This window comes from Rhipicephalus microplus, chromosome 7, assembly GCF_043290135.1.
Source record: "Rhipicephalus microplus isolate Deutch F79 chromosome 7, USDA_Rmic, whole genome shotgun sequence".
In the NCBI taxonomy this organism is placed as follows: Eukaryota; Metazoa; Arthropoda; class Arachnida; order Ixodida; family Ixodidae; genus Rhipicephalus; species Rhipicephalus microplus.
In genome coordinates, this window is record NC_134706.1 from 20,763,271 (window position 1) to 20,835,359 (window position 72,089).

General features: G+C 45.5%; 1 protein-coding gene and 1 long non-coding RNA gene across 3 annotated transcripts; one reads left to right on the forward strand and one right to left on the reverse strand.

Annotated features, from left to right (window-relative positions):
• Nucleotides 1-5,129: 5,129 nt before the first annotated feature.
• LOC142767325 (uncharacterized) lies at nucleotides 5,130-28,520 on the reverse strand. The gene is made up of 3 exons (XR_012884823.1): nucleotides 28,471-28,520; nucleotides 26,576-26,644; nucleotides 5,130-5,251 (listed from the first exon to the last, which is right to left on the reverse strand). It is a non-coding gene; the product is annotated as an uncharacterized LOC142767325 (long non-coding RNA).
• LOC119179695 (regulator of G-protein signaling 7) lies at nucleotides 15,132-40,019 on the forward strand. Of its 2 annotated transcripts, none has more exons than XM_037430813.2 (15): nucleotides 15,132-15,313; nucleotides 20,964-21,225; nucleotides 21,885-21,935; nucleotides 22,540-22,664; nucleotides 23,496-23,544; nucleotides 24,031-24,095; nucleotides 26,595-26,671; nucleotides 27,227-27,308; nucleotides 29,338-29,427; nucleotides 30,051-30,112; nucleotides 31,058-31,159; nucleotides 33,197-33,400; nucleotides 34,266-34,499; nucleotides 35,857-36,273; nucleotides 39,340-40,019. In XM_037430813.2, the coding sequence occupies exons 2-15, from the start codon at nucleotides 21,072-21,074 to the stop codon at nucleotides 39,584-39,586; spliced, it is 1,959 nt and encodes a 652-aa protein (XP_037286710.2). In that variant the 5' UTR covers nucleotides 15,132-15,313; nucleotides 20,964-21,071; the 3' UTR covers nucleotides 39,587-40,019. The 2 variants fall into 2 exon arrangements, with proteins under 2 accessions (XP_037286710.2, XP_075724925.1); XM_075868810.1 differs by having other exon boundaries at nucleotides 35,857-36,326; nucleotides 39,340-39,704.
• The last annotated feature ends 32,070 nt before the right edge of the window (nucleotides 40,020-72,089 follow it).

Genomic DNA, 72,089 nt, shown 5'->3' on the forward strand with positions numbered 1-72,089 from the left:
GTAGGGCGACAACAGTTTTTCCGACAGTCCCACACGCCGAGTAGGTGACCAGAGGAGCACGAGAGAACCCGGAGAAAAGTGCACGTCTCAATGGTGAGAATTGTAGAGCTGTTGTTGGCGCGCCTGTGAAGCCTGTAGACGGTTACGGGCGACTTGGCGCGCGTGGTCGGCGCGGGCAATGGCTTCACCAGCATATTCAGTGGCCGCAGGTAGCAATGTGTCTAAAGGTAGAGTTGGGTCCCGGCCATATAGTAGATAGAAGGGCGAATATCCGGCAGTGTTGTGACGAGATGAGTTGTAGGCGAACGTCACATACGGCAAATGAATGTCCCAATCATGGTGGTCTGGCGCAACGTATTTGGCAAGCATATCGGTTAGGGTCCTGTTAAGGCGCTCCGTGAGGCCATTTGACTGTGGATGGTACGAAGTAGTAAATTTGTGCTTGGTATGGCAAGACCTCAGGATTTCATGAACGACAGCTGATAAGAACGTGTGGCCACGGTCGGTGAGAAGTTGACGGGGAGCACCGTGCACTAATATTATGTCGTACAGCAGAAAGTCCGCAACGTCGGTAGCGCAGATGGTCGGGAGTGCTCGTGTGATTGCGTACCGCGTTGCGTAGTCCGTGGCAACAGCAATCCATTTATTTCCGGCCGTGGAGAGTGGAAAAGGGCCCAACAGGTCGAGACCAACTCGAAAAAAAGGCTCGTTGGGAACGTCGATCGGCTGAAGGTAGCCGGCTGGGAGGGCAGACGGCGTTTTGCGACGCTGACAGGGCTCACAAGCGGCGACATAGCGTCGAACCGAGCGGGCAAGTCCAGGCCACAAAAACCGACGTCGTACCCGATCGTATGTGCGAGAAACGCCCAAATGGCCCGTCATGGGAGCGTCATGAAGTTGATGCAGGACAATGGAACGCAGGTGCGCTGGGATGACAGGAAGTAAGTCTGATTCGAAGGAATCAAGGTTGCGGCGATATAGGATCCCGTCTTTCACCAAAAACATTCGTAGGGACGGGTCGCGAGGCGTTAACTCCAGTTTGTCAATGATGGCTCGTAAAGAAGCATCCCGACGTTGCTCTTCGCCAATGTTTAACAGCTGCGACACGGAAAAAAACGTCCGTGATAGCGTCAGTATCGGTTGCTTCGTCAACAGGGTAGCGGGATAAACAATCCGCATCCTGATGTAATCGCCCTGTTTTGTACATTACAGAGAACGTGTACTCTTGAAGGCGTAGAGCCCAACGAGCGAGACGTCCCGTGGGGTCCTTCAGGGAGGCTAGCCAGCAGAGCGCGTGATGATCCGTGACAACACGGAATGAGCGCCCGTACAGGTATGGGCGAAACTTGGCGACTGCCCATACAAGGGCGAGGCACTCACGCTCCGTGATAGAATAGTTGCACTCGGCTGAAGATAGCAATCGACTTGCGTAGGCTATAACACGGTCGTGTCCGCGTTGTTGCTGCAATAGCACAGCTCCTATGCCATGTCCACTGGCGTCCGTGTGAACTTCGGTTGGAGCTATTGGATCAAAGTGAGCCAAGATTGGTGGCGTTGTAAGCAATGTCGTAAGTTGTGAAAACGATGACGCTTGGTCATGGCCCCATGTAAACGAGGCGTCTTTCTGCAAGAGCTCTGTGAGTGGGCGTGCAATGGTCGCAAAGTCCTTAACAAAGCGTCTGAAATATGAGCACAACCCCACAAAACTGCGGACATCCTTTGTGGTCTTCGGAACGGGAAAGTTCGTGACAGCGCGAATTTTCTCTGGGTCTGGACGCACGCCTTGGGCATTGACAAGGTGACCGAGCACGGAAATTTGACGACGAGCGAAGCGGCACTTGGAGGCGTTAAGCTGGAGTCCGGCTTGACGAAAAACGTCCAGAATAGCTGACAAACGATCAAGATGCGAGTCGAATGTGGGCGAAAAGACGATAACATCGTCAAGGTAACACAAGCAGGTGGACCATTTCAGCCCTTGGAGCAATGAGTCCATCATTCTTTCAAATGTGGCTGGTGCATTGCAGAGTCCAAAGGGCATCACCTTGAATTGATAAAGACCATCAGGAGTGATGAATGCGGTCTTCTCGCGGTCCATCTCGTCGACGGCTATCTGCCAGTACCCTGATCGAAGGTCAATAGTTGAAAAATAAGTGGCACCGTACAGGCAGTCGAGGGCGTCGTCGATGCGAGGTAAAGGATAAACGTCTTTTTTTGTAATTTTGTTAAGGTGACGGTAATCGACACAAAAGCGCCATGTTCCATCTTTCTTTTTAACGAGGACGACTGGAGAAGCCCAGGGGCTGCATGAAGGCTCGATAATGTTTTTCGCAAGCATTTTGTCGACTTCGTGTTGTAATATTGCACGCTCCGACGCCGACACACGGTAGGGGCGTCGGCGAATGGGGGTTGCATGGCCAGTATTTATGCGATGGGTGACAATGGTCGTTCGGCCCAAAAAGTTGCTGGAAAAGTCGAATATGCTACGATAGCCCTCAAGAGCGTGGCAAAGCGCCGCAGCTTGCTCAGACGTAAGGTCCGATGACACCATTCGCTCGATGTCGGCGCCCCAAGAACGTGATGGAGTGGAACCACTGACTGAGCTGCAGCAATCGTCAACTCTGAAGGGCTCGACATGGTCATCTTGGAGAGCAGTAATTTTTGCCAGGGAGATACCCTGTGGCAGAACTTGGGTGGCGAGTGAAAAGTTGACCAGTGGAAGGAAGGTGTGGTTTCTCTTAATCGTCAGAATCATATGTGGCACAGCAACCCCATGCGTAAGCATCACTGCAGGAATCGGGGCCACCATGTAATCACCATCAGGTACTGGCGGCGTGGAGGATAAGTCGACATGAGTGACAGAGTTAGGAGGGAGGCGCGTGAAATCAATGCAGCAGAGGCTGGTTTGCGGAGGGCTGGTCGGGTCGAAAAAGAGGGGTAAATCGAGATGGAGAGAACCAGCTGAACAGTCTATGAGGGCAGAGTGCGTGGCTAGAAAATCCATACCGAGTATGAGTTCATGAGGGCAATGTTCGATGACGGCGAAAAGAACGACAGTGCTTCTCTCCCCAATAGACACTCGCGCAGAGCACATGCCAAGAATTGCAGCAGTTCCTCCATCAGCGACTCGTACAGCTCGGTTGAGGGTGGGCGAGACAACTTTTCTAAGTCGGCGGCGAAGGTTAGCACTCATAATGGACACATGCGCGCCAGTATCTATCAATGCACTGACACGAACATTGTCGACAGTAACGTCCAAAAGGTTCCTGTTCGTTGTTAATGTTAATCGAGGATTTCTTACGAAGGTCGTCAACGCAGCTCCACCTCCAGAAGCTGCACGGCCTAGTTTTCCGGTCGGAGATGCTGCGAATAGGTCGGGGAGGCAGCGCGGCGTTGTGGAGGCGACCGGGACTGACGACGAGCAGGAGATGGTGACCGGTCGTAGCGAGGTCTGCTCAGAGGTGCTGTAGGAGCGGAAAATGTGGTCGGCGTTGATGGAGAAAGCGGTGGGGACGCCTGGCGAGCAGAAGTGGTGTGATACTGAGGTGCATAATGGGACGGTGGAGCCCAGCGGCTGCGGCAGTGACGAGCGATATGGCCAACGCGTCGACAGTTAAAACATCTTGGCCTGTCATCAAGAGTACGCCATTCGGACGGATTGCGTTGTATGCGAGGTACAGAAGGGGTACGATAAGAAGGCTCAGCAGAGTATACGGTAGGAACAGGATGTAGGCCGACATTCGATAGCTCCTGACGAACGACCGCTTGTATTAAAGAGATCGTGGTGGGGGAAGGCGCAGGCGTCGGTAACGTCGTGGCTACCGGTTGTGCTGCCTCGACCTCTCGACGGATGATGCGTGTAAGGTTGTCACATCGAGGGGCCTGGTGGAAGGCGTCGTCACACAAAGAAGGGGCCGCTGTGTTCGGAAGGCGCACGATGCTTTGGGCTACGCGGCGGGCTTTAGCTTGTTCGAGACGTCGGCATTCTTTAAGAATTGTGTCGATGCTCGAGACGTTGTTTAAAACCAGCAGGTTGAAAGCATCGTCAGAAATGCCCTTCAAGACGTGGTTAACCTTTTCGTCTTCCAACATGGACTGGTCGGCCTTGGAACAAAGGGCCAAGACGTCAAGAATGTAAGAGACGTACGATTCGGTAGAAGACTGGGCCCGTGTGGCAAGAGTCTTCTTCGCAGCGAGCTGACGACCAGATGAATCGCCAAACATGTCACGTATTTTTTCTTTGAAGAGATCCCAGCTCGTTATGTCGGCTTCGTGGCTTTCAAACCATGTTCGGGGAGTGCCGTCCAGGTAGAAAAGCACGTTGGCGAGCATGAGCGTGGGATCCCAGCGGTGAGTAGCACTGACGCGCTCGTACCGCTTCAGCCAAGTGTCAAGATCAATCGTACCATCACCGGAGAAAGTGCCGGGATCCCTGAGGTGCGGGAGTGTGACGTAGGTGGTGGCTTGGACTGATGAGGGCGGCGTAGAGGAAGTACCAGCAGTCGAAGCAGTCGAAAGGTCGCCGATGGTGCGACCGCTGCGCGTCTCCATCGAGGTACGGGGGTCGTCCGCCTCCACCAATAATGTTACGAGTAACTTGTTTAATGAGCTATTTACAGCGCAGAGAACCCGACGAGCAAGATGGCGTCAGACCAGCATCCAACGGAAAAAAACCCACTTCGTCCTCCTCTTTCTTGCAGCCGTGTTTAGCCGCATTTTGTATCAATATAGATAGATAGATAGATAGATAGATAGATAGATAGATAGATAGATAGATAGATAGATGGTTGACTAAGACGTCGTTCCGAATGTGCCATCTTCATGTTCACTCCTGTTGAAGTTTCGAGCAATTTTAAACTAACCCCCGTATTCAAGAACGTCCGTTCACTCAACGCTTCCCCTTCACTTGAGAAAGGCGGTGGGAGCGCCGCCTGTGGGCGCGGCAAGTCACTGCATATCAACAATAATCTGCTGCGATTCTTGAGAAGCGCAGTGTCATTCTCAACTGAGCAGTGGCGCAGTGCTCAACTCTGTCAAGTGAAGGATGAAGGTCGAGTCGAGTAGCGTTTGTGAATATGGGGGTTAGTTGAAGATGTTAATAACACATCTCAGACTCACGGCTTGTAAGAAGGGTGGCCACTAAGGTGCTGCCTGATTGCGTCACCTAGTGCACGGGCAGTTCGATCGTCTCGATCGTCATATCCTATGTGCTTGTTGTCCTCGCTTAAGAATCGAGAGCCAGTTCGGTGACGGGCTGTAAATGGAAACATAAAACGGAGGAACAATTACAAAGAACGTGGTCGAGAGATTGAAACACACTTTCATTGAGAGTGGTTACCCTCGCGTGACGTAATATTGAGGTCCAGTTTAATGCACTGCAATATTTTGTTGTGTGGGTTAAGTTGAGTTTAGCTAGCTGCACCTTATAGCCCGTACATGTAAACTCAAGTCTCAGCAAGTACTTGATGATTGCAACGCGCTAATTTTGCTCGACGGAAGAGGCACGCTGCTAAAGTAAACGAATAAAATTTAAACTAGCAGTACTAGTGAATTACGTCTTTAATTTGATAAACCAAAATCTTTCAGTATATTGTGAGACGGAGAGTATCAACCAACTTACAAATCAATCAATCAACCAATCAATCAATCAATCAATACTTAAGCTTGAAGTTGTAGCAGATGAAGAAAAAAAATATACACAATCAGAACACCGAGTCGCATAACCGTAGAAGAATTCTCGCTCAAAATGGGCACACATATATAAAAAAAAAACGTCTGAGCAATGATCGGTGCCCATAACAGCATATATATATATATATATACCACCTGATCATGAAAGCAAACAAAGAAGCCAAAAAATTGACAGGTCCCACGTACAGTGGGAAACAATGATATGCGAAGCACGAATTAGGAAGGTTGATATGTCACTTTAAAATCAGCACAGCGTAACGAAGTGGAGGTAAATTATGCCGTGCATGACATCCGTGTCATGATTATCATGTTTGCATGTGTCGTTTACTTTCTTCATCTATTCAAGTCACGTGATACCGATTTAGTATATGTGGAGCCACTTCGTCATCTATTGACGTCCCGTAACACCAAATTTGGTATATGTGGATCTAGCGAAATGGCCGCGAGTGCATCACAAAGAGCCCAATATACTACAACGTAACGTTGACGCGTGCGAACTCTGGCCACAGTGACGCTACGTTAGCAAAACGCGAGCGCTCTATCACGACCGGCGCGACCAGCGTCCGTTGGCGCGGCCCGACGGCTCGAAATGCGACATGCTGCATTTCGCAAGTTCGCGCCAGTGCGTTACCCAGACAGCACTGCGTCGGCCTCTTTTCGTGATGGAGGGATGCCGTACGCGCTGAAACGTGCATGCGTCAAAGCAACATATGGCACACGGAGGGAGGAAAGGTAAGGAGAGGGCATGCCCAGCCGGCGCAGGGCGTAAAAAATGTGGCGGAAATGACATCATGGCGGCCATATTCACTAGGCACAATGGCGTCGTCGCTATGGTTACGTGTTGCGCCGTGGAGCTGGTCTAGCAGTGAGCCGCCGCGGCTGGCGGCGGAATGTGTGCCTCCCCAGGTCTCGTGCTGAGCCGTGGCGGACAATATCTGTGCTCTGCGCCGCGTTATTGGTTACGCAGTGTTCTCCTGGCTGTTACATTACTCTTAGCAACGTTTACAAATCCCTTTGTCCATCACGGGGTTCCAACAGTGCGTAGAACAAGTGCATATCTATGTGTCGTGCGGCGGATGACGCGGATGAAGCAGTTAGTGTTCAGCGATATTGCGTTGGGCACCATGACGAAGCTGAATGACGACGAATGCCTTGCAGATCAGTGGCGGTTGAGCAGTGCTCCTGCTTGTGACAACGGACGACGCTGTTGAGCCCAGCAAGACGCCGTGAGGACCATGTGCACATATGTAGTTTCGTGTTGTGTGTGTACAGTAACAACTTGCATGTGCGTATTAAAACACCTTTTCTGTTCCGCTTGGTACACTCTCCACCAGCATTGCATGTAATCTCAACGTAACAGCAACCACGTTCAACTGTCACTAGCACCGTGCTCAAAGTCACCACGGTCGCAGAATGCTGACGCCGGTGAGTTTCACGCGGAGCACGGACACAGTGGCAGGACGCTGCGTCGGCCGCGTGGCGGACTGCACCCGTAGAAGGCGCACGACCGATCGTGTTGTCTGTACAGTTGCTGAATTAATGACGTGAAAGCACTCGCCGTTGTCAGTGCATCTAGCGCGCGTTCTCTCGTAGTTGCTTCGTTGTCGGCGAGCTGTTACACCCTGTTATTACTCGGACAAAGCGATTTCGCTGAAGGTGTCCCGCTGGCTCAGAGTGATGAGCCCAGTTCCATCAGTTTCGGATCGTCATGACACACGCGCTGCGCACCCCACGTGCTTCCCGAGCCGGAGAGGGAGTCACTCACGCCTTCTGCTTCGCATTCATATGTAAACAAGAGAGGAGAATTTGCCTAGTCAATATGGCCGACTTCCGGCTTCATCGCGGCTTCACAACGAGTGACGTCAGGGCCTCTCCTTATCTTTCCTTCCTCCGTGATATGGCAGGACTGGCGCCAGGCGTGGCAACGCCGGCGTGACGCGACGAAACGAACGCCGGCGCGCACGCGCGCCGGGTCACGTGGAAATTTATTACCGCCTTGAATGTGGCATGTAGTCATGTTCTCACTTGACACGCGCCTATAGTGACTATCATGTTTGCACCAGTCGCATACCTTCGTCATTTTGGCATATGTGAATTTGGCATATGTGAAGCTAGCGAAACGGCCGCGAGCGCATCATGAGTGTGGCGTATAGTCATGTTGCTACATGACACGCATCTCATAATTATCATGTTTGCACCAGTCGCATACCTTCGTCATCCATTCACGTACCGTAATACCAAATTTGGTATAAGTGACATTAGCGAAACGGCCGCAGGTGCATCATGAGCATGGCTTGTAGTCATGTTGTTACATGACATGCATGTTATAATTTTCATTTTAGGGTCTGCGCTTGTGTTCGCCTTGCTATCCTATCGTACCGTACGAGTTTTGTGAAGTGTCATGGGAACAAAACCACCACAGCAGCAGCTGGACTATGAAATGTAAACCATGATGTTCATGACATACATATCACAATTTTCATGTAATGACTAGTCAAATATGTTCGTCATACAGTCATGTTATGCCATACCAAGTTTGGTATCGATACCGTCTTTTAAACAGCCAGGAGATCTTAAAATCGTAGGCGGCTAGATAGATAGATAGATAGATAGATAGATAGATAGATAGATAGATAGATAGACAGATAGATAGATAGATAGATAGATAGATAGATATAGATAGATAGATAGATAGATAGATAGATAGATAGATAGATAGATAGATAGATAGATAGATAGATACGCTCAAAGTCGCCGAATCTCGCTAAGAAATACTTCGCATTTAAAAGTATTGTAGTGTGCAAGCAGCGAGCCTGGAACCTCCGGTTAACGCGCATTATCCGGAAATGATGGTCCTTCGTCCTTCGAAGCAAGTTGTCTTTTTGTCAACCCTAATTTTTTACATTGTTGTGATTACTAAACAACACTTAGCTATTATCAATATGTACGCAACGCTTTTTTTGCGGTCACAGTTAGGGCTTCGTTAGCTTGTATATTTCAACAAAAGTGAGTCCTTAATGAATTCTTCCTTCGCTGAAGCGTAACGTACACAATGTCATAAAATGGCCTACGAAGACGTGCCGTGGAAGATGTGTGGCTGAAATTGAATGACAGTGCCAAACTCAAACCTGCATTGTCGATCAAAACGGCTGGGAACGCTTTATGCAAAATTGGTTGGCTGGCTGGTTGGTTGTTTTTTAGATGCGGAGCATCTTATACTCGCGCCTTGTAGTGCGCCGTCCGCGCCGTCCGCACCGCTTCTCGAACATTCGACAGCTGACGCGCGCGCATGCGCCGTCGCGCCGTCGCCCACTCTTCCACCATCTGTGCATCCCTTTCTCCTCTACACACCGCGCGCGCTTCACTACTCCACCATCTGTGCACCCTTCCTCCTCTACACACCGCGTTCGACATCTACAATTCTCCTGATTCTCCAGTGGACGCGCATGTGGCGTCGCGCTTCGAGAACATTCAACAGCTGACAGTGCATGCGCCGTCGTGCTGTATATATACTCAAGGTCGGCGCTCGCTCGCTCAGTTGCCGCTCGTCGGTTGGTTTGTACGGCGCGTCGACGTCCAAGGTCGCGGTGAAATGAATTCCAACGAATCCACAAACACAATGATCGACGTCCCTTCGACCAGCGCCGCCCTTTCGCATACGTGTGTACGTGTTCACTCATTTAACACCCCCTCCTACAACCACGTTAACCAATTTAGCCATCGACCCAAGTAAGTCGCAATTTAACACCCCATTTCACAACCACGTTAACCAATTTAGCCATCGACCCAAGTAAGTCGCACTTTAACACCCCGTTAACCAATTATATGGTCCGCATCCTCCTCAGTGTTCCCCCGAGGGAAGCTGCGGGCAATTTTTTCAACCTGGTGCCACTGACTGCGTAGCACCGGCTATAAAACGGGCCGTACCATGTTTGAGAAATAAAACTGTTTAATGCCCCAATTCGTTTACACGTAGATGGTTTACGAAATTACCAAATGGTATACTCAAATAAAAAAAACACGATGACAAACCAATATGATTGACAAAAGAAGATGAAACGGGATAAACTTATGTTGTATTTGTTTTGTGTAATGTAGAAAATCACATGGGACATCGCAAATGTTCCGGTTGCGAAAATTGTGTACGGTAGCGCCACAGGAAACAACCACCGGAAGTTATGAATTCAAGATTTTTCATTGGAGAGCTTCAACTAAAAATCTTTTATTTGATTTGTAAACCTTCTGCATAAAATAAGGGAGATCATTCGCTCTCATTGCAATAATGGCATAAAGGCCTAGTAACTGACATATCTGCTCTTCTAGTGGAGCACTATGAATTCTTCCAGAGATGATTAGAATGAGGATTCCCGGACGCCGACTAACGAGATTTAGCGAAGTTATCTGACGTGGCAAACTTTTCAAAATGGCCTCGCCGAAATAAAGGCCAACGTCGCCAATACAGAAATAGTAGGACCATAATGTGTCGCTACTACGAGTGTGTCTGCACGTTCAATGAAGGTTAAGCATCTGAGATCAGGTACCCACACCATGCCAGTAAGGCGTAATATTCTTGGGAGAAAAGAATAGAACAATGCTAAAAGAGATGATCATTTAGAGGCCTTTAATGAACAATGAGCAGACTGTCTGCCACAATGACTGCCTCCTATATAGATTGGACAATTAGCATAAAGCTAGGATAACTGCAATTATTTCCGTTTGAAGAAGGCGCACATATTAGGCTAACTAAGTTGTAAACGAACAATGAAGGGATAATCATACTGTTCTCATAAGAGAGCAAAAGTGATGATGATGATGATGATGACCTCTCATGGATGGCGCTCACCCACAGAGGGAGATGGGCCAAGAACCGGGCGGCAGGATACTTAAATGAAACTAAAATGAAAATGAAGCCAATCTGTAAAAGTAGTTTAAAAATAATACTACCAAAAACAAAAATGTTTGCTGAGCAAGCGGTCACACCATCTCTTGTTTTTGATAAACATAACTACGAATTATAAACTAAAGATCTGAAAAGGTTGCGGTTCACTAGCACGGTAATCTTTTAGTTGCGTTGATGTAATCAAACACAGTGGAGCATACAAAACTGACCGGTAGCTTACCGTCGTCTTCGTCTTCTTTTCGAAATCATTTTGAGGAAGCTACGAGGCTATTGAAAAATTCATCATTGAGTGTAAAAAATATCTAGCTATACGCTTGATCCGCTAACTATTTGATAACTAATAATTCGTGATCAAATTCGTTACTTTACTTCATTCAGGCGCAGTATACCAAAGAAAATACTGACAAAATTCACTTACTACTCGGCGAACACCCTGCATTGGGTATGAACTATGAGAGAAGGAGAGGAAAAAAAGGAACGAGGCCTGCTTACGATGATGATTCTACGGGATAAAGTATGTGGCCACTCCGGCGGAGGAGGAACGATTTCTGCTGACTGAATATATGCTCAGCGCCACCTCGCGGGCTGTGCAATACAAATCTCAGCCTGGGTCACCTTGAAACCCGAAGGGCAATGATGAAACAATGTTCAAACCAGCCAACCAACCAAATGGATGATCGCATTCATTTTACCTATTTATGAACTATTTATGAACTATTATGAACTATTTATGAGCTATTTATGAACTTCAGAAGGGTATGTTGCTGGGTGAGTTGGTAATATTCTATGCTTAAAGATAGTGCGAAAGACAAAGGAAATAATAACACAAACGCAGCAATGACTATAAACTGAAGTTTATTTGAAGAACGTAAACACGTATATACTTAAGAAAGTAGACATGTGAACAAAGAAAAGCCCACAATATTCTATAGTGTTAGCACTCAGGTAATCGGCTTCGATAGGGTGCAACACGATAGGGTGCAACATCGAGCATGACCAATAATACCAAAAGTTCAAAAGCATTACGCAAATATAAGCTAAGTATATACATAAAAAACTTCAGATTTAGATAGAAAATTGAATAATTTTCTTAAATTAATGAATCATAAATTTTTCCTTTCTTATTTTACTGATGCTCATGACAACACTACACACCTACGGGTCACCTGATCTGCAGTATATGCAACGGTTGTTGTAATATTCTTTAAAAAAAGTAACGATAACTTTTCCTCTTACTTTTTCTCGATACGTTGCGCTTGAAGCACAATCTTCCACCCTCTCACAATGTGCCCACATCACTTTCTTTTTTCATCCGATAACGTAATCCCCTTTCCGTGGACGTATATTAGTTAGCGAATGCATTCCATGGGTTCCAGGCATAATTAGTGATTCCGTTATACTGTAACTACAAGTCTTGTCTACAATACTGAAAGACTTCCTTTTGTAACTGTTAGGTACAGCTGCGTCAATTTTTTTAAATTTATGTTTGGCAAAGTACGGGAAGGTTGGCTACGTTAGAGCCGGCTATCCCAACATCAAGAGATTTATGTACAAGAAAAACACGAAAATATGAAAAATTAGGAACAAAAGAAGAAAAAAATAATCAGCGGCACTATGTACATACAGACACTATAGGGCTTATAACGCATGAATGAGCTCGGTATATGTGAGGATAGTACAGTTCATACATCGAGATCACATTGCGGGTTGAGTCCGTACAAGCAGTGGTAAGGTATAATATTAACTAAAGGCTTTTAAGTATATTTGTGACCACTAAAAACTTATTTACCTGTTTTTAGCATATTATACCTTGCCATTTAAACATCTTGTTTTATTTATTTATTTTTATTATTCAGTTATAAATATATTTATTTTCTTGTTTTTTAATTTATTTAAAGAACCTTACAGGCCCAACAGGGCATTGTGTAAGGGGAGCATCAAAAGAATATACGCATGGCTATGCACAACTTAGACAGCACAACTTGGACGATTTCTCTCAGCGGAAACATATTTTCTAACACTGCAATACTTTGTGGATAGCACACTCCAGGTCAAAGTGGACCCCCCCCCCCCCCCCACTTTAAACAGCGAAGCTGTTTAGGCAGTTGGAAACTTGTTTTATGCTATACAAATCTATCATCAACTTGAAGCGGCATGAACTACCTTCAATATCTTCACAAAGAAGTTGTTTATGCTACCGCTAACTAGTGCTACATCGCGCAAAAGTTTTCATGTGAATATGCGTCCCAAGAATAGGTCGAGCTCTGATACCGAGTAAAGTGGGTGTGAACGTAGAAAGAAATAGATCCCTTGAAGAATAGCGAGAGAAGGAAATACATAAAGAAATAAAGAAACAGAGTGAAATAAAAAGTTACAGAAGGCAAGAGGAACATAAATGAAGAAAGAGAAAGAAATTGAGCAACAGTCGAGACCTATAGAAAGAGCTAGAAAAATAAAAAATATTTAAATTGAAACAGAAAAAAGAAATCAAAAGGAAAAGGTGCAACAAACGTATAAAGCAAACAAATAGAAAGAATATCCATGCATTATTAAGATATGAATATTTAACTGAGAAAACATTCACCTACTACTCGGTCAATCTCCTGCATTGTATATGAGCCATGAAAGAAGGAGAAAAAGAGGAAGAAGATGTCAATAATGACGAGTGCTGTGCTTACCCCCAGGAAAAAAAAATGATTTAGACTTGAGCTGGCTAATTGTGTCTCATAAGTGCAGCAATGTGTAGCTTAAAAAAAGGTTAATCTTATTTACTATGTGTATTATTAGTATGAATTTTTTTATTGATTTTCAATTGTAGTCCCGATAATGACTATACTGTCTGGTCTAAACGGGTAAAAAACAGTTATTGCACTCTTTTCGTTGTACGTGCGTTATTTTTCTCATCAATATTCAATACTGGAAATTCCTAACCGGTGTAATCGGTTGTCTGCCGATCCGCCTGAGTGGGTATGAACCATAATTAAGGCGTCATCACCATCATCAAGACCAGTGGGTGAAACAGTGTGTATCATACTGATATGACACACTACGTTACCCGTGCGTTATTACTGCGACCGTCAATTGAGTGACGTAACGTGGATAAATATATACAAATACAAATATTCGATTCTTTTCAATTCTCTTCTATTATTGCTATTGTTAAGATTCGTATAACGCCTTGAGTGCTGCATTTCATTTTCCCTTCATTATTACTGCTTCGTGTTCCCTGAAATCGAAAGCGAACGACTCTTCGAGTGGAAGTAATCTCAGTGTTGGCAGAGGCAAGGAATGTGCATCTGTCTGGAAAAAGTGGTTAACAATTCAGAGTACTCGGTACTCTACTATAGAAGAGCTGAAAGCCATCCCTAGTCAACCATATTGCCGCATATCCCCGAAATGCAAGTGTTTAGAAAAAAATGTTTTTAATGATTTCGAGTACTTCGTACTGAACTATGGGAGAGCACTGAGTTGTCCTGCTAAAAAGCCTACCATAGAAGATACGTTGATAAAGAATTGGGTGATTGTTGGTTGTTACCAGTCATATGAAGCTCATCGTAGAGCGTATCGACACCATCCATATCCCATTGCGCACATCCTTCAGAATCGTTTCAGCCATGTTTGTTGATTTCAGGAACACAATGACTGTAATTGTTATTCGATTTGGTTTTCACCAAGACATCTCAGTAGTGTTTTGAGTGCTGCATATGAGTGTTATCATCATAATTGTAATCTTAATAGCGACGTGTTTCCACTATAGCTACGGCTTTTTTATATACACGTTTCTCGACTTGCACGGTGCTGGGCTGTGACCAAGGATATCCTCCTTGGCTGTAACAGCGGAAACCTTGAACGGCCAAGCCAGATCACTATAAGGTGCTTCGCCCCTAAAATAACAAGAAACATGAAAGCCGCCCACTTCACACTCCCCTCAGGTTTGGCACTACCTTAGTTAGGCTGGCATAATTTTTGGGAACCAGGCTCCCTGGGCTCACAGAATGTCCGTTGACGCCCTCGTTCTCTTAGGTTTTCGTAAGGCCGAAAAACAGGTGTTACATATGCCGTAAACAGAGTGCTCAAAGCGCGCTTATTGTTTAAAAACAGACCGTACTCTGCCCGCCCATCTGTCCATCCGTCCGACCGTCCGTGCATGTGTCCACGCGTGCGTCAGTTTGCGTATCTGTCTGTTCGTCCGTCCATGCCTGCATCTGTCCATCTGTTCCTGCGTCTTTCCTTAATATACTTGTAGGCGTCTCCGAGGTGGACATCGTGTGTCTTCGGAAATTGCTTTAGACCGTCATCTGCAATCACTTCGTGGATTGGCTGCGAATTTTTTTTAGAAAAACCATTCACCATTGGTCAAACGAAATTTGAAAACGGCGCCAACACTTTCAGGAGCAGACGGCCATGGCGCCCGAGTTCGCTGTCTTGCTGCGCGATGGCGCTGCACGTCGCCGTCCATACCTTTGTGCCGATCAATGACGGCGACGACGCATGACGCGGCTGTACCGGCGCAGCAGACAGGCAAGGGCAGGAAGGGTAGCGTGACAAGAAAGGGGATTTCCTAGGGACACCCTCCTCCTTCGCTCCCGAGACGGGATCGATAAGGGAACGCCGCCATGTTGGCGAGAGCGTGCCGCTCACGGCGTCGTCGCCTCCAATCGATGTTGGCGCAGCAGGGCTACCACCGTCAACGACGCTGCAGATCCGTTCAAACCCGCCACCACGGTGAGTGACTGTAAGCAGGGGCCACGGGGGGCATCTTCAAGCCCTCTCATCGCCCCCTCCCCTACGCCGACAAAAAGAACAATAAGGGAATGAGGTTCCCGTTTGCGGGCCCATAAATAAGCTTCAGAATGCGAGATATCGGGGTCCTATTTATTCGAGGCCTCCATGGGGGCTCGACCCAGAGCGGTCTTATTAGTGGAGGTGCTTGCTTTCGTTTAACCCTGTTACGCCACTCTGCAAGATGTCCGGCAAGGACTAGCTCGACTATCGAAGAGGCCCGCTAGAAGGCCCCAGGCCCGTGTCTCAACGTGGTCTTGGTTGTTGACGAGGTGACCGGAACGCGGCAAAGTCGGGAACACTTTCCGCCAAGTGTGTCATCATGCTATGTGAACGACAGAGCAGCGACCTATCGTGGTCACCGACGGCTTTAGCCTCGCGAGATTCGCTTCGTCACGGTGTGTTCACGAACGACACGCTTGTCTCATAACAAGCGAAGTGAGCCGCGAGGCTTTTTTTTGGTTCGAGAGGACATTGTTTGTGATGTCGCACGCGGCTTCACCGCTCCAGCGCCACCGGTGGTGGCTTGACAGCCGCTGTGAAAAAGCGAAGCCCGTTATAGGTCACCCATGAGTCGTGAGCCAGATCTAGTTGTTGCGTCGAGATTTGCGGCGTCGTTCATTCGTTGAAAAGTGGCGATGGAATAATCTGGACGCCCGTTGTTCTGATGCGCTTGGAGGCGAAGACGACACTCTCGAACCTCCGGCAGCTGATCGGAAGGAATTACGAGGCAAGTGAAGACGGCCTGTTGCCTTAGCAATGAATACCGTCTAGTGTTAGCTGTGAAGACAAACGGATTGACGGTTGAGTCAGTCGGAGTCCCGTATGATTTCGCATGGCTGCCTTTATTTCATTTTTTTTTGTTTTACGAGAGATAGTTTGCGTTCGATGGTTGTGATTACAGGCAGTTGTTGTTGGTTGCGCAATTAGAAGGTCCCCGACACTTTTGTTGAACAACGGTGTGGAACGCCACACACTTTCAAGCCTTTATGGCCACCTTCCAGCGATTGCTTGTAATGAATTGACATTCATAGAAGTGTCAGTTCTGGTGATGGTCGGTGTGAGCGTTGAATCGAACTGAGACTTAGTTTTATAGATGATATAGCTAATGAAGTTGGCATCATACGAGATATATTTTGTTTTATGGCCATTTGCACAAGCACCGTAAACTGTGTGGCGGCTTGTCGATTCTCACTTAGCACGCTTAACTAACAACTTTTCATGCTCATTTCGGCAGCATTCACTCTTACTGGTCGTCCGTATTTTTCCGTTTCTGAAGGCACAGATGCTGAGCCCACAAAACGGTTTAGGACTGTTTCTGATTGGGTCGATATATACATAAATACCATAAATATTACATTTCGCTAGTGCCACCTTTCACAATCCTACTGTACGAATCAGTATTCAGACATGGTGCCCAGCCTCAACAAAAAATAATGTTCAGCGGACGTAACAGCGAGAAAACGAAATTCGATTACTTTCCTAATTTTGGCGTTGTGACAATTTCAGAAACGATTCGTTCGTGCTTGAACACAATGCGCCTACCTTACTTCTGTGTGTTGTCATCTGCAATAGGACATTGCCTGACAAAGCCACTTGAAAAGTCTTCATAGAAAACTGTGTGTTACACTGATGATGGAGCGTGCTGGAGTCATTTTACGCGAGAATTCGTTTTAGCTTCAAAAGCATTTAGGTAGAAGAGAACATGTGCCCATGATATCTTTCAATGATTTATTTATTTACCTAATTATTTATTTATTCATTTATAATTGCTGCCACACTCACCCTAAGTTATAGTGCGGAGGCAGACAATAAATTTTCTTAGTTACTTACTGTGATGTATGGTTAACGTAATACACAGCTTCGTTCTTGTTTAACAACTGTTAGAACTACGCATTAATGAAAGAAAACCTAATATTAGGTGCATGAAACAGGGTATCACTGAACACCATTATAAAAGAGACAAGCTCTAAATCCACAACTATAATTTTTTTGGGTGTATTGCATTGCGAAATCGCCACGTGATTAAAAGACGTTATTGTAGCGGAGGAAGCTTCAGAGATTTCGGTCATTGAGGGTTCTTTAACGTGCGCCCAAATCTAAGCACACAGGCCTCTAGCGTTTCCTTTCAGTCGAAGCACAGCTTTGGCGGCCGGGATTCGATACCGCAACCTTTGGATAAGCGTACAATCACAACGTGACATAGGCTCAGCCCTTAATGTGAACAAAACTAGAGCGCGATCACGTCACCAGTCAGGAAGGACGCCACATTTTTTGCCTGTGCCTTGATTGTCCACTGCTTTTTTTTGACAATGCTAATCAAGCAGCACGGTTTTTGACCATCTTATTGCTCACCAATTAGTTCTCTTGATGATGATGTACTCTTGAAGTGCTTCGGCTCTCCCTACCCGTGTGTGCGTTCGCATGATCGCTATCGTCACCACCAGTGACCGGTAGTGGCAAAGCGATTCCTAGTAGGTATATTCCGGTGCTAATGTACCTACGTGTGCTTGCACTGAACGTGGCGCCCCGGTCGCACGATGGCTAGGGTGCACGGCTTCTGACTGCAGAGTCGCAAGTTCGAACCAGGTCGCGATGGTCGCATTTTCAGTGGTGGCAAAATGCTGAATGCCCGTGCACTTACCGAAACAGCCGTTCGGGCTAGCTGGTCGCCTGTGTCGTCGTTCTCTTCACTACCTGTTATGCACTGCAGCTTACTTTTTGTGTTTAATATGAACCGTTTACTTCTATCTAGGCGCACGTTAACGAAACCAAGATTTAACGAAATTTCCGGAACCCTCCGGTTCATCGTCTCTGGTTACTAAACCATGGTTATGTGATGAAAAACCCAGATATTATACTATTGTTGCCACCGGTAATCGCCGTTATAATGGGCAGTCCTTTTTTTTGTGTCAGATAACCTTGAATCTGCACGTCCTCGTGTAACATTGTCACCAGAAAGTTTCTACATTGTGACAACAGTCTGCTTATATTCTAGTGTGTACGTCAGAGGTCGGCAACTTGTGGCCTGCGCGACAGTTTTATGCGTAACTTTACACAACCCAGAACCTTCCCCCACCCCCTTGAGTAACCAATTAACACCACCGCGACTTTCTGTGTAGCTAAATATTTTCAGCATTTTCGAAAGTAGCATTAAATAGTTTTTTTTTCTCTTTTTGCTTGTAACCTGTGTTTATATATGTAACATTGTGATGTGCATGCTGAAAATATACATAATTTCTACTTTCAGTCATGCACACTATCATGGTCAATGCACCTCATTTTTTTCGCTTTGCATCCAAAGCCCTCTCTTTCTTTAACTCTTTCAGTATTCGCTGTAAAGGGGTTAACTGCACCTCTACTGGGCAATTCACCTCATTTTTTTTTCACTTTGCTTTTAAAGCCCTTTAATTCTTTAACCCATTCAGGATCGGCTTAACTGCGTGAAGCCGACACGATGGGGTCCGTCGTGTCGGCTTCTCGCAGTTCAGCCTACGTCTCAAAAGGTTGGCAATCCCTGATGTAAATACCGAGAATATTTTACCTAGTACAAGCAAATTATAGATGTGAGCAAAGTGAAGTATTGGGCTAGTTGGTTTTTTTTTGATAAAAGAACGGCACTACAGTTACTGCGAAGTGACGAAGTCAGGGAGGAGACACGAAGCGAAGTCGACACTCGTAATCGTAATTGGCCCACGTGTAGTACCTGAAAAAAGTTCAGCAAGATTGCTGCCCACTCGCCTAGCCCCCGCCCACATCGTAAACCGATCTTTCCTCTTCCTGGAAGACTTGTCAACTTGAAAAAGTTTTGTTTAATAAATTCAGTCGATATATAGCTTTCGCTCGTAGTGCCCACTTTATTTCGTGTATCCTCCCTAATTTCGTATTTCGCAGTAATTGTAGCACAGCTTAATAATGATTTTTTTAAATCATAAAACTAGGTGACTCTAAAATTAGCCGCATGCGGATGCTGTCACCATCTGAAAATCACCAGGATCCCAGGGGCTCACATAATGGGAAGTGTTCACTTCATTTGTTGCAAATTGCACTGCTATGTTGAAGAGCAAGTCGGCTGAAAATATCACTGAATATAGAGGTGTGCAAATCTAAAAAAATAGCACATGTGTAGAATAAGGACAATATAACAGAAAACACTAAACAAAAATGGAAACGAATTTTGAGCATTAATCAATCCTGCATCTACGTTTAATATATATTGTAAACCTTATAGCTATAGCATTTATTACCACTGCTGTACAGTTGAATTCCGCAATACACTTTCAATGTTTCACATCGCCCTAATTACTGTTCATTTAGGTCATAAACATACCTCGACTATTAAAACAACAAATGATATCTCCTACGTCTTGTAAGACTTAATTATTTTGGGCATTTTAGTTGTGACCATGGTTCTGTTAACTCCTGTGTTGGAGGTCTCCTAAACAACTCCGATGCAAAAAAGACATATTGGTTGCTTTCTTACGTTCCTACAGGCAATGTATCTTCCTCGCCAGTTATAAATTCCCAAATAGTATAAGCAATATAAGCAGTAAGCGTTGGGCATGTTAGCGTTTCACGTTTGTCAGTGCGAAACTCACATCGAAAGTGAAATCACTTGACCGCCCACCATGGTCATGTGAAAGAAAGAAGAGTCGGGAGTAAGTGCCGTAATGATTTGACGAGTACCACCGTTATGACATCATTGTGCATATCACACACACAAAAAGAGAGAGACTGCAAGGAACAATAACGCTACCCACTTTTTAAAAGAATGTAGTCTTTCTTGAGCTACTTCAAAGCAAAAATTTTCATCTGCCTGTTGGTCGATCAACATGTCTGTCTGTCACCCGAAATTGCTAAAGTGCAACCACATCCACAGCGCCCACCGATATAGCTGTCCATGGTTTCTGCGCTCATACTTTTCTGTGTTGTCGTTTGAAAAGCAAATATTGCGCATATCCGAGGCATGACTTCATCGCGTCATATCTAATGGCCTGTTTCTTTATACTATAAACGGTATACATAAGTAATTATAAGTGCCGTCATGCTTATTACGCCACACTGACAATGCAACGCTATGCGTTGGGTGGGTGTTTCCCTACGCTTCGCTATGACGATACATTGGTGGCACGGAAATCCGTGTCATTGCATTGTACAAATTGTGGCCCCCAGATGGCGCGCACACGCCGCGTGCTATCGGAGGCCATTTTTCCGTTTTTCGTGAATACTGCCAGATGGCGCTCATTTCTCACGCAGCACCTCCAGAATCCCATTCACCGATTTTCTCGTGTTAAACATTAAATAAACGTTGTATTCACTCTCTATACAGACGGAACAATATCGTCTTTCGACGACATTTGCACTAAAACATGCAGATACGCTGCCGATTTTCAACGTTGAAAACCTGCTTAAGGACGTCGGGAAAAGGCTCACTTATCTCAAGCTTACTATAGTTTCACTTTACGTACGCGGCCAATTTGTCAATCCCGAAAGCCTGTTTGAGGACGTCGCGAAAAGAGTTACCTATCTCAAGCTTCTCCCAAGTTTCATTTTACGCTATTTGAGTCTTCCACTTGATCGGTCGTCGTTGCAGGCCTGGTGGGCTGCCGCAGCACAGCAGGGGGGCATGGGCAGCAGCGGCCGCGTTGCGCGGCGGGCTGTCCCTAGCCATCGTCGCCGCCGTCTGCGCCTCTGAGCGCCCATGGAGGGCAAGGAGACACCACCGGACGACAGCTGCAAGGAGCCCGTGCTGGCCAAGATGGAGGCACTCGTGCGAGAGATGCAGCACCCGGACACGGGCGTGCCCGTGCGAAGCCAAAAGCTCTTCCTGACCTCCATACCAAGCGCGTTCCTTGGTACGCCGCTCATTCCACTTGTCTTCACTTCAAGCACTCACGCTGGAAGTGGCCTTCTTGCGCGATGACTAACCGGATCGCTCACTCGTTCGCGCGCTCAGATAAATATTTAGTTAAACAATCAGTTATAATCAAATATTAAAAGTGAGTAATATACAATTGATAATTTTTCTTTGGTCACACATGACGTGGTTTGTGAACACGTTAACTGCCTTACCCCCTCACTCGCTTATTCACTCAGTCACTCAACAGCCAACCAAGTCACTCACCCGCTCACTCACTCACCTGACTCACCTCACTCACCTCACTCACTAGGTTCTTCACTTTGGTCTACGCACTCTGACACCTATTATCACTCAAACACACAGCGAAATTGCCTGAACTTGGTCGCAATCATTGGAACCGACCAATTGTCTCATTTATGGTCTCAAGACCACAACCATTCATTCTTCTTCTTGTGCTCACTTGCTCATGCATATTTATTATCCCATTACGTTCGATCACTCGGTCACACAAATGTTCACTCGGCTGACTTATGTATCTCGTCAGTAGACAAACTCCCTCACCTAATGGTATTCTCACCCGCTCATTCACTGGATGATCTTCACACCCGTCCACCTATTCGATCGCCCACTTACTGACCTCTCCTTTTCTTGCAGGCTATGACGTTGTCGAATGGCTCACGGATAACCTGGACATAGAGGATCAGAGTAAGAGACTCGGCGTCTAATGCCTCTTTCGATTTTTGTTTGTCGTACCAGCACGATGGCGAAAAAGTGAAACACGAACTAAACTTCGCTTGAGGCCAGTCGCTCTCGAACAGCCATAACCAAGCTGCAGTTAGCGATACTGGGATTGCTGAAGCTCTTTTCCCCAATGCTGTGTAAGAACGTTTATTTAACTATTATCATCCTCAAAGAGACGAACTATTGTTACGACTACTTATGCGACGACGACAGATGGAAGATAAACGAACGAGCAACAAAAACACTGTCTACAGCCTCTGGCTTCATATGCTTTTCACCTACACGTTGGCATAAGTATGTAAGATCAACTAGCTCCGACGAAGGCTTTGTTAACGAATGAAAAGGCAGACGGTTATGTATCGGCAAGGGTATACCGCCTCGATGTGCATTTTCTCGTGGTTAGATCAGTAGAAAGATGGCGAATAACGAACCCTTATAAAGATACATGAAGCGCTCATTTGTTCTGTTTTGCTGCGTGGTGCCAATTATTGCACCTTTCTTTAAGTCTACACGTGCGCGTGTTGAAATAAACAAAAAAGAGAAGGAAAAAAGCTACACGTGTACGCAGATCCCGTGGCAGCCGAAGCCCTTCACCTGGCCAACCTGCTGTGCCAGTACGGCTACTTCTTTCCGGTCAGCGACAACGCCAAGACGTTCGCCATCAGGGATGACAGCACTCTGTACAGGTTCCAGGTTGGCACTAGTACTTACTACCACTTTTCATGTTTTTTTGTTTATGCTGTGAGGTTTCGTTGTTATTTCTGTTTATCATGAATCACCAACAGGCCGGCATCCACAAATTTCGGAATTTTTACTTTTCCAGCTGGAACTGGAGAGATGTGAACTGCTAAGTCGTGTGCTGCTTATGAATACAAGTTGTCTTGGGGAGCGTGTAATGTTTATAGTGGCTTGAATAAGCATCCAATATTTACGCAAAATGCTTTACTAAATGAAAACAGTTTACAAAAAAAGATTACTAAGATGCATCAGAACTAGGGATCGAGAGAATCGGTGAAGGCTTCTGGCTGCTTAATTAGCAGTGGGAGATTTACATAGCAATAGCGGCGAGAACGTGATTTAAGATGACAGTGCGGTTAATATTAGCAAAATTATTGTTACGTATATCTCGTTCTCAGAAGCAGCATCAGGCTTCCTTTATTTTACTTTGTAATTAGAGGGAGTGAGGAGGTGGGGGTCATCCACGACAAGCGGCTTCCTTCTTCAGTTCGGGGCCAGTGGGGTATGTACTGCTTATCTTGGATGGCTTTTTCAGTGCTCCCGCGCGAACAGAGGGGAGGGATTATGCAAAGAGTTGAATTTTCTTTTTTTCCCCTGGCTCCATCTCTTCTTACACTGCGTACAATGCTCCCGCTTAGGAGTAAAACCTCAAGAGACGTCTCTATTTTGTGCAGGTGATGGCATAGCTTGAATCAATGAGACGAATCAGTTCCCAATATTGTGTAATGTCCATGTTTTACTCACGAATGACCATCCCTACTCGCTTTTGTCATTCTTGTGCTACAGACTCCTTACTTCTGGCCTTCCCGTTACCAGCCAGACAACACCGATTATGGTAAGCACCGACACTCCCCGTTTCATTGTATATCGTTTTTTTACCGCTATAGTAACGGAAAAAGTCAAGTAATTTCACTTTCAACTTTTGTACTGCATGCATTGAGTACTGGCTGCAGAGTAAAGCCTGCGCTAGAGGAAGCTTTAGGTTGCATTCAAGTAAATTTTGATGGCGTCATTTTACTCAACGTCTGCCATACTATATGTATGCAAAGGCACCTGTTTCTTCCACTTCGTTTCTCCACTTCGTCTGTGTACTTTTGCCCCGTGTCAAAATTTTTTTCCTTAAGTATGAACCAATTTGCTCAGCAACACGTTCTATGATGAATCAGTCTGCAACTGCACTTCATTGCATTAAGAAGGCTGTATACCGAGCAAAGCAGATTTCTCGTATCAGTAATCATATATCTCTGTAGTCGCCATATGCGTGAGTTCTTATGCCCCGTCCTTGACAACTGCTCAAATGTTCCTCTCTTTCTTTGTCCAGCTATCTACCTGTGTAAACGGGCGCTCAAAAACAAGCCCAAGTATGCCCTGGAGGAGTACGAACAGGTAAGAGTGGAACCCGCAGTTGTAACGTACACACTTCTGTGCCCATGTTTACCCCGTCATAAGGCGCTAAGCGCGTACAGAAATGCGACTAACGAAATCGCCAGAACAACACAAATAATGGCGTCATTGTTAACAATCACGTGCGCATATATGGCATCGTCGTACGAAATAAAGGATAAAAGGCGTATTTGGTAGCACGCGGTGGGCTAACCAGTTCCGTAGAGATGCACCAATTGGCGAAAGGATAGGACTCAGTCGAACAAGAAAGATAGTAAGAAAACGAAAATAGGAAAGTTGTTACAGAAACAAGAGAACCATAAATCATAACAATGAGGCAAGCATTGTGAGAAGACTCAGCAGTACAAAGAACAAAAGAATTGATGCCAGATCCAAAAAGTCACATACTCCCCTATTGATCAATTAACCTTAAGACCACTCAAAGGCAAAAGCCACTTTACTTTCATTTTCAGTTCTTTATTTTGAGCTCCACCTTCCCAAAAGCTTTCTGTATGCAACTTCATTCTGAACTGCATGCGGGGGCACTGAAAGCTCTCAAAATCACACGTAGCATGCCTCTGAGATAGGCTCACCTATGAACCAGTCACGGCGGCGTCATACTGGCGTCACAAATGTTGGCATCCAGGACGTCTCGATTATGTCATAGGGTGACGTAATCTCGTGATCTTTTGTCTAATATGGGTTGATGTCATCGGTACTTTTTGCGGTCGACTAGATACCCATTAGGCTATAACCTATGAGCCCTCAGTGTCTTGTTAAAGCCACTTGGTGACAGAGGAGGAGAAAGAGAAGGAGCGAGATTGTTTGCAGCAATCGGATGTGGCCCAGAAAAGACGGACGGCAATAGTTCAGCCAGAGTGCCATCTATGCAACGCAGCCTACTTCATTACAATATTACGATGAGTAGCGAATCGTTGCGTGTTAAGGAAACTGCATCCACGCCAAATTTTAACCACTCAAAATGCAAGCAATGTGACAGAGGAGGAGCTGAAAATACTATCTTGAGCATTCGGTGTCCTCGCGTCTATAAAATTATTTCAGTATAAGGTCGCAATACATATTTCTATATCCTATTAATAATTATTGCTTTGTTAAAATGCAAAAAATGTGTGGAAGGTAGTGAAGGTGGTATTAACACATATTCGGCCAATGCGAGGCCTCGAAGACCTGATAGCATTTGTTCTACCTGAGTGACTCTCTCCCGTGTAGCTCAGATTTGAGTGCACGTTAAAGAACCCCAGGTGGTCAAAATTTCCGGAGCCCTCCACTACGGCGTCTCTCATAATCATATAGTGGTTTTGGGACGTTAAACTCCACATGTCAATCTTTCCCGTGTAGTAATACCAACCAAGTATCACTCAGGTTGACGTCTTATAGAAAAGGTAAAGGATCGCAGACACCGCTCTGAGAACGATCCACGCACCTTCTGGTAACATATCGTCTTAGCTGCCAGGACTTACTTCCGGAATCGTTTGTACGAGATATCTGACGTGTTTATAACAGATTTATATGGAGGATGAAGGGCGAAAAACATACAAAGGCAATAACTTTCAACACATGATTTATTTGAAACCTGATGACATGTACGTCACATAGATGCAAATGGCGTGTTGACTTAATCACAAGCTCATAGAACGTTGTAATACTTTAAGGAAAGGTAGCGATGGCTGGTTTTCGGCTGCTGACCCGCAGGTCGCGGGTTCGAATCCCGGCTGCGGCGGCTGCATTTTCGATGGAGGCGGAAATGTAGGCTCGTGTGCTCAGATTTGGGTGCACGTCAAAGAACCCAGGTGGTCAAAATTTCCGGAGCCCTCCACTACGGCGTCTCTCGTAATCATATGGTGGTTTTGGGACGTTAAACCCCACAAATCAATCATCAATCAGCGATGGCTGGTTTGCCACACATTGTGGCACGTGTGGGTGTGTTCCACTTTTTGATAAGTGTTTTTTTGTGTGTCGGTACCTGGAGCTGCAAAGCTTCATCATTGAATCAAAAACTATTGATAGACTTGGCCAAGTTCGTGTTATCATTATCTTTCCAATCAAACAACTTGCTTCCCTCAATACGGCCGTATTGTCGCATTCCTAAGCATTGAATATTTGATGTATAAATATTTGTAATCCTAGAAAGCGTTTGTTGAATGCTAGTGCCTGTTCGTGTCCGCTTCCTATTGTGTCTTAACGAATCTACGCTAAGCACTTATGATATTCCTTCATCGCATTCGTGGGGAACTCAAGATGAATGGGTGAACTAAGTCTCCTCTTGTATGGCCACGCTCACGTTTTCGTTGACTTCGGACTGAGACGCACTGGCTTGAGCTCTTTTCGGTCCAATAATCCTTACGGTTACAGCGATGGTGACGACACGGTCGACCACATCATGAAACCTTTTCATATACTTCCCGTTTCCGTGCGTACCGATTCCTCATTATGAAAAAAAGAAAATCTTCTGTTCCCCTTACCTGATATCTGTTCTTTCAGGAGGCCCTGCAGAGGCTCAAGAAGCTCCTTTACCACAAGTGGGAGTTCATCTGCATGCAAGCCCAAGAACAGGCAGCGTAAGTATATCAACTCGTCAAAGTGTTTAATCGGATCGCGGGCCTCTAACAGGCAGTCAAGTGAGATATCAAAACAGCCTAAAGTGATAGCATAATTTGCTGAGAACTCTATTCTCGGTAATCGCTCTGTTACAAACTCTTACATAAACAAAAATGAGCTCGAAATTTTCACGTTTTAAACTGAATTTTTAATCGCCACCTTGGCTCTGGTGTTTCAGTCTGGCAAGAAAAAAATTCAAATGCTTTTTTATGCTATTTCTTTCTTATGTTCTTGGGCACATTAGAAAGGCTGTTATCCTTGCGACTGCTAATGTTTACGTCACCTGTGTTTTTCGCTGTTTTTTGAATAATGTGCAGGAAAAAGATGGGAACAATAGACTGTATTGAGAGGCTCGAAATAAAAAAAAACCTTATTGGCTGCCCAGAAACATTACGTAACAAACTTATAGCATGTCACAGGTATTATGTAATGATATAGCAGGCTCCTGAAATATTCATGAGAGTAATGCTTGCAGTGTTAGGCAATTTACCTTGTGCACGCAATCATACGCGCAGCCTGGCCAAGGAGCGGAAGAAGACGGACAAGCTGATCTTACAAAGTCAAGAACGGGCCTACTGGAGAATTCACCGGCCACCGGTAATCTCGATTCTTCCTGCTTGCTTCCTGTACAACGCTAGGGACAAAGGCTGAAATAACCTTCCCCGAATGTACCGATCAAATGATTAATGGGGTGTTTTAACGAGTACTTTATCCTGGCACCACTATGAGTGACGGTGACGTGTCCTGAATTAACGCGTGAGATAGTTGAGACAGCAAAAATGGCAAGACCTGGTGATGACTGCGTAGGCGTCCCCGTACATTGGCTTATCGGGAAAAGAAATTTGTTTTATGTTCTTGCGCATGACCAAGCTGATATCACATTTTTTTTGTTGCAAATAGTGGTTGGCGATCTTTTTGTTTTACTCACGTGTCATTTTTTTACATTCTGTTTCGTTTAGGAAATGAACATCAGTTGTAGGTTCAGCACTCGTTTGTGTTTGCTCCTAGTGTTTTGACACTTATTGCGCTGTTGTCAGTATAATGAACCACCAACTTCCCCAAGGATTCGCACTGTTAAGCAAAAGAGAGATACGAGCGACGATACTCCATCGTCATTTTCCTATCACCGATCTTCACTTGCAGGACGTTACATTTGTGCACGTGGTTCTGTCCAGGTGACAAATTAAGAAATTAGCCATCCGGGTAATTTGGCATACAGCGCTCTGTCAGTATGCTTTAGCTCTGTGGATAGGGAAAAAATAATCAGTTCTTCCTTCTGTGCACTGATAGGAACTACCAGCCCTTCCGGCAAATATTGTTCTGAAACAAAAACAAAAGGTCATCAGCCGTTTCAAGCCGACTGGTGTTTGGTCTCTTAAGCGCGCAACACTTTAAGAAATCGGGCTAATCTATGACGTCTTCGTCATTTCGCGTCGCGCCTCGTGTGCAGCGTAAAGACCACGTGCTCAGGCCATAGAGGCTTCTTCGCCTTGATAAATATTAATAAGTAGGGCTTTACATCCCAAAGACCACGATGTGACTATGTGAGACGCCGTAGCGGAGGTCGGCGGAAATTTGTATCATCTGGTGTCCTTCGACGCGCGCTGACGTCACACAGTCTACGGACTTCCACCATTTCGTTTCCATCGAAATGGGACCACTGTGTCCGGTATCGAACTCGCGACCTTCGTGGCAGCAGCCGAGCACCCTAACCACTTCTCCACCGCGGCTGATGAGTGCCTTGATGGTGATCACTTACCATCAGCGAAGAACAACCAGCGTGCTTAACGTAACGTGACCAGGATCACCTGTAAAAAAAAGAAAGGGCAAGCGTGAAATAGAAACAAAAAAAATAAAAATAGGTAGAAAATGAAAACAGCAAAATACAGAAATACGTATATAAGGAGGGAAGAAGAAATATAAGAAAATAAAGAGAAAGGAAAAAAAACTCGTAAGGGTGAGTCAATGCCAAAATTTCGTCTCGAATTGAGTTCCGATTCACGTAGTGCCGAATAGTCCTCCTATAACGTAAGGCTTTCTCCGAATACGTTAGCGCTCGTTTTAGACGCCCCACCCGGGAAGAAGTTGCACCATTGGTCTTTGTGACGCTTTACGTATTGATAACGTGAAAATATTCGAGAGTTATAGTATTGGCTATTCTAAAGTCAAAGCGAATCATTCGGTTAAGCATAACTGAATTATAGTTTAGAGCTCAAATACTTGCACGCCCCTACAACAACAACAACAATAACAACAACAACGACGACGACAACAACAACAACAACAACAACAACAAAATGGGAAAGGATAAAGAGAACAAAAGAGAGGTAGAAGAAAAAAAAACAGAGAAAAAAAATGATGCTGCCCATCTCCGCATTTCTTTCATTCTTAGCCACTCTGTTGCACAGATGCCTTAATTTTCTACCATTGAAAAAGAACAACAGTGTAGTTGTATTGTGACATGATGACGTATAATGTACAATTACCATGAAAAGTCATGCTTCATGAATGATACATTGATGGAGCAACAATAATATACGCACTCTGTCGTCGACATATATACGTGCTCGCAAAGCCCATACTCGGCACTCTACATGGTACTCTGTTGTACCCATCCTTTCCGCAGCCCGGATGTACGAGCTGCCTAGAGAAGAGCCCCGTGCCCAACAAGAGAGGCCCGCCGAAGAAAAAGACAAAAGACGATTTGAAACGAGAGGTAAGTAAGGTACACAAACCCGATGCCCACGTGGATCTTGTGTTTTTTCACACAAGGCCAATCTATATTGAAATGACAAGCACTTTTCTTTAGTCTACTAATAGTTTACGACATTGCAGGTACCACAAAAGGGACTGAACAATGACTTTCTCGCGATAGCTTTAAACAAAGCAGATTGAAACAATTCGTTCCCTTTACCAAGCAAGATGAGGAAGGTGCTTTCTTTAAGGGTTTTAACTAGCAGATAATATTTATGCCATACAATAATTAGTGCAACAGAATTATTGACACCACAACAAATACAAGCATCAATAAGAACTCACATCAGTTAGCCTGCTCGTGTGCATCAAATAGGTATCATGAATTGTGTGGCTAATCAAGGGCTGACTCCAAGATGTTCCTCAACGGGACAATTTACGAGAGATGGCTAAAATCGATAAAGGGCGTGCAGCGTACGGAAGCATTCTAAAAGAAGAAATAGGTCAGCCTCTTGTATGAGCTGTAACGTACTGAACAGGTTGCGCGCAACTAGAGCTGAGTCATAATAATTAACGTGGTATTAATAATGAGTGATCCACGTAAGAACGGTTTTTGAACTGCTGTACGACATTTCTTTCTTGCAGATTGAAATTCTCAAGAGGAACCTTGCTCGGTCGCGGACTAAAGTGTCACAGATCCTCGCAAGGTGCGTTTACAACGAATGCGTCGTTCTAATTTACAAGCAGCCATTCGTTCGAAGGTCACCAGTAATAATTATAGTACTCACTACTTCCGTAATAAAGTGCGCGTCATCACTGTTTTCAATGTTTAAGGCTTTTGCAGGCGCGTATGCAGACGGTTCATGTTTTCTGAATAACCAGCCTATGTTCTACTCTAAAATATCTAGTTATTAAAAAGTTTGATTTATGTATTTATTTGTTTATATAAAATACCTTACAAGCCTCTGTTGAGGCATAGTGTAAGGGGTGCAGTACGAAAAAGGTATATTTCTGAATCGTTCACAAAAGACAAATGTAGCAACATACCTAATGAACCAAATGACAGAGCAGTTCAATAGAAAGTATTTACGGCCAGTATTGGTTACAAAAAAATACACTAGCAAGATAAAACATAACAGGGAAACAATCACTGGGGGCCTGATCCACAAGTATTGTTAGTCAAGCAAACTTCAAATTTTGTAGAAAAAATTAGTTGACGTTAAAAGAAGTAGAAGTATTTAATTAGTTGACGTATTTCCTAAAGACCTGTCAACGACGGCTCTCTGTAATACCAGTACCAGCAAAACCTTCATCACACAGAACTCAGTTGGGGTCAAGTAAGCCGTATTTGCGCCGAGTTTGCAGACAATTGGCTTGCTACTATAACAATATACGAAAATGTTCATCTGTCCTAGTAGATATCTGAATCAATGAACAAATCAATAACTAACTAATTCAATAAACCCCTGCGCTCACTATGTCCTAAACATTGGAACGTATCGTTCAAGCCTCGCTTGATCTCGAGTGCCTTGACTTTTCAAACAAGCTTTGCTTAGATGAAAGAGGTTAGTACGCGTTCTCCTGCGTCTCGGTGCTGCCTGACGCTGGTGGTCCACTACCACGTATAGACGACCGTGCCTGTTTCTCCGTAGATGTGAGCAGTACCAGTGCTTCGATAGCTTCATCGTCCCGCCGTACCCCGGGAATCCTTGGATCACGGACGACCCCACGCTATGGGCCCTCGAGAGCAGCACGTAAGTCAATCGAAATCATCATCATCATTATCATCATCATCAGCCTGACTACGTCCACTGCAGGACAAAAGCCTGTCCCATGTTCCGCCAGTTAACCCGGTCCTGTGCTTGCTGCTGCCAATTTATACCCGCAAACTTTTTAATCTCATCTGCCCACCTAACCTTCTGTCTCCCCCTAACCCGCTTGCCTTCTCTGGGAATCTAGTTAGTTACCCTTAACGACCAGCGGTTATCCTGTCTACGCGCTACATGCCCGGCTCATGTCCATTTCTTCTTCTTGATTTCAGCTATGATATCCTTAACCCCCGTTTGTTCCCTAATCCACTCTGCTCTCTTCTTGTCTCTTAAGATTACACCTACCATTTTTCTTTCCATTGCTCGCTGCGTCGTCCTCACTTTAGGCTGAACCATCTTTGTAAGTCTCCAGGTTTCTGCTCTGTAGCTAAGTACCGGCAAGATACAGCTGTTATATACCTTTCTCTTGAGGGATAGTGGCAATCTACCTGTCATAATTTGAATGCTGGCACGTTATTCACCATCATCGTCAGCAACAGCATGACTCCACCCACTGCAGAACAAGGGCAGCTGTTCCAATGAAAACATTACTGTGCTCACTGTGGCTCCGTTATCCTAACGAACGTCATAATATCATCCTACAACTTAACTTTCTACCCCCCTTTTCGCGCTTTTGTCTTAAACTCTAGAATGCTCCTAATGCCAGTGCTTATCTTGCATTTTCACAACATGCCCCTTAATGACGGTTGTGAATTTCATAGTGATGCTTAGACCCAGCGCTGTTGTCTGTCTTTCTGCCGAGTTCTGCACTGCGCTCACTGCTATTATCTGAACCACACGTAATAGCCGGCTGGCAAAATAGTTGCGACAAGTACAAAAGACAGGGACTAGTCAATCGATTTTCTTTTATTGTCACGGGGCCACACCGAACATTAAGCGTTATCGCTGGAGCTCTGGGCCTGTCTGTGCTCTTTTACTTGTTGTCCGTGCGCAAAATCTCATCCTCAGTATTACAAACTGAACTGACCCAACGCTCGGTTCGTGTTGTATCAAGGACAAACACGGATACACTCAACGTAGTCTTGACAGACCGGTCTGAAACCAATTCGCACAATTTTCAGATCACTGCAGCAAGTGTTGCGTCAAGTGGTCATTACCCGTTAAGAGACCAGTATAATAAAAAAATTGGCCCCGTATCTGCATATTTCACTGCAAATGTCGTCGAAAGACGATAGTCTTACGTGTGGAGCGAGTGAACAAAAATTTTATTTGATGTTCTGTGTGAGAAAACCGGTGAATTGTATTCTGAAAGCACTGCGTTAGAGAGCCTCGATCCGTGCAGTGGAGGCAAACGAGCGCATCGAGGCACGTTAGACACGAGCGCCATCTGGCAGTTATCTTCGAAAACGAAGGAAGGAGTGCGCGCCCACGGAGAAAGATGCGCGCATGTCTCGGAAACGATAAGGTGTAGAACACGAAGTGACAGACAGGTGCCACCACCGCATTGTCTTAGCAAAGCTTTGGAAACACTTGCCTTTTTGAACATCGCATTGCACTGTTAGCGCAGCGTGATAAACGCTACGGTCCTTAGAATTACTTGTGTGTGCCTTCTCTAGTACAAAGGCACACATAGAAAATATCGACGTTCTGCTATGGTGCCTCAGATATGCACAAGAAATGCTTTTGAATTGACAATCACACAAGTATGAACGCTGAAACTTGAGCTACTAAATATTGGTGGGCGCTGCGGATGGGGTTGGCCGTTTGACGTATCGTCGGGTGCCACAGTGCCGTTTAGGATATAGTTAGCGCGGACAAACAGACAAATGTACAGACAGACAGACAGACAGACAGACAGACAGACAGACAGACAGACAGACAGACAGACAGACAGACAGACAGACAGACAGACAGAGAGACAGACCAGAATTTTGGCGTCGAAAGTCCTCAAGAAAAACTATCGTCTTAAAAAAACATCTGTAGTTGCAATATGATGTTCTGAACATTTCCTCGCACCTACAGGGCAGAGGTGCCCACGGAAAGGCGCCTGCAGCGGTGGAACCTGTCTCTGGAGGAGCTCCTGGCAGACCCCATGGGAGCGCACGAGTTTGAACAGTATCTGCGCACCGAGTACAGCCACGAAAACATACTCTTCTGGAAGGCCGTCCAGGACCTGCGACACGGCTCGCAGCAGGACATGCCCCGCAAAGTGGCCGCAATCTACGAGTGAGTGCCCGTTACTCTGCTCCTTACAGCTCGTTCGACGTTCTCCTAATAATAATTATGAAAACACGTTTCTTTATTGTGAAGAAATGTCCGTGCGACAGCACTGATTTCGGGCCACTCGTTGAGACCACCAAATACTATCTAACAATCAACGAAGCAAGAGAATTTCGAGGGGCTGGTTTCTAGGTCCGACACTACCCGAGCTAAAAGCAGTAGAATATAAAGCCAAGAAAGGTGAACAAACATTACTTACACAGTTTTACGTGTATTGTAAGTAGAATATAACTGGGAAGAATGTAAAGCGGAAAAAAAGCTTGATTGATGATATGTGGGGTTTAGCGCCCCAAAATCGCCATCTGATTATGAGAGACGCTGTAGTTGAGGACTCCAGAAATTTAGACCACCTGGGGTTCTTTAACGTGCACTGAAATGTGCAAGGAAAAGGCAACTTGCCGCTGCCAGAGACTGAATTGCCACTTTCAGATCTGAAAGTTTCAGGTTCGACGCCTGTCATCGAAACGTTGTTTTTCGTCTATCTTTATTTTGTTCCTATTTATATCGCTATTCCTGCAATACACATTAAAGAGTACACTTGACGTCTCCTCTACCTTTTTTTGGCCTCATTGTCAGTATTTTCAATATTTTCTATTACTAATTGCAGACCACTGTCATCTCTAGTTTCACTGTGCGCTAATAGTATGCCACCTGCCGCTTCACAACGCAAATTTCACCACGCGAGGTACATTCCCCGACAAAAATTAGCGGAACAACAAGTTTTAAAAAAATTGCCACATTCCCCCTATGTCTGGGTATATATTATCCAATGAAGCTTAAAAATCACGATGCACGACTGGCTCCTTCGCAGGGAGTTCCTGTGCCGGGGTTCTCCGTGCGAGGTGAACCTGGACAGCGAGACACTGGAGCGCACGCAGCAGGAGGTGCACGAGCGGCCCACGCGGTTCAGCTTGGACGCCGCGCAGCACCACGTCTTCGCCCTGATGAAGAAGGACACGTACACGCGTTTCACGCGCTCCGAACACTTCCGCCGACTCATGGCAAAGGCGCAGGCGCTGCAACAAGCACAGGGGCAGCGAAAAAGGTGATTCAGCACAAAGTTTGCCACATGTGTGCGTCATCGTCGCCCGTTTAATGACTACGTGGCCAGTGACGTATGCAGACACTCTGTGCATCATCGTCGCACGTTTAATGACTACGAGGCCAGTGACGTAGGCAGACACTCGTTTCGGCGTTAAAGGAGGGTGGACACGTTTCTGATCTGACGTGAGGGCCGGGAAGGTGGTTAAGGTATGATTCTGCTCTGTGTCTATACAACCCAAGCTCAAATTTTAACGCGACGCTCGCGCGGTCGAGCTATGTGTTACTTGGGATAGGCATGTCGCCCTATTTGACAGCAGTGGCAGCGTGTATACGTTCGCGCATGTGCTAATCATTCAGGCGGAAGCAGGGCTAGTCAGCAATAGTTACATTTGAGGTGTCACTGATGCAATCCCAGAGCTCTGCTCTTGCGAGGAGGCGGGGGTGGAGGTGTGGTGAAAGAATCACCATGAATATTGCCAGTCATGTCAAGAGCAGTGCGCCACTAGACGTTGCTTTGAAAAGCGAGTTGCTTTGAAAGCCTACACCATAGCAGAAAAATAAATCTAAAGGTGGACGGAGCACGTGCTAGGTGTGCCACCCATTGGCTGCGCCATTGGAAGAGACACCATCAAAACTTGAATGTTCCAGATGTTTCAGCAGATAACTTAATTGACATAGCTAGCCTGTTTCACGAACATGCAAACACGTACACTGTGCAGTTTGACCGAATAAACAGTAACACATTGCTAGAACATCCTATGATTCCCTCAGACCTTGTGGTTTGTAAAATTTTGACGACAATTGGGCACTTCAGCAATTGTTTTCCATCGACTTAGGCATTCGCATTCAAACCATGGCTTCCAAAGCTTTCCTTTTTAATAAGAAACGAAAACCTAGCACCTTCAAGACTTCTGCCACAATACGATTTTCACCCGATGATGATTGTATGTCTACGCGTGAGGGTTTTTGTATTCTGCACAGCATCGATTTCTTCATGTACGTCACGTTTTATCATTGCTTCATTTCCAGGTTATCACAGTGTGCTAAGTCATTGTTGAGTGGGTACTTCCACTGCCGTAGTCATATGGGTGCTTGGGAAGCTTACGTTTGATGGTTAACATTATCCCGGCGCTTATCGTACAAGTGTGAGGTTAGATGAAAAAACTTGTAACCAAGGACTGTCGCTTGAACCAAATTTGCAGCCTTGTAGAGAGCAAGTCCATTCGTCAAAATTATGTCACGAAGGACAGCCCATGTTCACGGCTTTGTCATCTCTTCAAGCATCAATCTTTAGCTGTTTCAAGATGTAGGACTAAAGTGATACCTATTCGGTGATCGCCCGAACTTCCTTTTTTCAGATTCTTCCACTTTGGTTCGAGCACCAAGAAAAAGACGTCCGTGTGCGGACCGCTGGTTGGCACGCTACCCACGAACTTCCCCGGCGGCACGAGCCTGACGGGCAACTCACTGGTCAACGTCGGCGCTTCCACGAGCGCCACGGGGGTCACTGGCATGCCGGGTGGCGTGGCGAGCTCCATGATGATCTCCAGCATCACGACCTCAGCGACGTCACCGACTGCCACGAGAGCCTCAGGCCGACCCCTGTCCGGCAGCACGGTGGACCTGCGCAACGCCTCCGAGCGGCGTGATGAGGTCGTGGGTGCCGTCGGGGGCGCTGCGGGCGGTTTCAGCGGTCGCCACTCGCACTCGACCAGTGACTTGCACAAGCTGGAGGCCCCCTCGTCTTGTTCGCCGCACGGACACGTCGTGGCCAGGTGAAAGGGCGGCGGCCTCTGCGACAGAGACACACACACGTCCTGGCCGCCTGGTACGCGTGGCTGCACGGAGCTTGCTCTGGCGGCGATGGCGGCCATGCGTATGCGCAAAGGCGCGCGAACACATACTGCAGGGTTGAAGGAAGAGCCCAAAATTTTTTCCAACTATTCGAGCATGTCAGTTCCCAGAACGGGGATGCCGCAGACGGTTAAGGAGACTAGCAGTACGGGTGCTCACAAAATAATTTGGGACACCGGACAAGCGACCACTTACCGATTGAGCACGCTGGTAGAAAAATAGTGCCATGCTCTGCACGTGAAAGGCATAGCTGGAAATCAAATATCACTCCCTAGTACATCTATAATGGCGGAGCCTAGCCTCAAGCTGATAATGCTAAATGCATGTTTGAACACCAGTTTCGCTGCGGCTACCAATTTTACTGCAATACGTTAAATTCATTTTAGTGGCGGCCAAAGTTTTAGCTATGACTGTGCAGGTCACCGCCATGAGCTGTAGGCATGCTAGCCAACCAGGCATGTGGTGTCGAAAAGATAAATGACGCCCAGAGTAACAAAAAATAACCGGTGATTAAGCTCGTGAAAACGCACACCGTACGCCAAAGTCCTCATGCTCCCAGCTCTTCTCTGACAACGCTAGATATGCCCAGCGCAGGTGTTTCAGCGCCCAGCAACGGCATTCTAGATGCACCATGTAACGAGCCTTGCTTGCTGGGGAGGCCACTCGCGAGTAGCCGCATGTCCGCTGTTCCAAATCAATCCATGAGCGTCTGTACAAGACGTGGGCACGCGTAGCGTAAGACACGGGTGCGCAAGTTACACAGTACCGTAAAAGCCACCCACTTGTATACGCAATCGAAGCTCGGCACGTTTACAGTGTGTTAGCGATGGCATTACTTCGCCGTTGCGTACCTCATCAACCGAGTGCACCTTTTTCGACTGCACCCACAGGTTGCGCGATGCGAATGATAGATAACTACATCACAAGCAGACTCTGCATGTGACGAGCTAGGCGTTTATTCGCGGGCGTATCTGCAACCACCATGCAGTACGCGCTCTAGACTTCGCGGTAAACGTCTTCACGTCTGTACTGTACATCTCGAATTAGCTGGAAAGCTGCCAGAAAGGAAGCGCCCTCTGCAGATATGTACTATCGTGGTGGGAAGAAACGTGAACATTGGAAAGCGTGGCTTTCAGTACAGTCGAACTCAGATATTTCTTGACTGTCACTACGAGAATCGGGGCACTGTGAATATTGTCCTGGATAATGATCTGACATCGTTGGAGTGTTCTCAGTTTCAGGCCTGACCGGCATATGATAAGAAAACGTGGCGTAGTAACAGCCAGAACAAGATTCTAGCGCTACGGTGACATCAGCAGAAAGCACAGATTCTCAAAGCGCAGTCAAGGGACGTTGGAGTGTGGCAGTGCTGAAAGCCACGTTTTTCGCTGTTCGCGTTCTTTCCATCGTAATAGCACATGGGCGTCGGCAGGTAGGGGTTACTTGGCACCCCTTCCCCCTTCCATCCTCCCAAACCACACCAGCACTTGCCCACCAACTCAACCAACCCCAGTGCTGTTCTGTTCCTTCACCACGATGCAACGCGCATTCGCAATCCCAGAACAAAATGACTTGCGGATGCTCAAGGCTAATCATCTTACCTTGGGTGACGGTTAAGGTTAGGACTCAGCGCAGAAGTTTAGAAGAGTGGCCGATGACTGACATAAGCACGTTGATAATCGCCCATCAACACTAACACATAAAAGAGACACGTGTACAAAACGCTTCCTCTTAGCATGCATACGAACGCATTTATCAAAATTCAGAATAATACCGAAATAATCGAAGGTACTTCTATCTTTTCTGGGAAATGGACATGGGCCGGGCATGCAGCGCGCAGACGGGATAACCGCTGGTCATTGAGTGTAACTGACTGGATTCCCAGAGAAGGCGAGCTGGTTAGGGGGAGACAGAAGGTTGGATGGGCAGATGAGATTAAAAAGCTTGCGGGTATAAATTGGCAGCGGCAAGCTCAGGACCGAGTTGACGGGCAGAACATTGGAGAGGCCTTTGTCCTGCAGTGGACGTAGTCAGGCTGATGATGATGATAATTACTTCTATTTTGATATACGTAGTAGAGCAGTATATAATTGGCACTAGCAACCATCCTGTCTACGCATCTCTTCCTTGTATTATATGCCTGGCACTTGATGAGAGGTTGGAACTTGTTTGGCAACGGAGGCAACTGGGCATTTTGTTTGCTTAACCACGTCAATGTTATGGATGTCCAGAAGGTCCATTGCAGTGGTACAGTGGTTAAAGAGCCCAAACCACAGCCTTGAAGGCCGTGCATTGTATAATAATGATGGCGGTAGAATTTCGATGGACGCGAAATATTAGAGTCTTCTGTACGATGTAATATGAGAGCGTGTTAAAGAATACCAGACTATCAAAATTTCCGGAGAGATGCACCAAGTTACTGGGAAAAGCCTTCAACCTACTGTGTGCGTGAAAAAAAAAGCTTACAATAACGATGATAGTTGGGGACTGAACATTAACCATTCCTTCATATCCTGCCCTAGTCTGTCTCCTATCGTTTTTTATTGTTTTCAATTTAGGCAACAAAGAGAGAGGCAATTTATTGAAAAGGCTCAGCTAGTGTGCTCAAGCCTACCACCCTGTACAGAAAAAAAAGTCAAAAGGGAGAAAAAGTGGAATGACGGGTGACCACGGGGATAGGAAACGTGCTTTCACGCAATAAATACATAACACAGTGATTTTCATGGAGTCTAGTGCCCAGTTATGTACGCTTAAGAAAACCCTTACCAGTCATAATTCCTGTTGGTGACCTTGTCTTATCCTACATCGCGGACAAAATACCACTCTCACTTAGCGTTGTCACACCTCTTCCTGCCAACGTTGACAGGAGCATATTTTATTGCTACACGTAAAAAACTTTGCTTGAGCTGCACATCAACTCGAGCAATCCGCACACTCTCATGAAACTTTCACGGAGTGACCACTATAATGCCCCTCTCCCTTTGCAGGTTTTCGTGGGGTTCCCGAGAACCGATGGAGGAGGACGCAAATTCGAGCACCCTCAAGGTTCCGCGTTGGAGCCACCGTGCCAGTGACCCAGAGGCTCTCCTGCCCCAGCTGGGCCTGCAGATGGACAGCTGGGATCGGTCTTCCCTCCGCATGGACGACGTTCAGGAAACGACGAAGAATCCGGCGGCTCTGCAGCAGTCCCCTCCACCGCCCCCGACGCCGAAAACGACGCCGACCCAGCCGTGAAAGAACGTACTCCGGTGAGAACCCCCGAAGGGGGTGAGAACCCGAAAGTATGAATACGAAACGGCTGGAACTATCTTGGCGACAGCGTCGCTGTTCTTGACGAGCAGCCAGGGACGCATCTTCCGGTCATCGAGATGGCTGTTTCCCATTCTTCACCGCCACCGCTGTGTGCCGTAACGTATTCGCTGTGACTAGTGACGTCACTCGAGACGTTTTCGTTTCGACGACGCTGGCCCTGCGCTTCGACGCCGTTGACAATGACGATGTCGAGGAAAATGGTGTGCGGGCGACGTGTCCTTCTTAAGTGTGACAGAAACAGTTATAGTGGTGTTTTGGATTTTTTAATCTTTTCTTATATTTCATTCCTGTATGTTGCTTTATAGGGTGCTTCAATGTGGCTCTTCTTTGCGCTGACGGGTTAATTCGAAGCGCTCATAGATTTGTCCGCCTAAAGAAAGAGATAAGATATAGATCGTTAAAGGTCGACTAGGTTGAGTGAAGAAAATAATTTATGTAAGTTATAGATTATATACAGATTTAGAGAGTTTACTGATAGGTGGACCTTGTTGCCTGGTCTGTGTCGGTATGCTCGGTTGTTGAAAGTAACCATAAAAATCGTACGTAATAGAATAAGCGACAACAACTTGAAAGAAAATTTTCATCGCTATTCTAGTGCCGTACAGGGGTAGCTAGAAGCAGTTGAGGTGTTTTTGCCCGACGAAAATTGAAAGCCTCTAAGTAGAGAAGGAATTCTTTGTCGATCGGAAAAGAAATCATTCATCAGCACATGAACATTGCTGAAGTTAAAATTACGCCGAGGAACACTCGACGTCTAAATGAAGATTGCGGCGGAATGAAGGCAAAACGTTGCTTGCTGGCCTGATATGAACAATTAGCGTCGAAAACGTGAATAACTCGTTTGTGAGATGAAGGGCTTGAAGATATCGTACGAGTAATGCTAACGCGAAAGGCAGCAAGAAAAGAAACACACTGCGACCTGACGAGAATTCAAAGTTGTAGTAGAAGCGGAGCTTTGTTGTGATTTTGCGCTGAGCGCTTTCGATGTATACAGTTGTCTTTCGCTCCATCGATGGCAGATTTAGCAAGAACTGTCGCATGGGCAGAGGTTATATATCCTTTTCTTTTCTGTGAAACAATGACAGCGCATCGCCAACTGTCCTTCGATGTTACCATTCCTATTCGATGTGGTGTTCCGAGCCCACTTTTTGTTTTGGCCCCGCCATATTGATTCAGACGTTCACTTTGAGGCCTTACGTTGTCGTCTTACGGCTCTTGAGTTGATTTCAAGAGAAGGAATTGATTTACATACCATCACACAATCCTCCGAATTTTTCGGGTTTCAGGAAAGTATTTACGGAGGCTACAAAAACGCAACAAAATGTCCGCCATAACCTCGCATACGGGTTTAAGACAGTTCTTGCCATCCATTTAGGCCACTTACACGCACATAAAAAAATTGCACCCTTTTTTGCGATGACCGACGTACTAAAACAGCCAAAGCTCGCAAAGTTCGTTTTAATGCTTTCGAGTCTTCCTGCCAGCACAAAATGGCAGCTTCATGTGGAGGTTGAAAAAGAAAGTTCCCTCGTCGCCAAAAGTTCTCGAGCCAACTACGTTACTCTTTCAAGAACAAACCAGAGCTGATGCACTTATGTAACTCAGATACCTCGCACTTCATGCGGTACACATAGATTCCGAAGAGTTAGGTTGTCATGCTCAGGGCTTGGAGTCTGTATAACTGATGCGCAACGCGCCAAAAAGTTGACACCAACGTGCTGATTTTACGGCAAAGTACTGTCGTTTAGCGTACGCTGTAAGCTTTTGTTCACACGTTAGCAAGCCTGTACCTCTACATGCATGACATCGCGAAGTCATTGACGCTAAGTATTTAAGAGACGCCAAGCATGTTCGCTTCTCTTGTTTGCAGTGTAGCGTCTAATGTGTATTTTCTATGCCGGCCATAGATGAATCACAAGTGCGAATCCAATGGCAAAACGAATTGAAAACACCGCACATTTGCTATCTGTGTCGGACTTTATAGACACAATGAGATACGGCTTAAAATATATTAGTTTGGCCAATGTAAGCTGATACTATCGTTTCTCTTTTTGGATCGCGGATGAGCACTTATATTTCAGATTTTCTTAATAACGAGAAATATTTTTTTAGAGATTATTACTTGAACGAAACGAATGGTTCAGGTTTGAATTAGGAATTACAGTGGATACATATCTTACAGCCTAAGTGGACTTTTGGAAGAATTATTTATTTTATAAAAATGGTTAAACGAGTTTGCATTGCCAGGAGGAGCACATCTTAACTACGCGCTTCTTTCGACAAGAGTAAGTCCACTACGGCAGGATGACGAAACACAGCGGTGAGTCAAGGAAGCTGACGGACGCCGAAACCCGAGTGGCACGACCAGACACCTATGTGTACGATTAATTTCGCATGCAGTATTGTTTTTCACTTCTTGACTTTCAGACGCTACGAACGCGTGTCTTGAGGACGCCCTTAAGTTGCCATAATAGAGTGAAATGCATGGGGACGAAGCAGAAACAGCCGCCCGAGACAAAGATGTGAGAGACGTGGGAACGCGTTGGCTTGATGACTTTTGGCGGAGAATGGGAATGTCCTTATCGTTGCGTCGCAAAACTTCCATCCTGCCAGTCACATTGACGTGGATCCAGTAGATCTGAGGTGTTTACGCAGTCTTCTTCTCAGGGCAAAGCGGCCATGCCTGGGTGAAGGTAGCACACCAGCTCAGACGCAAGTACACGTCTTCACACGTCGTATACGTCTCCTCCATCGCCATAATATAGAAAGTATAATATATGTGTCGGCCAGATGTAGGCGGCGCTAGCGTTGTGCTCTGTACCAAGCTGTAGTGCGGTGTGTTTGCTTACAGTGGGCTCGACTAAGGGTGGGGGGGGGGGGTAGAGAAGTTTTGAATGTTACGTAAGCATAAGTTGGAGCAGTTGTTTGTATAGAAGAGGCACGCTGTTAATGATTCACACAAAGCATAGTAGTTTCGTTTTACGCAAGGCCACGTACAGCAACCAGTGTTGAGGGCTGAATCAGTCCGCGAACTTGGTGAACATTGGGCATTGAAAGTCACATAACTACGCACTAAGGAAGAAAATGGATGGGTGCGGAAGTTTCTACAGTGTTTCGGCTAGTTGCCCTTTTGACTATACAGTTCATGCAGCCTAATCAATTGTGAAGCCCAAGGGGCGGCTTTCAGTTGTCCCATAGTAGAGTACCAAATCGTTAACCACTCTCTCTGAACTGACATTAGTGGTTTTAGTGTATTTTACGCGTCGTAAGAGTGGCGCAGCCAAAATTCAAAATATTACCCTGCAGCTCCGGATCGCCGACCATGGTACCAGGGAGACGTATTTCCTGGATATTTAGTCTCAAAAGTGTGCCCTTCTTAACCTCGGCGTAGTAATCAAGTTACGAAGGGGAGGACCCCTTCCGTACTTCTAATGCTCCGGCCCTTCGTAAAGGCAAGAGATAGTTCAGAAAAAAAGTGGTTCATCAAAGTTCCATAGTTTGGAATGCCTTGTTACACTCCGTAAGTAGTGTGCACTCTCGGGCACGCTGCGGCATTTTCTTGTTGGACGGCTAGGTCGTTTTAGGTAAATTAGATTGTCCACTAGGAACAAGTGTGAGCAAAACTTAATAGAACACAACAGCCGTCGTTTGGCTACGCATTCATTGACGCATGCGCACCAGCGCCACCCTTATAACTGCTTCACAACTCTGGGCTTGGTGTGTTAACCTGTGGATTGGAACGAAGCTTCCAAGTTCTTTAGGGGGAGGGGAGAATATTCACTATCAGGGCGAAACAAATGTTGTATCTCATTTTACCAGTGATCGCGCGCTAGATGTGACCCCATGATGCAGTTTAGTGTAACTTCAGAAGCATAAACCGAGAAATTTGCATGTAATAGGTTTTCTGGTATAAAATAACGACATGAATGTGAAGGTGGAAGGTTTGTGTGTTCGAGCCAGTGTTTCGGCAGGTGGACAAGTTCACATGTCGAATCGCTAGCTCGAGAACGCAATCCCTGTTTACCATTTTTTTCACATGTAGGTTCCCTCATGTAACTTCGGGTGCTGTCGCGGTCCTCAAGTATGCAAGTTCTCAGCCTCAGATATTTTGCACACTGGCACGAATCTCGCAGGAGGTGCGAGACGCTGTTTATCACCTAAGAAAACACTTGATTCGTCCAATTCTGAGGCCGGCAACATTATTAGCGACCACTATTGGGTAATGGCGGGTATCCTTTACGAAAGGAGAGCGTCGTGAATCCTACTACAGATCGATGGCTCTGTATAAGTAAATCGACAGTCTCACAGCTGGCATCACAGACTAATTTCCAAGCTTTTCCCTGATTCTCGTAAAAACCAGTGTTATGCAACTCCACATTGCTTGGCCTAAGGTCGTGTGTTAAAGCTGCATTTTATTCTGACCATACATGCGTACGTCTCATGTTGGTGATTGGCGTTTTTGTGTGACCCGTTGAAGCAGTACAGATGGATTTTTTTTTGTACCTGCGAAATGCCTACGCCATGATTATTGGCGTGCGCATGGAGGGGCTGCGGGAGGTAGAAAAGAGCTGCCCCCACCCCGTCCTCAAAGTGTGGCGCCAGGTCAGTCCAATTCGCTTACCCAGTCGTACCTCTACCATGATTGTTTAAACTGGGGGGTTATGCCTATACAGTATTTCATTATCTGGAACGAAGATGTAGGTTTGACCACTGCTGGCTCCAGATTGTCTTTTCGTCCACTGTATGGCCTTTAGGTCAATGTCCCAATCTATACTCTCAAAACAGTACTATTAAGGTCCCCAATTGCATTCCTTAGTGTCACATTAGGCTGGTTGTCATCGAGTTTGTCTAAAGCAAAGAAATGAACCCTCCGATTTCTCTTCCTCGATTCATGCTTGTATACAGTTAAAAATCCTAGAGTATGAATAACGAAAACGGGACCCTCCGAAATTCGGAGAATATAAGCAGGTCATTCTGACAAACACGTCATCGTTCTATTTCAATTTTGGAGAAAAATTACCTAGCCTCTTCTCTCTCAGACTTGGGTAATACGGAGTGGCCTTCGTTACCCAGTCTCTTTTCTGACAGACTTGGGCAATATGGGGTGGCACACTGCGTTGAAGCATGCCCCCCCCCCCCCCCCGTGTCTTTCTTTAGAGAACGCATGGCACGCCTATGACTATGACCATATTTCCTTTCACCATTTAAACCTCGCCACACGCAAAAAAAAAAGCTCGTGTGTTACTGAAGTCAAGTCGACACGACCTTGAAGACCCAAGTCGACACGATGTTTGTTAACGGCTGCACTTCGACGTCGGCATGGGGGAATCGAATGGGTGATCGTTTAACGTCATCAACATGTGAAGAAACTACTATAGGCCCCATCTAGCTGAGAACATTGAGGCACCCTTCTTAGGTCAATGACTTTGTGTCCAGACGAGGCAAAAAATATACAAAGAAAGAAAGAGTATGAGAGGTAATGTGATATTTTCTAGGTACTCTATAGGATTATAGCAGTTGAAAAACAAATGTTTGCCTGCGAGGAGTCGTAATGTTTTTTTTTATTATTTTTCTCAGGAACACATCTACATACACGAACACAGACACGTACAAAAACAGGTAGAGAGTCACGTTACAGGCGATTAGCCCTTGTATAGTTTCACCTCGCTCAGTTCTTCTCGTTGGAGTCATACTCCAAGTTCGAGAAGTGACTATCGAGATTTCTCGATTGGACGGGACAGGACGAGCCTGTTGCGAATACTGCGTCTGTTAGGACAAAGAAAATGTATGTCGCTGAAGTCTATTTTTGTTTTGTTATATAAACAGAGTGTGTTTCAGATAAATATAGGACAGATTGTTATTCTTGCTTGCTTCGTGGTTCTAGGAGGCGTGGCTTTTAGGGACAGCGTAGTGAGAGATGTGATATAGAGAGAAGAAAAGAAAAAGGGCAGGGCCCTGCAAAGTGGTTTTTGTTGCCGTATAGCACACTGAGACGGGCCCTACACTAAGATGTGCCGGTGCGTTAGCTGAGGTTTCTCGCTTTCGAATGACGTCTCAAACTGTCGCTTCCGGTGAGGTATCATTTGCTGAAGCTTGACCTCACAATAAATGACAACGACGTTCTTTCTATACACGAATTCATGGGCATTAAGAGAGTAATTGATACTGGCAGCTAAAATTTATGCAATAAGCATTCAGACGTCCAAATGAGTAAACTTCAAAAGTCATAGAGACAGCATCTCCGCGAGCTTGGCCCATGGAGACACTCTCAAAACAATCTTTATAGGTGAACACATTGAGGTGCGTTGTATTATGAAGGAGGCACTGGGAAAAACCATTGAAGCCCGGAGAATTTTCCTTAAGCTACGATTGCCCCAGTTCAAAAAGTACATCGACTGCCAGTGGTGTCACGGGCACGTGGTGTGGTTCGTGTGCAGGTGCATAATTCAAAAGGTCGGGCTCCGACTTTTGCAAAGTTTTTCTTTTTTTTGCAATGTGCCTATTATTAGAATAGTGACTAAATCACAGCACTCAAATATTTTTTTGTAAGTGCAGGTTCAAAAAGTCTTCACTTTAAGTGTCTTGTTGGAGTTCTGCGCATCAGTGAGGGGCGCGCGAAAGCCGACTACTTATTCCTTTACGTTTTGTACCTTTCAAAATGCTGTCTTCAATTACTTGCCAAAGTTTGATTTTCTTCTTGGACTGTACTGTTGAACTGGTCCAGCTTGTTGTTAAAGGAAGCAACTAGTCACTACTAAAACTAACAAATTCTAAAAACAACTGTAAATGTCGACAGGAATAAGTTTCCCATTTTGTGACCTTGCACTAAAAAAGGAAAAAAAAAAGAAAACAACGGTCGTCGATGTGTTAAAGTCCGAAACAAACTGTGATGAGTAACTAAATACTCTTGGACTTTTTTTGATAAGGGTAAACATTACTGCACGGTCTTCTGATTTTTTACTTAAATACGCTCCATTTCATACATAGCAAGTTGACTTCTAAACAATTTGTGCGAACCTGGTGTTAAAAACCAAATTTTTGACTCGTAACAAAGGAGCTTCGCAGACATTCTCGCACATGAAAAACGTGTTTTTTTCTTCAAAACATGGGAGTGATTCTTTTCCGATCACAGTATAATGAAGCAGCTTTCTCGGAGTCACCTGCTAATTGTGAAATGATGTGTGAATACGAAAAGTTCATGTTTTATTTTGTGTTGTTGTGATTAGTGTTTATCAGCTTGTCCATCAAGAAACAAAAATGCCTATGTGAATCGTGGTCGTGTCTATAGACGCCACCCTCATTTCCGTAGGCATTTTTCAGTCAACACGCGATTGTTGGACTGAATAATAGACAAATTATGGGTGATGTGTGCGTTAAAAGTTCAAATGTATGTGTGACTGGCTCTTGGGTTTGTGCTAATGCAACGAACCGCTAAGCCAATCGGCAAGTCGGTTAAGACTAGTAGAAATGGCTAGTCGACTTGCAAACTAACACGGCTAAATGTAATTATTACGAAGGACACGCAGTTAGTGCCCATGTGTAGGACATAAAATTCGTTTAGGATGCCACTTCTCTCACGTCCTTTGACGTTATCGCTAATAACGTTATGCCTGTCATTACGTTCTTATTCCTAACAACAACTAGGCGTGTTTCATGTTGAACCCTTTTGGTGCATGGCCTGTAACATCGTTACGTACGCATGCCAGAACAACATTTTTGATTATTAGCTAAACGCAGGCACCACCAACGAGCGCAGCTTCACATACCGCTGCATTTGAGCGAAAATCTTAAAAGTTGTGGACAGTACAGGATGCAAGCGACCATTCTCCGTAATGTTTACAAACCTTGTTTTTTTAAAGACATTATAGCGTATTGGCTTGAAAAGAATTATCCTGCATTTGTGGCAATTGTTGTGGCTTTATTCTCGCTTATTATTACTGTTATGATGATGATCCTGCCATGATTGGCACTTGCCCAGCAGCAGTCCTCGATGCTTAACCGTGGTGCTTCCTCTCTATTTTGTATCCCGGCATTAAGTGATGGCGATTATTGAGACTCCTCCAAAAATATATATGTCGGTTTATTTCATGGAGCAACCAAGGGGATGTCGAAGACACCTTTCGAAGACGAAGTCAAGAAGCTGAAGTTGTGTTGCGCGTGCGAGCCCTGAAGCCTGCGTTGTTACCTCTCATCTGTTGACGGTCATTTTTCTTCCACCATAAGTGTGTGAGCGTGTGTGTGAACGCAGGAACTTTCGCAAGACGTTGTACGAAACTTATAGGAGTATATTAAAAATTTCCTTCTTCCACTGTGCAATTGGGAACGAGATTGAAAATGAAGATGCCCGCGGAAAAGAAAGCGCGTCAATATTTCTGTTATTCTTTTTTTCGCTAGTACTTACACACACACACACACACACACACACACACACACACACACACACACACACACACACACACACACACACACACACACACACACACACACACACACACACACACACACACACACACACACACACACACACACACACACACACACACATATATATATATATATATATATATATATATTATATATATGTGTGTGTGTGTGTTGTTCTATTGTTAAGCTACTCAATTCTTCGCCGATCCCCCAGGGTTGGTTTGAGCCAAAAATTTAGGATCTACATCTAAGTCTTCTGTAGACCTTAGAGCGCTGAAAGTTTGTTAATCCGTGGTAAAATGACTCACAGAGGTTAGCGGAAGCTTTCATAGCTTGGCCTTCTTTTTTTTCTGCCAAAAGATGCCTCATCACCCTTTGCCATGCTAATTTTAAAGGTTGATTGTCTGACGTCCCATGGCGTTGTTGCTGGCAACACCGTGAAAGGTCATGAACAATGTCATTCCACGTATGTGAGATCCGGCTAGCCAGAGAATGGCCCCTTAGCACTGCTTATCGAATTTTATTCTGTAATTATGCCACCACTCGTCGGATCTACACTTTTCACAGGTGTGAGAAAAATCGCCAAACAGTGAGTCCTGGTAGCCAACCGCACGATAAGACGACTATAGCCACCGTCAGGATGCAAACTGCTGCTTCGACGAAGATGGGCTCCGAGGTCGACACCTTGGTTCCAGTGACGCTGCCTTGACAACCATTATTTTGCCTGTATTCGCAAACCAATCTCATGGTTACCTCTAGTTTTTCTTATCGCCTTTACGCCTTCATTGCGCTTCACACAGCGTCGTAGCTAGCAGATGGCACAATAAACCCGTGCCCACCCCCCTCCCAAAGTTTTTGTCATCCTTGGCATACAGAGCGAAAAATGTCAATTTTAAGGTTACCTCCCCCCCTCCCTTTACCACTGAAATCATGACGACAAACTCACCCCCCCCCCCCCCAAAAAAAAAAAAGAAGAAAATTCTGCTTACGGCACCGGCTTGATGAACAAATTAGGCCACTACTCATGAACCAATCTTGATACCTTTTACGCTGTTACTATTTTTCGTGCCCTTGTAATGTATGCACACAGTATATATAAACTTGAGGAGAGCGCGAGGTAAGGCTGAAGTTGGTTTGTCAATGTGGGCCTTTATCGCTTCAAGCCTCCCAACTCTCCTGACCTTCTGCCCGGCGAGGTTTACATCCAATGAGAAAATGTAAGAAAAATCACAGGGGACGCACAGACAGGGAACCTTATTCAGAATCTGAGGAGCCAGCTAGTCAAGTTCTATGGTGGACCCCAGGCTAAATGAAGTTTTAACTTTTAACTTCTTACCAAGGTGAGAAGTTAATACACACAAAAAGAATATTTGGGTTCTCCCTAGAAAGGCTTGTTTAAAAGTTAAAAAGAAAAAAAACTGTTGGCTTATGTGATGTTGCAGTCTAGAGGCCATGCCTCTCCGTCCTCTCGCAGACCCTCTGGACAACCTTAGATTGGCCTTCCTGTGTAGAACTCTTAATGGCCTTCTCCCGGTACTCGACGTTTTTGAAGTCCTGAAACACAGGGCACTATCAGAGCATATGAGCGAAAGTGGAGAATTTTCTTCCCCCCTCCCCCTCCTAAAGAAAGATACCACTGACAAGAGGGTTGATGTCGAGAAGGGGGTTTTGCTGAACATGTATTTCGGGGTTTGGTGCCATGGTGGACTTTTGTGTTTAATAGCCTACAAGTATACAGGGGTCTGTTAACGCAGCACTGCCTCCGTCAGAGTGCAAGAATGATGATGATGATGATGATCCTTGTTATTCTGGCGCACACCCACAAAGGGGGATTGGTCAAGAACCGGGGGCAGGATCTTTAAGTAAAAGACTTATGGTTTTACAAACACAAAATAATTTTGGACTGCAAAGGCGTTTGGTAGCATGCGCTTCAAATTATTTCTCATGGTGATATTTTTTCTTCAGTCTTACATTATTAGGCTTAAAAATGTCCACCTGTAACAACAATCAATAGTTTTTTTTTCTGTTCTTAACAGACAACGTCAGTTTGATTGAAAAACTATACGGATGAAATTTCGTTCATAAGAGACGTATTCGTAAAGAAGAAGATTCTCTCGAAAGATGACACGCTAATGTGGACATTTCGTTACCAGGTGTTTCATTTTCTCAGATTCATGTCAACAAAGCTGTGTTTAAATTGCGCCACAATTGTGCATTCATTTGACCAACCATATTAAAATGTGCTTGGCATGCTCACTTGAATTTCGGCATGTTAATCTAACTATCGGAAGCCTCTAAAAACCACTTGTGGTGTTGGATTGCAATAAAATTTTTAGTGACAAGCGAAGGGCCGACAATGCCAAATTCAATTAAGGTGAGTTCAACTATCAAAACGTCGGTCAGCCGTCCGAGGTACCTTAGACTCGTTTATTCGAATGAATGAACTTTCGTGGACAGTGATGTTACCTCGACTCAACTCATACATTGATTTTCACTGTAATTTGAATTATGGTAAAAGCAAACAAAGAAATGTCTAGCGTCATAGAAAAAATACACGACATACAAATTTTTACGGAAAGATGAAGTGATTTCATAAATTTTTAAATGGTTTTTGTTCTGTAATAAACTAATGCCTGATTTAGTTTTGCTGATGATGATATACTGAAGCCATAACAGTCACTTCATGGTTCCCCTGCTTTCTTGTTTACTTCGCATATCTTGATTACACTACCCACTGGTACGAAAATTACAATGTTGTTTCCCATTGGATTTAGTTCCCGAAATCATTTCCCATTTCATTATATCAACTGCCGAATTATCGGTGGAGGCTCCGTAGTGGGCGTGGGCCAATCGTGAAGGAGAATAGTAGCAGCTGTGCGAAGCTGGTCTGACAGCACCATTCCTCTGTTAGTAAGTGTCGAGAACAATCATTTTCATACATGCATGACAGCATCATTTTCGGATGAACAAGCTTAACTACGCACTCGCCCCGGTGGTGTAGTTGTTAAAATGCTCAACTACCGACACCGTGATCTAGGGGATCGAACCCCAGCCATGGCACCGCTTTTCGATGAAGGCGAAACGCTAGACGTTCGATGAGCTGCAGAACGCCGGCCGTGCATGATGCCGTAAAGGAGTAATGCTCGATAGCAAACGCTGATTCTAAACTACCACCAACATACGATTTTATTCGCACGCATGCCGCAAGCCTCGATTCCCGGCGCGTGTAGACAGGGTGCGCCATCTGCTGTTCCTTACGCAATAGAAACTGCGGACTTCAGGAGTTCCTTCACGAGGGGTCACTACAATACAGGTCCGCGTATTCGTATGTAGGTGCCCGTTGAAAAGAACACCAGGGTGGTAAAAATGACTAGATCGTTTCACTAGGGCGTCCTTCACATTCTTATCGTATCATATTATTATTAATAAACATAAATATGCGCGGAACAGCATCATTATAAAGGCTAACTTCTTGCTTTTGCGAATCGGCACGCTGACTCACAGGTGGCATCGTTGCTAAGCAACTCATTTTCGCTGAAGTACTTCAGCGTAAGTAGGAAGGTTGGGTGGTACCGTTCGTGCTACTTTTAATGAACGTGTTTTTATGGGACATGATAAGTATGGAGGCTGGGTAGTATCAAAGACACATATTCTATATCTTACAAACTCTTGGGATATTTTGTATCTGTATCGCGATATGTCTCGGAAGAAAAGTATCTGTATCTGTATTTACGTTACATTCGATAATGCATCGTGTATATTAAGGTACATGGTACTTCGATCACAACATGAACTCGCGAAATATTATTATCTGACTGAAATCCGCTGCTCAGGCTTGTATAGGTATCAGTAATTCACCTAAGACTAAGAGCAGTGGCATCGTTTTATCTTTTCATCCGGCTCCACCAATCAGGACAGGCGATGAGGTGTGCGCTTCCCTTTCGGGGAAGGAGAACAACACGAGAAAAATTGTTAGGTCTAAATAAAAAACACCTTCACGTGTTTGTTCTCGCACCTTTTGTTTTCCAGATTACTCCATCTTTAGTTGTGTCAGAGATATCACACTTACATTTAGCCACTTGTAAGCGCCGCGTATCACAATCCATGCGGCGATCAAGGCACGAATTCTAATGCCACACTCCAGCATGAAACTGCAGCACCACCGGTACTGATGGTGTATCGAATATAACAAGCATTTACTCATCAGTCGATATCTTGACGTAGCTTGCCGTCCTCTTCCTGCTGTTTTCATTCAAATAAATCTTAAAATTAATAATTTTGTTAAGACAAGTACTTCCTAAGTTGTCCTTCTTTTCCATCCCACACATTACCTAGGGCTCTGAACTGCTTTATTTTTCTTCTCTTGAATGCAATCTGCCTTTCGTGATTTACACCCAAAATAAGCTCCCCGTTTTATCCTTACATTTAATTGCTTGTTTTATTTTTGTGGCTACTTGGACATTTATAATTACTGGAGCTTACTATTCCGACAAGGTCATTCGGGAAGCAAATATTTCATTATGTGAACGTACTTTGAGTGTACAGCACCAAAACTTTTGCTTACTGCTTTGTAAAATGACCAAATTAAGTTTGCGTCATAAAAATGCGAATTATTAGGAGCCATCCTAAAGTTTTTACTAAGGAGATTCGAGAAAGAGTGTTGAGTGAAATTGTCTGTTTGCTTATGATCGTTCCAAAAAGCCGTTTGTGGCAGTTTTACATAGGCACTGTTCTTTTATAATTTTAGTTTAAATAGACCCTGCCACATTTTTTGGGTATGGTCAAAAAACGCTGCCGGTTGGTAGTAAAGGCTCCAGAGAACACGCGAGCCAAATATTATAGCGCAGCACGTGGCATGAAATTCGCAATAAATCGTGAAAGTCAGCTGAAAATTGATTTCTCTTCTTTCGAGAAATGACGTAATGCGCTGAAAAAATCGCGCGTAGAAAGACATCTATTAATCATTGGTTGATTTGAACATGGCGCGCTCGGTCGTTACAGGCATCACCGTGGGAGGTCACGACTTGTCCACGCGTGCGCGTGCGATCACACGAAAAAAAAAGCCGCCTATTCGAAGCAAAAAAAGAAAAAGTGCTCAAGATCAGGAAACGCGCATGACATATTTTTTTTTTGCCCCAGCCATTCTTTTGTGTTAAGTCGCCAGCGCTTTCGCCGGGACGAGAGAAGAGAGAACGTGATTGCAGCGCGCGACAATTCTTTGTAACTCTGTTCGTACTGAACGAATTCTTAAAATTTTTCTGGCATTGAATTTGTGAGGCAACAGGTTCTTTTTGTGAAGCCATTTCATGGTTACTTGAAAAAAGTGTTTCAGGGCCGTTTTAACAGGTAAGTTGACGATACATGTTCAATTGCCATAGCCATTAGGCGTGCCACCTTTATTGTGCATGTCAACTTATTCGCTACGAATCCTTCACACAGAAGGGCTTTTTTTTTAGTTATAACTTTTCTCCTTTCTAAGTCATCCCTACTTCTGTACTATAGCCCCGCCGCGGCGGTCTAGTGGCTAAGGTACTCGGCTGCTGACCCGCAGGTCGTGGGTTCGAATCTCGGCTGTGGCGGCTGCATTTCTGATGGAGGCGGAAATGTTGTAGGCCCGTGTGCTCAGATTTGGCTGCACGTTAAAGAACCCCAGGTGGTCGAAGTTTCCGGAGCCCTCCACTACGGCGTCTCTTATAATCATATGGTGGTTTTGGGACGTTAAACCCCGCATATCAATCAATTACTTTTGTACTATAACTGATTGCCAGGTAATCGTATACCAATAGGAGGTTATAGCGGCAATGGCAGTGTTCTGCGACGATTTGGGTACTATGCTGCCAAGCACTATCATTTTTTTCATTTTTATGTGATTACGTCGTCACAAAAAAATATACGACCTCTCGGCGCAAGCCGCCCGCAATGTTTCGTAAACTTCGTTACTGTCTCAGAATCTGTTACGAAGATTACGCGCAAATCCTGCTGAGGGGACCGCATGCAAATGAAGGTGAAATCGTGGAGGCGCGCGTACTTAGATATAATTGCAAGTTCAAGAGCACTACGTGGTCAAAATTTCGCAAGCCTTCTACTAATATGGTCCGCATAGTCATATCGTAGCTTTACGACATAGAAATTGACCTTGAAAGCTCAAAAGCTATTTACAGCCCTTGTTGGAGCTGTGCATCTCGCAGAAACCTGTTGAAAGGTTATAAAAAAATGGCGCCGAAGATGACGTGTAGGTCCCTAGTAAACTTTCTCGACACTTGATGCTCTACAGTATCCAATAAAAACTTGGCCATTGATTTTCTTTGTGCGCACGCCAACAAGAGGTGTTCAATGGTCTCAGCAGTGCCAAAATTATTCCTAAATCTTGCCCCATTACCTGCACTGGGTATATGTCACGTTTACACCTAATTATTGCGATAATAATCAATAACGTAGTCATATCTTTTAATTTCGAAGCGGCCTGACGCCATTTTTCCTTATTCAGCAACAGCAGCAGCAGCTGATTCAAGGACGAGAAGCAGATACTCAAACGCAGAGAAATCACTGACGCTGGCCTAAACGTAAGAACGTCAGTGTTCTATTACCGTAGCTTTGGTACCCCTTTCGTTGAGATAATTTAGGAGCGGCACGACTGCCCCGAAGTAACATGGTGTGGTTCTTTTTGGTAACCTGTAGATCGATGATCAACATGTTGTCGTTCCGTCGACCTAGAATGTCTTATTATTGCCACATGGTGGTAGCCCTATTTCGTTCTGTCGCGTGATCTCGAAGATGTGTATTAGATTATACAAGAAGTGTCTAAAGCTGTAACGAAACTAGATGCAGAGGTTTTTTTTTCAGCTTCTAGATGGAGATTCGAGGTTTCTTTCTTCATTGAGCGGTATATGATATCTCGTTCCCATAAATCATTAAAAAAGAGAAATTGAGCCGATCCTTCAGTAGCCTGATTTCAGTGCCCACATAGTGTGTAGAAGACAGAGATACGTACACCAAAATAAACGAAATAACTGTGCGCTGAACGAAAAATCCGGCTTTTGTGTAAGCCAAGCAAAACGCATAACCCTAGCGAACATGTGGGTGATCTAGCATTGACATTGCGGGGATTATTGCCGAGATACAGGTTCTTAGCAACATGTAGACAAAACGGGGAAACGTATAACTGCTAAATACAGTAACGTGCGCGGAGACACATAAAATGTCACCATTCTGGGTTTTTTTTTCAGTCTAACAAAAAAGTGAAAGGTTGTCACCGTAGCTCATTCAAAACCCCCCTCCCTACCTTTGAACTTCATTACTAGGTTCCTGCTTTACTGTTTTACGAGTACGAATAAATCAGAAAAAAATGAAATCGACGTCTCAGAGCAAACACATTGCTAACTGTCTATGCTTTCCATGTTGAGAGTGTTCTGCAATCTCTAGCCACAGAGCCACAATGAGGAGGGAATTCATGACAGCCCCTCGAGTCCCCCAGATACACGCCCTCGTGTCACAGTACCAGGCACCTCCACTGTCTACAATAGCACCACAGGCCCTACAGGGGCCGCCATCAGCTGCTCAGATGCCCGCACAGGTGCCACAGTACCAGGCACCTCCACTGCCTACAATAGCACAACAGGCCCTACAGCGGCCGCCATCAGTTCCCCAGATACCTGCACAGGTACCACAATACCAGGCACCTCCACCGCCTATAAAATCTCCGCAGGCCCTGCAGCGGCCGCCAGCACAAAGTCAACCGACACTGACGACCGCTTCCGACAGGAGCGCGACGACTACCAAGACCGTCACAGCATCGGGTGAGTGACGTGGCTTACACGACAATCTTTATTAGGGTAAAATGGTTGGATGCCTTGTTGAACGCGAAAAGTGACCGGCACAGTTGGCAGTGCCAGCGGCGCCGACACTGACGATGTGAAAAGTCACGTGACCAGAGAATACGACTTCTGGACGTCATATTGTTGAAACAACGCGTGTTCAAACATCGATTGATCAATACATCGAATGATGTATTGATTATAAATGGAGTAATGAGATTACAGAGAAACTTTTGTGGAAGCAACTGTAGGGATGCTCCAAGCTAAAACGCCTTCCTCGTCGCTGTGTTATCAAAACAGCTCCCTGATCGTTTGGCACACTAAACATGGAACTTCAAAGGCACGAAAAATAAAAACCACTAGAAAACATAGCGAATTGCTCAGGAGGGATATGGGATGGTTATGAATATGATATAGTGGTATATTGACTTGTTCGAGTCCTTTTACTCGAACAAGTCAAAGGAAAAGGCAACGCACTACATTGAAGAGAATATTGGCCATCATCTAAATATATACATGTATTCACAATTACATGTGCGCTTATGACTGTGCAGTCGTCTGCACAGCTAGTGAGTCAACTTGCTAATATATCGATGGGAAAACTTTTTTGCCTTATTATGTGCATTGGTCTGATGGGCAGCAAGAGCTCTCGATGGTATGGTTGATCAGTGAAAGTAGAAAATACGCAAGCGACGCTTGTGTCAACGTAATGTTTATTTCTTACAGCATGGAAGTCTACAGCGGGGAAGACAAGACTGTTAGCGTAAGCACTTCCATCTAATCCTTGTTGCTTTTCATTACGATATGACGCGAGACGTATACACGCCACCACCATCGCGGTCATGTCCCGTATATCGATAGCATCACCCCGCGGGTCGTATGTTCTATGAGTGAGCGAACGCTCGCGAAGGCTGCGTACGGTTGCGGCTCAAGCAGAGATGAAACACCGGTTCAATATACCAGGTGTAGAGTGCCAATTTTTATGAAAGAGAACACGGCGACGCGTGGCCTGCGCGCTCCAGCGGCTGCTGGCAGCGCGTTCAAGCGGAAGCGAGAGGAACTACAGTCTCTTTTTGCGTCATCTAGCGACGAGCAAAACAACCATTCGTTGCTGATATAGAACCAGCGGCAAGACGGCGCCCCGTCCCCCTTCAAGGCGATTACATGAGATCTCGTAATCGACTTGAAGGGGGAGGGGTTGCAATCTTACAGTCCCGTATCAGCAACGAATGGTCGTTTTGCTCGCCGCGAGATGACGTGAAAAGAGACTGTGGTTGCTCTCGCTCCCGGTTGAGCACGCTGCCAGCAGCCGCCGGAGACGTGGAGAATCGGCATGATTAAGAAGTCAGCACAAGAGATCAGTCGAACGTTTAAGCAGGAAATTGCCATGGAAAGGATCTATGATAATACTCGGGGTAGTTCACTATGGTTTGAGGCCAGGACGAGAGTATTGCGAACTAAGACATATGGGGCCAAATACGAAGGGTTAGACACGGTATGCAGTGCATGTGGAGAGGAGGAGAAAACTGTTGAACACTTCATAATGTTCTGTAAAGTACCTGACCCTACAGTTCAGGATGATGGCGCAGAGTTTTTCAAAGCACTGGGGTTTAGGGACAAGGAGGGCAAAGTAGACTTCAAGTGGGTAGAAATAACTAGAAGCAGAATATCTGATTGGTGGCCAAAGTCAAGGCACGAGTGAAAATTAAACCCTTCACTGAAGTACCAGTTCTGAACTTCACTATTTAAAGAAAAGAAAAGATAAGTCTAGTTGTTGGTTCACTAAGTATTACGGCTAGGTGGCGTTAGCCGTCGCCCGATCTAAAGGGTACAGCCACATCAATCCATCCATCCGGAGTGCACAGGCCCCACGTCACCGTGTTCTCTTTCATGAAAATTGACACTGTAGAAGCAAGAAGCTGCCAGTGTGCAGTTTCATCGCTCGGGCAAGAGCTGCGAAAGTTTATCAAAGTATGCGGCCTTAGCAAGTAGTCGGTTCATGATTATTGAAGGAAAAAGGCCTTAGCAAGTAGTCGGTTCATCATTTTGAAGGCCAAAGGAACACATGGACTGACAAAGAGCACGGGACTGGCGCTGTGCTGTCGCGTGCACTCTCGACAAAGATTCGCAGATGGTTCGTTCTTTTTTAGGCATTGTGCTCTCGCATATTCATGGTAAAGTATTCATGGTAAAGTATCCGACAGCACGAAAACCACTTCACTCCCAGGAGCGCCCGTATCACCATATGCAAGCATTTTGTTGAGTTACGCGAGGTAAGTTTCCCAAGGAGCCATGTGCTATTGTCCTGGTACGCCTTGACGCCGACGCCTGCTGTACCATAAATGCCGTGTGGGTTTTCATTGTTGCCCTTCAAAAAGACCGCTCGCAGCTCAGATGGACGCTGAGTCTTATTGGAGTTCTACATTGTGGTGCTTTGCAGGGCACGCGAGCAGCTCAATTTCACGATGGCCACGGCCACGGTCGCACTCTGTCTAGTCATCTGGATGCTGGCCACCGTGGTGTACTTGACGAGGCGTGAGCAATATATAGTTTTGTTTCTGTAACGAAAAATTAGACAGTAATGCAGTTGGTGGTGCGGAAGCTCTTAGTTTATGTTTAGAACACACATTGTTGATTTTTACTATCAAAGCACAACATCCACCACTTCAGCACACTAGGTACTAAAAAAAAAATCCTGAAGACAATTTCGTCCTCAGAACTGACACTCATGGCAATTATTAGGATGAACGTTTCCAGCGCCTCATCAGCCGGGGTAAATGACTATCGGCGACTACACGAGTCGTGGAAAAAATCATTACGGGAACACATCAACAATGGCGTGCGCAGGATTTTCCAATAGGGGTGGCAGAGTTTTAGGGCATCCCAACGTTGTTCGAGTTTACACCAAATCAAACTGTGTGGTAAATGTAAATATGACAATGAAGCCACTACTTGTTTTCGGGCCCCAGGCAAGCCTTTACTTTCTCATCTTTCCGGTGCCAGAGATGAGAATAAACAGTGCGTTGAATGCAACATGAGGGGTCCCTGCCCACGATCATCATCAAATACGTGCATCCATGGCTGTAGTCTTGCACAATAAACAGTGACGGGACCTGTCCGAGTAAGTAAAGCTATGCGGCAAAATTGGTGCGCCCATCGGATTCTTAGGGGGTGGGGGGCGCGAATGCATGCCTTTGAACATTCCTCTATGAGACATGAACAGAGTAGACAAGAAAGGGTGCAACTTTTTTTCCCTAAAGCATTAAATGTACTCGCTCTTGTCTACCATGTTTTTCTGTTGTAAGTGCGCAAGCATAGCTACCTACCAAGTATAAAGCAACTCACTCTGCAGCAGGTCTTATCGAACCCCATGAGGACACAGGTCATCCCGATTTGTGGCGTCACCACGATATTCCTGTCACGTAACATAACGTTCTTCATTTAATGACGTCGTCGCAAGACATCGTCACTTGGTGAAAAGTGTGCCAATTACACATGCACTGCTACACCGGGTGAGCTGCGCAAAGCTTGTAATTCACGAAATATTTAGGGCAGTAGAGAACCACGTTGGGCACCATAAAGATTTTTAGAGTGCATGTAATTATTACTATTCACTCTGCAGAAGAGCACGACTGTCACCTTGAAGCCGTCTAAGGCCAGGGCGTAAGATATCATGTGACTTGACCAAAATAATGTCATATTTGATTGATATGTGGGGTTTAACGTCCCAAAACCACTATATGATTATGAGAGACGCCGTAGTGGAGGGCTCCGGAAATTTAGACCACCTGGGGTTCTTTAACGTGCACCCAAATCTGAGCACACGGGCCTACAACATTTCCGCCTCCATCGGAAATGCAGCCGCCGCAGCCGAGATTCGAACCCGCGCCCTGCGGAATAATGTCATATTTAGGGGCTTGTTTCTGTCTGATGTAAGACCGAATATTTGCCAAAGAAGACAATTCTCACATCCTTCAAATTCTAAGATTGTGGGTTTGAATCCCACGGACAGAAATGGTTCCTTTTAGTCCACATTAATAAATTTCAGTGGACGCGTCATATTGGTGACACTACCGTTAAATACATCAATTATTGTTGCCTATGTCCACCTTAGTTTGCTTACCTGTTGGACTCGTTTGATCTTTTTATATATAGCTAGCGTGTTTCGATAACGCATCTTTGACGTGCAGAAAATATCGAAACATCCACTACCGACACGTCCTACGAAACTGGAAGCCTGCGGGACAGTGAAGGCCAGACGAGCACCAAGCAGACGACCATCACGAAGCTTCCGCAGCCCACTGCATCAACGTCTACGCAAAGCCAAGGATCGCCTTCTTCACCTTCTGCCCAGCCATCGCCTCCTGAGACTACTACTTCCGAAAACCCAAAGGGTACTACTACTAGAACCGGAAATTTTACAATGCTAGACATTTATAGTATACCGGGCCTACCGGGATACCGGGCGTACCGTGAAACCAGGATCGAAGTGCGCATGCACAGATACGTACGTTACCCACACCGCTTACCGTACACGCGGAATTTTTCAGATTTGAGGTTATTGTGATAGCGTAAGTGTACGTAGTGTACGTAAACATGGCGGTGCTCTCGGACGCCCGCTTCGAAGTGATTTTGGCGTAGTGGATGAAAGATTCACCTTGTTCGCAGCAAATTATTGTTTAAAATAGCTTCGCTTGCCTTCTGTTAGCTTCGATGACCAAGTATTACGGATAAGTTGACGCAGTTTTTGAGATAGCTTCCCATTTCGAACGCGTCTAGGCCTAACTACAAGGCCTTTGTAAACAAATCGGCAACATATATGTTTTCGCGTTTGGTGCGTGGCTCATATTTATTTTACTAATACTAAAATAAACTTCTAACATTGCTTCGCGTGGTGGCGCAGGCAAAATTATCGTTTTCTTTTCTTTTTCACTGTTCTTTAACCTATTAACCATCCGATAGGTGGCGCCATCACCCCAGCAGGGGCACGTAAACCACGTAAACGTTATCCCGCTAAACTATAAGACGCTGTCCACAACGAACGTTTGCTGCACGGTAACGCCATGCTCTTAAACTCCGCTATCATGCTAACGGTAAACTAGAACTGTCTACTTTTGCCAGAACGCAACCAACCGCGTGCTTTAGTTCGAGGTGATCTTTCAGTTCACTGAGATATTTTGTATTCATGTGCCTCGAGCAGACCAATGCACGCTCTTGCTTCCGATTTCTAGCGTCCTGCTTAGCTTACTTTATAGAGCGACCATTCCGAAAAGGCGTTGGTCCACGATTCGATCCCAAGAGCAGGACGAATTCTTCAACTGAGAAACCCTTTAGTTTCTGGGAAGTGCGTGTGAATTTCTATGGGGAATCGGTGCTACCCAGGCGTGATTGTCAATGACTGAGTTGGAGTTTATACAACCACGTTAGATCTGCATAAAAGTACAGAATTCGTGTGGTTTGGTGTAAAGGGAAGAAAGCTTCATTTGACAGCATGACTGGTCCCTTTTCCCGGAAAGTGCCAAAATTGGGAACTCGCACGCAGCGAAGAGCGACAATTTTAAAGAAAAAAGAAACCAAAGAAAGTGGCCAATGACATCAAAATATTAAAATGAAAACTCAGGTATGCCTACAGCAATATTTATAACAAATTGGTACACAAATTTATTGACATTAATAACAATAACAAAAGTCACTTAACAATCCCTATTAAGACGATCAGCATATTTGATCTAACACTCCCGCTTTGCACAATATGCGCAAACACTCCATTCTTCATAATCACAAAGTTAAGCGCGGCACTGATATGACAAGGATGGGACAAGGAGAAAGCACACACAAGGACCAACATTGAACGATGAATTATTGGGGGCCATATCATTGAATATACACTTGAACATAGTGGACACTCAAGCATGTGCCAATGCTAAGGCATCATTCAATCACATTTTCTGGGCAATGATAATGATGGTTCGTCGAGATCTTCCCAACCTACCTTTTGTATGCTAGCTCCTTCTGTTATTAGCCGCAGTGTTTCAACTTTGTGCATGCATGCGTACAATCGAGCAATCGTCAAAAAAAAGCGAACACCTCTGAGAGCGGAAATGCGCGGATAACAAACCATTGGCATGCTTCTAAACAAAACTTTTTTTTTGCTCTCACCTTCCATGAAATTACCTCCCACTACCGACACAACAGAAGCCGATACCCTTTACCCCATTCAAAACTAGAACGCGCGCAAGAAGTAGCCTTTAGAATGTTACAAACGAGATCGTACCCATCACGGGGCCGACTCAGCCATTATAACTCAGACATAAATTCACAGTGCCCAGATTGCACAGAAGTGTACTGTTCACTCGCGCACATGCTCTGGCAATGTCCCGCGTTACCTCAGGGACCTCTCACCAGTGAGTCCGACTGGGAGGAGGCACTCAGGAGCCCCAATCTCCGAAACCAACTTAAGGCAGTCCAGAGGGCCCAAGAACTGGCGGAACGCCACCACGTTCCCGCCCCGACTCGGGCGTCGCCTACGGTAGCGGCTGCTAGGATGTCCCACGTGGGCACCCTGGTGGCTTAAACTCCTCAGGACCATATATTAAAGTTCTTGACTGACTGCTCTATAAGCCCGTCGTTGAGGCACAACGCCGTGCGCCCAGAGTAGAATTTCTCGCACGACCGGGGAAATGCGGCCCTAAGCCGGACTGACCATGGAGCTTGTGGCTATCCTAACTTAGGACGGCGTCTCGAAGCACATCAAAATCGTCGCTAGGTGTGGCTAAGCATTGCAAGGCTTGGCTATAAAGAAGTGTGTATCTAAATTACTTGGGGAATATTCATCGGGGGCTGCGTAAGACTAAGGATTGATTCAGGGGTTTGAAACACGTGGCCAACTGTTCTTTCGAGAATGGCCTGCCTTCCACACATGGAGCTCTTCACCCCATGTGTTTTTATTCCTGTGACACTTTTTGTGATAATGCTAAATGCTACCGAATTATTTCTTCCGCTCTCCTGATAAATAGCCTTCTGATCTAAGAAGATGTACAGACGTTACAGGCATTTGGCCCTTTTAATTAGGAGGCTCCTCATGTGGTGGCCTTGTGAAAACATGACCATGATGCAAGGACTATGCGCCAGGATCAGCTTCCCGCTTTTAGACAGTGTATAGATTTCAGTACATATACCTTTCTCGAATGCTGATGCGAAATTCCATTCAGAAATGTCATCCATAGAGCATATGGGAATGGCCCTTTTGAAGAACGATGCTCTTAAAGCTTCAGCTAAAAAATCGTGTGTACGCAAGAAACCCTCCGCCCCTTTGCATATAAGCTTCGCCCACCGACCAAGACCATCCGCGGAGACACCACACCGTGTATGTCCGCTGCGTGAGTCGAGAACAAGCGACAAAAGACCCGCGCTTATTGCAGGGTTCCACAGCCGGCTTTGCAAGTCAGTTCTGGCCCTGGTGTGGGGACATTCATGCATAGTCTTGGTAAGGCTGTGGTTCGACTCCATTCTGTCTACGCCAATGGAAGACCTATAGCAACAGTGAAGAAGGCCACGCCGTTCTTCGCCGTTCAATATGGTTTACACGGCTGGTATAAACTTGCCCCTCCCAACCATTTTTTTCCAGATGGCAGTGTTAGCTGACATCTTGTTTAAGCAAGCATGAACTCAATAAAACGTAGTGAAAAGTAACGGGAATGTCCGGCACCAGATTTTCGAATCTGCTTAACACAATTATACACCGCTGACGCCGACTAACCTACCAGCTGTGGTGTCTCTATACTGTTCTTGTGTCCGTGTTGGTGTGCCATGTCTTTTAGAACAAATACGTAAGAAATAGTTCAGTTCCGTGTTATCATAAAAACAATTTTGTCAGTGTACCTACATAACCCAGAGAAACGAGAGCACTGTTTTGAAGCTCATAAATCTGGTCTCCTTGATCTGACGAGGAAGCCCCCGGTTTGGCAGTGCCGACCTTTTAACAGCGGATTGATTCAAGAGTTCGGCCAAACGCCAAATGAGTGCACGCTTCGCATGTCTCGAGCCGGTTTTCGGATACATTCATAGACGGCGTAATCGCATCGCTCGTGGAGGAAGTGGTGGCTGCACGGCGAAATGGGGAAGCCTGGCTGGTCGAAGTGTGAAAAAAAAAGAAAGACTGAAGTCACTAGCAGGGGCGGGTTTCGCAGGGGCTGTCATACGTTCTTTCTTGTGAATTCTACAATCTTCATTGTCTACACATAATGTATTCGCCAACATACCCCCAAAGTCACATTGAGTTACAGAAAATCACCGGAAAATACGGTACAAAGCTCCACGATTTCTGTAGATGTGACACAGGATCAAATCAGAATATATATACTTCTTTCATCTGCATGCGGTCCAGCTGACAGGGAGCCATTGGTGTGTACCATGGGCGAGCGGCTTACCTCGATGCAGCAGTTCCCACCGGACGGACTGTGCAACTACATCTTCTACGACTCTTTGTACAAGGAAGGTGACCGTGACCTGCTGCCATATGAGAACACCTACAGCGAAAGCCTAAACACATTCCTCAACTATCACCGTGACTACCGACACACGACGCTGGGCGTTGGCTTCGCTTTCAAGTGAGAATAAATGGTCATATACATGACACCCTTCTATAGGGACAGCAATTAGACTGACAGTGCAGGCGCATATTGAGCATCCCTGTGAGATTCCGCATAGAGCCGATGCAGTTAACGTCACACCGCGTGTCGTATATCTTCTATTTGCGTCTGAAAGAATTACTGTATAGCGCGAGGCAAAATACGGAAACAAGAAGGAACAGACTGAGAGGACAAAGCGCTCTGTCTTCTCAGTATATATCTTCCTGTTTCAGTATTTCACCTCACACTACAAAAATTCTTTTAAATGCATCCCGTACAAGCCCACATCGCAACACTCATGTGCGAGTGAAAGCATGTCAGGGCATTCTCGTCGAATTCATTGTGTCTGCTTGCAGACTGCGCTGGACCTCGGTTTCTCTTTCGAATGAGTGGGGAGGGGGGTGGGCGTCAGGAAACTCTGCCGTCAATTTAGCGCTATACGTGATCAATATAATTTTATTCAGTTGTAATAACTATAGTCACCAAGGGCCTTCTCCGCCGAATTGATTTGGCGCGTGGGAACAATGTCCACCGTACTGACGATATTGTCACGGGGTTGTGACGCGGATGAAGGAAGCAGACTAGGTGTTCCCCTTGAACTGTGTATTGGGCCGACCTTGTGGCCACGTAAAAGGATAGTCAGATTAGAGGAAGGCACTGACACTGATAGCGGCGAACAGAGTGGCGGCCGTTGATCAACAGACAAGCGAAGAGGCACGTCGGCATTTATACATGTGACATCAAATATTCCAGTGCTGTCACTAGTGGCGACGTAAGTTTCCGAAGAATATGTGATGTTCCCGGTGTGGGCGTAATTTAATCTGAAGGTCATACGATTATCTCGATGGTTCTTTAGGGCTAGGTTCCGCAAGGCAGCACATACATGTGTAGTGCGGAGATGACGAAACTTGAGGAAGGAGCGTGGCAATATATTCTATCAGAATTGAAAGAGCTGCCTTTAAGAGAGGCTCGCTGCAGCAATAACTACACTCTTCACTCTCGCACCACCAGTTAAGCTTGTTTTGGCTATTACCCGCTCATGCGTCCTAACTATAAAGGGAACTTGCTGAACCTAGAAGTGAATCAGGATACCAAAACCTGAAACGAAAACAGACCTGAAGGCCCGGCCTGGTGTGTCGTATGCTTTATGCACGAGTGAACATGGGCAGGTGCCGTCACAAATAGCGCCTCGAGCTGAGATATAAGTCACCGGCGGCCGTCCTTGCATATAAATGCTGCATAGATTGAGATTTGTGGCGCGATTGCGCTGCCCTATTTTCACAAGGGTTAGCAGACGGTTCTTAGCTTTGTACGTGCAGTGCTCTCATCATTCATTGTGCTTTGCAGCTATGTAGAGAGGGAAGGTCGCTTTGTTCGCTGCAGCAGTCACGTTCATTTACCCCATCGTTTTCTCGAGTTCCGCCAGGTAGGATGAGAAAGGGCTTGGCTCGTAGCTATACTTAGATTAACAATCCAGTTTGATGCTATCCTGGTCGCGTCTGCAATCTTGCGAGGGAGCAGACCTGTCAGTATAAAGACTGTCTCTCTCAAATTCATTTGATGAATTGCTAACTACATTACATTACAGCTTCTTGTCGAAGGCGGAGCAAGACTTGAAAGTGCGTAACCCGAGTCCTCTCGAACCTTTTTGGAACCGCGGCATTTTCCATGCCGGAGTTCTCGACCCTCCAACGAGGCCAACGCAAGATAAGAGAAAAGCGGCCCTCGCCACAGTGAAGGTGCATTTCGATTCGCTCATTCAGTAGCGCCATCTATATATTGGGGGAAAGCGATTACTGGCACACTGAAGGTGCCGTCCTGTAACGCTCATTTGACAGAGCTATCTCTAGATCACACGGAGGCAGCAAAAGGCAAGCTTCAGAGGACAAATACGTGTCGGGTATTGCAGCGGTCGGCAACTTTTTGAGGCTGAGAGCCATGTTGTTTGAAGCCGACACGGCGGGGGCTGCGTGGCAGAGTGGGGATGGATTGGGAGAGGTTCACAAGCAAAGGGGAAAGGTATGGCAAATGAAAAAAATAAGTTGGAACGTTAAATCGAAATGTGGAAACTACGTTTACTTTCTGCACACATGTCACAAAGATGCAATTGACAAAGTAGACGTTGGAAGCAGAAACCAATTTGAGGACGAAACTGCAACGTTGACTTTCTGACAAAGAGGTGTCCACGGATGTCGTGCATGTCGGCTACATCACTCTGTTATGTTACACTACTCCGTTACGTTACATTACTACGTTACATTACTCCGTCGTGCTGCCGGCTACACTACTCCAAAGCTGCCGTTACCGCACTGCAGGTACCTCGCCATGTCAATTATTCGATATTGCGATTTCGGTACAGGGTTAAAGTGGCCATTGCCACACCTTCATTCAAGCGTTGCAACTGTATTTCACAGTGGCTATTGTGGGCTCCGGGTGAACGCAATCAGGCCCTGACAATGGCACAAGAATACTTTAGGTGAGCGAACGCCGCCAAGCGAGCGCTTGGCGGGGAGGGACCGATTATGTTCTCGTTTGCAGCGTGCCGACAGATGGCTTGCCGGACTGAGGACCGTGGAGGGCTGCTGGCAAATTCCGCAAAGCACATCCGGCATGTGGCCGACGTTTTCAAACCAAAAAAAAAAAAAACCGGTAGTCGCGTGCTATCAACCACGCGACACGCATAGAGCGGTGCCACGAAAAAGGGGGGGGATAAGAGAGGAGGTTGATGGTGCAGCGAGAGTGTTGTGGCGATAATAAATGAGCACCGCTAGTTTTTTACATCACGGGTTTTTCCCGCACCGAAAAGGGAAAGGGGAAGCTGGGTCAAAGTTTGTGGCGCCATCTCCCAGGCTTCTAGCGAAGCAGGACATTATCGGGCAGCGGAAAGTCCCGGCGTTCACTCACCTAAAGTATTCTTGCACCGGGCATCTGACACACGTAAATGTACGTTTCCTAGCGCAAGCTACAACATAAGCCTTACGGCGGCGCCAGAATACAAATCCAGAAGGCATGTAAGTTTGTACCGGTGTTTAATGTGGATATGAAGCATGCGTGGATGCGCTTCACAGCTTAGCATTGCAACATTATTGCAGGCATGTGCTACAACCATATTTTCTAAGGTTCATAGTCAGGGACCATATATAGGACCATGGACGAAAGGAGAAAGGCGGGAAAGACATTCAGAACAGAAATATAATAGCTAAACATAATGAAACATACACTCATTGCAATGTCGATCATTTTCATGTCACAAATGACAGCAAATCTCACTTTGCTTATCACATTTTTTAGAAGGAGGGGGGGGGCGAAGAAGTGCTAATTGTGCGAACATTTATGGCTCCGTTTTAGTACCGCAATCACCATCATGTTTCCTGGGAAGTCCAAACCAGAAACGTCGTCTCAGAATTTGCTCGATCCGTTCGACTGGGACCAAGTGAAATCCATCTTAGGGGATGGCTTGCGCAGAGATATAACGTAGCAGCTGTCGCTATCATGGATGGAGAAGAGAACCGCGTTACTGTAGCAACAAGTGCGAACTTTGATCCTAAGGGCGTGGTCGCGGGCTATCTAGACGGGGATCAGCAGACGACTCGTACATCGTCACGTACTGCACTCCCGTCGTTTACTTCATATGGAGGCGATAATGATTGATATGGGGGGTTTAACGTCCCAAAGCCACCATAAGATTATGAGACGCCGTAGTGAAGGGCTTCGGAAATTTCGACCACCTGGGGTTCTTTAACGTGCACCCAAATCTGAGCACACGGGCCTACACCATTTCCGCCTCCATCGGAAATGTAGCCGCCGCAGCCGGGATTCAAACCCGCGACCTGCGGGTCAGCAGCCGAGTACCTTAGCCACTAGACCACTGCGGCGGGGCATGTTGAGGCGATAAACAGCACCAAAAAAATGCCACTCGCTGTAGAGGTCGTGTTCCTTTAAGCCAGCCTTTGGTAGAGTTGCACCAGACCGCATATTCGAGGAAGTATACTGGCGAGCGTTTCTTCGTATAACATTCCAACTTTTCGCTTGAACGGTCATAGGTTAACTCGGCGAGTTTTCTTGCATTCCACTAGTTTACTTATCCTGACTGTCTCTTTTTTTTCGTATTCAGAAAATAAACCGGTTGCTCGACACTCAGAGGAAACGTGGTCACACCGCTATCATGGCGATCGCCCTTCCACAGCCGGACATTAGGTGGACATTAAGCTACATCGAGGACCTCCGGTGAGGGCCAAAGCAGGCTATTAGCACCCCTTCGGATGCAAAAACTTTACATGTGTGTGTGTGTGTGCGTGTGTGCGTGTAAGCGTGTGCGTGTGTGCGTGTGTGTGCGTGTGCGTGTGTGTGTGAGAGAGAGAGAAAGAGAGAGAGAGAGAAAGAGAGAGAAAGAGAGATAGATAGATAGATAGAGAGAGAGAGAGAGAGAGAGAGAGAGAGAGAGAGAGAGAGAGAGAGAGAGAGAGAGAGAGAGAGAGAGAGAGAGAGATCAAGCCGGCAATATCGGGCACTTCCACGGACGTCTCCTCGACATGGTGTGTACCGAAATCGGCACAAGAGTACACGAGTGCATACGACGAACACGATTCACAAGTCATGACCACGAGTAACGCAACATGCCTGCCTCGTAGGTCACGAAACACCTCCTTTCTATTTCTGCCCTGAACAGTGAGCTCCGATTCACCCCGAACCTCGTGATCTTGTTCGGTCACTACCGAATCGGGGACAACTTGCGCACGAACTGCGCCATCATGCCGCCAACTCGCCACCCGGACGATACTCCGCCTGATGAACTACTTGAAGACTACGGCTTCGACGTGGTTCGTACATACAAGTTTTATGGGCATGAGTGCAGTCAGGCATTGTTAATTATTGATTGATTCGTTTGTTTACTCATTGCAACACGTGCAATCAAGCGAAGGATACAGGGATTTTTACATACGAAGGACCACCAAGCAGTAGAGCACACTGGCAACAACAGTCTGCGGCACAAATGAAAGATTATGTGTAGCACGCACTAAAAATCCTTAATAGAAGCAAAAGCGTAATAACACAAAGTCGGAACAATTACTCTAACCAGTGAAACGTTATTTAAACAGGTAAAAAACCCAAAGGAAGCATATGGAACGAATTTGTAGTATTTGTGTGATCTATGTGTGAGTCTTCTTCCCATTCATGTCATAAATACTACGAATATCATTCACTACACTTTTCTTGGTTTTTGTTAGTAATTATTATTCTCTATAGCGATGGAAAACCAGTGCTTAACATTTGCGTTCTTTTATGCATTCTTATTAGGTACAAGTAGTTCAAAGAACGAAACCATACATTCGAGCATTGATTAGCTGGGTGCGTGTGTCTCTGTTGCTATTTTTATCCTGTCTTCTAGTAGTTTAAAATTTTTCGTAATCTATGAAAAGAATAGCCATGCTTCTCTGAAACTAAAGGTTAACTAAGACTGTTTGCAAGATATGTTCAACATGAATGCTTTTGATGGTTAATAATATGGTCTTCTGTTTGCTCTCTATAGTCACTGTAATGTTGATGCATTCCTAGTTAATGTAACAGGTATTGAAGCAAATATTCGCGTACTGTTCAGGCGACAGCTGTGCCAAGCCTCCGGAAGATTTACGACGGTGGCGTGGACACCAGAGGCGTCGTGTCTGTCACGTTGAAGGGGCGTTGGGCAGAGCCCCAGTTTTCCGAAGACGTGGACTTCTTTAAGCCATGCGTGTCTGACATCAACATCGGGTCTTTCGGCAGAATAACTGACGTAAGCAAATATGGCGTATATACTCACAAAATTACTGTAAAAACATAACACTCACGTCAAGTTATCATTCATAAACGGCATAGGCGTGCGCAAATTTGTAAATGGGGGGGGGGGGGGTGATTTACGGCAGTGACCCCACCCCTTTCCTCCGTTTGTTGAAAACGAAAAAAAAAGGCTTCCGAACTTGTGCAAAACGGAAAATTTTGTGATGTGATGCTTGTCCCAACCTCCGGCCTCTGGCTCCCACGATAGTTATAGCGCGAGAGCAAGACGACGACACAGAGACAAGAAGGACGCGAAGGACACTTTCGGGAAAGTGAAACTTAGACGAGAAGAGTATAGTGCGCAGCAACAAAAGTTATTGACTGGCATTATCGTCAACAATTTCCATGGCAATAACTTTGCACTTGAAATACGAGAAAGGTCCTTATGGTTAAATGTATATAGTAGGTCGTGCCCCCCCTCCCCCCCATTCCCTTTTCTAATATGTATAGAGGGCTGGTTAGATTCCCTCCTGCATCCCCTGGGTGCAATCTATGCTGAACGAGATAATGTTTTCGCTTATCATTACACGCCAGAAGGGGCTCAGCGCACTGGCTTCGTGAAGTTTTTGATTCCAGTTATACTACACAAAAACTCAGCTGGCTTTTAAGACGCAGCTTATTGGTTAGTGTAAAAAAAGTGCCAATTTTAGGGCTAGAATTGCGGAAGGTTTCCAAATCAACGAATGTGTACCGGAGGTGTATTCGATATGAGATATCAAACGCAGACGTGATTAACAAAACAAAATTAATACAATTTTTATAGTGTTATGGGATTCAAGTCCGAGATAAGTAGGTACTGGATGAACATGAGAGCTCATATTATTAATAATAGCTGGCATTGGTTGGTAATGTGTAACTGCTACATAAAGCTCTAAAATGATGCAGGTTTTTCCACAGTGAAACCTTGTGCTGTTGATGTCGTTGGCGTATATCTGGTCATGAAGTTCGCAAAACAACGGAGAGGCTTAGCGGAAAGGAAAATTACCAATCAGGCGCGTAAGGTAGCTCAGTGCGAACTTGTTGGAGTATGTAGAAAGAATAGTATGGCAATTTCGTGTCTCGCTTACGTAGCAGAAGCAGAGGTATTCATCAATGAACTACTACCACTTCAACGCCATCAAGACTATCGACACGTAAGCACTAGCCTTCATTAGAACAAACAGAAGAAAAACAAACGAGTCACTTGCAGAATAGTTAGCAGTAAAAGTAGGGCTGTGTAGGCCCGCCTTTTTGTTTTTTGCACAAAACTTACTGAAACATTCTGTGTTGCGCGTTGTATTGGACCGGCCACTAGCAACCTTAGGCAATCAGTCGAAATTATCCTTGTATTTTCAGAATTATTTTCTTGAAAATAGTTCAAAGGAATAATTGATTGATTGATTGATTGATTGATTAAATGTGTCCGAAAGTTTCGTTGTTCCGTCGTTTTTACGAGGCGCGATTGGCAGTACCTGTTTTGTGTTTACCCACTTGAAGTCATTTGCTTTCAGGTTTGCACAGGTGGTGGTCGGTTAGCGGCTCAATTGAATTACTCAGCCAAGCACCACGCCATGATCACCTACATCTCCTACCTGCAGCGCACTTTGGTCTACGATGATGAGAGGGCACTTGCTGAGAAGGTGGGAAGAACATTCATGTCCTGCAACGACAGTCGCACCTTCGTAGCACTAAGCCACAAGGAAACCCGCACGGATTCTTCAGAAAGAAAGCGTCTTATTCACCAGTCTCACTATCATTGGC

Excerpts from the sequence above, each read along its gene's own strand:
- LOC119179695 (XM_037430813.2), top strand. The coding sequence starts at position 21,072 with ATGGAGGGCAAGGAGACACCACCGGACGACAGCTGCAAGGAGCCCGTG. Across the intron at positions 22,665-23,495 it reads GCACTCTGTACAGGTTCCAG|ACTCCTTACTTCTGGCCTTC; the intron begins GTTGGCACTAGT and ends CTTGTGCTACAG. Across the intron at positions 29,428-30,050 it reads AAGACGATTTGAAACGAGAG|ATTGAAATTCTCAAGAGGAA; the intron begins GTAAGTAAGGTA and ends TCTTTCTTGCAG.